The sequence below is a fragment of the Mytilus trossulus genome, chromosome 7, assembly GCF_036588685.1.
Source record: "Mytilus trossulus isolate FHL-02 chromosome 7, PNRI_Mtr1.1.1.hap1, whole genome shotgun sequence".
NCBI classification, from domain to species: domain Eukaryota; kingdom Metazoa; phylum Mollusca; class Bivalvia; order Mytilida; family Mytilidae; genus Mytilus; species Mytilus trossulus.
In genome coordinates, this window is record NC_086379.1 from 71771757 (window position 1) to 71843845 (window position 72089).

The 72089-nt window shown below is 31.7% G+C and overlaps 2 protein-coding genes across 2 annotated transcripts; one reads left to right on the top strand and one right to left on the bottom strand.

The window, feature by feature from the left end:
- Positions 1–8996: 8996 nt before the first annotated feature.
- Positions 8997–47272, bottom strand: LOC134727245 (substance-P receptor-like). The gene is made up of 5 exons (XM_063591624.1): positions 46857–47272; positions 20557–20996; positions 11084–11185; positions 10294–10402; positions 8997–9109 (listed from the first exon to the last, which is right to left on the bottom strand). Exons 1-5 carry the CDS (start codon positions 47260–47262, stop codon positions 8997–8999), a joined length of 1170 nt encoding a protein of 389 aa, XP_063447694.1. The 5' UTR covers positions 47263–47272.
- Positions 47273–50554: 3282 nt separating this feature from the next.
- LOC134726649 (uncharacterized) lies at positions 50555–53317 on the top strand. Its single transcript, XM_063591059.1, has one exon. The coding sequence runs from the start codon at positions 50555–50557 to the stop codon at positions 53315–53317; it is 2763 nt and encodes a 920-aa protein (XP_063447129.1).
- Positions 53318–72089: the final 18772 nt, after the last annotated feature.

Below are 72089 nucleotides of genomic sequence, written 5' to 3' on the forward strand. Positions count from 1 at the left end.
TGAATGGTTTAACACTAGTTATTTTGGGGCCCTTTATAGCTTGTTGTTCGGTTTGAGCCAAGGCTCCGTGTTGAAGGCCGTACTTTAACCTATAATGGTTTAATTTTTGAATTGTTGTTTGGATGGAGAGTTGTCTCATTGGCACTCACACCACATCTTCCTATATCTATTGTTTTGATTGAACTAGGTGTCGTGCCATTACATTCCATAGGTATTAAACAGATATAGGAAGATAATGTATGTTTTCATTCCGTTTCATCTCCATTTTTTCTACATGTTCTTTTCTTTTGTGAGTTTTCCACTCGAAACCTTTATATTGGTGAATACAATTGCATTGTTTCTAATCCCCTTATCCCAAATTGGATCATGTTGATGTTGAATTTATATGTAATGTATGCATAATAGGAGACACATCCAGTGTCGCTACTTTAACAGTTTATACATTTATCTTACTTTCAAGTTTTGTGTCATCTTCGTCGATATATGAGATTTGAGCATCGGTAAAGTACTATTGGATTAATGTGTACAATAATTTATACCGATAATAATAATGCTACATTTGGATAGAACAGAATAAGTATCCCTCATGATCAGTCTTTCGGTGACTTTATATTTTCATGGATAACTCCTGTACAATCTAGGTTTCGACATTCTATATAAAACATAGGAATGAAATAGTCTAACAACCTCCATAATTGATTGGGTACATATCAGCATCAACAGAATGATAACAGTATCAAGGACAAGTGTCGTGTTACGATGAAATCTCCTCATTAATACATAAAATATGAGATTGAACAGGCAAAGGGGGTACAACATATGAAGTATACAAAAGATGAAAAGCTAAAATTAGGAAGATAGGACTTATAAAATAATCTGGATTGATCTCAGATATAAATAAGTGCTTCAAGTGATTTATATAATGAAACAAGAGGAGGAAAGCAACAATAAAGAAATACTCGAGATCGATCTGATTTATATAATGATAAAAGGGGAAACAGTTTTAAGGTTGATATTTCTTTAAGAAAATAAGCCGGGGAGATTTTAGACATCTCCCTTGGAATAATACCTGATTGTTAATGATAGAATATGCTAAAAAGTTGAGTTTGAAAGCAAATATGTATGTAATTGAATATGTATGAATAACGGCAACAGTAGTACATCTCTGTCCAAAAGTGAAAAATCGAAAAAATCCAGTTTATAAACAAAACCGATTGAAATACATCAACAAGAGCAGGAAAACAACGGAAAAACATAAACACTGAACTACAAAAATAACAAACGTCGACATTCATAGAAACAGATTATTTGATAAAAACTGCAATATTTCTGACTCGGTCTTTTTGAAAATAAAAGGGGGCTTTGACCAAGATGGATATAAAAACTGCAAATGTAAAAAAAAGAATCTGTCCGACTAAAAGTTACAATATTCTAGGTGGAAACAACAAATATGCGCCGAGACGAACAGTCAAACATCTTTCATTCAATTGGGAAGTTTAAGCAAGCTCAGATATAGGAAGATGTGGTGTGAGTGCCAATGAGACAACTCTCCATCCAAATAACAATTTAAAAATTAAACCATTATAGGTTAAAGTACGGCCTTCAACACGGAGCCTTGGCTCACACCGAACAACAAGCTATAAAGGGCCCCAAAATTACTAGTGTAAAACCATTCAAACGGGAAAACCAACGGTCTAATCAGACTTGTTAATGTGATTGGTAGCGTTTGATTTTTTTTTTATTTTTTTTAACTTTTTCATAAAAGAGAAACAACTCATTAGTCGAAAAAAACGTCAATCACTGGGCAAAAAAAGATCCAAATACGAACAACCGTGTGTAATACAAAACATAGTGAACCAAACATTGAACTAGACAAATCCATCCAGAATCCAGGTTGATATAATGTGCCTCGGAAATGTATGCCGATCCTTCTTCATATATGTCACCAAAAGTGTTATGATGAAAGTACACACCGGTGATAAGTCTAATTCGGTATGTCACATTCGAGGAAAAGAGGATTGGTTGGTAGTAACGACAGTTTGCGCATAACGTCTTAAAATATGTAAATAAAATATAAAATAACAGCAATCCTATTCGTATTGGCGTCCGTATTTTAGTGTAAGTTTCGGAAAAAGAATTTTCTCACTTATGTTGGTCAATCGTTTGTTTTCTATGTAGTGAGTGTATCATAAACATTTGTTAAGCTATTCGACGGTTTTCATTGGTCATGGTGTTTTCAAATAAAAGACATCATTTGGTCTTCCCGCTCTTGAACTTTATCCTCTATTTGGTTTGTTTTGTGTTGTGTCTTTTTTTTTTTCGATTGTCATAGATGAGTCTTTTGTGTATGAAAAAAGTTAAATCACAAAAATACTGAATTCTGAAGAAAATTCAAAACGAAACTTCTCTTATCAAATGGCAAAATCAAAAGATAAAACACATCAAACGAATAGACAAAAACTGTCATATTCCTTACTAGTGCGTCTGGCGTACTAATTTTTGTCCTGGTATCTATGTTGAGTCTATTCATTTCCTCAAAAACAAATGTGGTATTTAAAGAGTTTATGCACTTACTTGTATGTTCAATTGTAAATAGAATTCTTTTTCATGAACTTTATGTTATGTCTGACAAAAAGTGAATGTGATATGTAGGTTAAATTACTTATTTGAAAACATCTTCATTTGTAGTTTACATTTTGTCTTGGAAACAACATGGCCTACACATGTTTAAATATAGTATGCAATCAGAATAACGAATTGAGTGTTAAACCTCATTACGGTTTGAACGCTTTCCTCACTTCTTTATAAATCATATTAAGATAAGGGCGTGTTTACAACTGCACAGTATATGCCACATGTTTATGTATAAAAAGGAAGGAAAACCGTTCCTGTACAAATTAAAGTATTCTTATTGTAAATACATCATTTACACAAATCATGTCTCTTTAGGAGATATATATAACATATAAGAATACGTTTAAATTGTGGTTCCTATATTTGATTTTCATGTATCAAGACTCCAATAAATGGAGGGGTTTTACCGAGTTTTAGTTTACTTGTAATTTTTCCTATTATTCATTTTAGTTGTAATGTTAAAAATATGCTTTGACCTTTAAAAATTATAAAAAAAAAGTGCATATGAACTCTTCAATCTAGGATATGATTTTTTGCTGAATATTATGTTTAAGGTGTTTTGTCTTGTCGAAAATCCCATAAACAAGAAATTTTGTCTGATTATCTTTTCGTGTGAACATATCATCAATTACTTTAGGCTCAAGTTGTAAATATACCCCTGTAAAACTTACATAACTGTTCTTTATCAAGTTTTAAAAAATTAAAAATTCTGAGAAATCTTGGATAAAGCCATTAGTCCATAAAATCATAATAATTTCGATTTGTTATCAGAAAAGTTTAAATAAGGTTCTATTCAGTCATTTATATTTGGATTACGTTTTTCTTTTGTGATGAGGGTAATGAAAACAGTATACATAGATATAGGAAGATGTGATGTGAGTGCCATTGAGACAACTCTCCATCCAAATAACAATTTAAAAAGTAAACCATAATAGGTTAAAGTACGGCCTTCAACACGGAGCCTTGGCTCACACCGAACAACAAGCTATAAAGGGCCCCAAAATTACTAGTGTAAAACCATTCAAACGGGAAAACCAACGGTCTAATGTCTACAAAATAATAGCTAGCTTGTATTGAGTGTCGATTGTTTGTTTATACCATATTTGTTTTCCTTTCCTGTTTTGTACATAATGAGTACGGTAGGTGTTTCGCCAGAATTGTTTTCCATTTTAATTGTTCAATCCATTATAACTTGTTTTGTAGAATGAGTTTTAATTATTGTTACAGGATTTACGATGACCCTTATTTGCTGACTTTCATGAAAATTGCGTTTGGATAACAACATTATAATCGTATCAATGTTTATAAGCCACGAAAAGGAATATATAAACCTTTTTGAGTATTAGTTATTGCTTGCGTTGTAAAGTAATTAAGATATTCATAGTAAGGTGTATTGGCTTGTGTGTTATTTAGGCACCTGCCCTGGGTGACTCCTACATATGGACAACAATACTATGTGTTCATTTGCATCAGCCAAGGACTTAACTCATAAATGTTATTTTCATAATGGATGCAGGTTAATATACTTGTACTCTAAACATTATGGTTTGCGTGACTATATATATATTTCATTTTTAACTCAATTTATATTTCATGTTTTGAGTTGTATTTTCTATATTGCAGTTGTTTATTAGAGTATTCCGTAATGGGTCCTCTATAGGAAATAAGATTTATCTTATCTCAACTTAATGGAATCAATGTCATGTTACATCTCTCAATCTTTGTTGAGTTTTGGTTGTTCTGTTTGACATTTCGGTTTCTTATTAAAAACAAATCATTGTAACGTAAGGGTATCCAAATTGCACCGAGTACCCAAAGTGCACCTATTTAGAAAAAATAGCAACACAACTCTTACAAGATTTCCTAGAGACTAAAAAAATTGTATTTTTCTGATTTGATACTATGTACGTCTTTCAACATAGGTAAACATATTTAGATTACACAAAACGTTCACAGTATTTATCAACAGATAGACTGTTTACCGAAAAAGCAAAATGTACGAAAACGTCACCATGCGACGTCATCAAAACGTCATCTTTTTAAAATTAGAAAATACAACATATTATAAGTATCCATTTCGTAAAATATGAAGAATAAGCATGGACAAATATCCAATTGTTCAAAATATTTGAAGAATTTAAACAAAAGCTCGGTTATTAGACTTTTGACGATGTGAAATTAAGCATGGAAGCAATTTGGGTACTCCTCATTACAGAATCATGGATAGTTTGGAGGTTGATTCAAACCCATTTTTTGATGACTCAATATGGATTAAAAATTAAATTGGTGCACCTATACAACAAAGAAGGATTGGGCTACAAAATAAACACAGTGTGGACATTTTTTTCTTGATCATAAGTTGCAATTTGGATACCGTCACGTTATACATAATGCGATAATAATTTACCTTAGCCGTATTTGGTACAATTTGTTTTTGAATTGTTCGTCCTTTATGCCCTTCAACTTTGTATTTGTTTTGCTTTCTAACTATTTGGAAACTACGTCACTAATGAGTCTAAAGTAGACGAAACGCGCGTCTGGCGTATCAAATTATAAGCCTGGTATTTACATCACTCGGTCGATGCCACTGTAAGTAAGAAGACAACGAAAACTTGTTTCTTTTTTGTTTAGAAATTGTTTAGAAATTTTGCAGCATCATTTATTCGGATAAATAAAACCATAAAAAAATTCGCGCAAACTAGTCCCTCGTCAGATGAGATTTAAGCATTTCTGATCGATTATTCTGGTGTGAAAGATGCCAAAGAACGGGAAAATTTTTTTTCTAGTTATATACAGGTGCATGGAACAATTTATTGAACAACAAAATGTCTTCCTATGTGACGTTTCCATATCCGACGTCAGACACTCGAAGCAATGAATGTGTTTTTTTAATTTGATAGATGCTTTTGTGCTTTTTTGTAAATGATTGGTTTTTTTAAGATTGTAACACAGATGACTGCTGTGCTCATATTTTGACCTAGTATGTCTGTTTTGTCCACGAACCGTTGTAAATATAATGGAATTTGATGCGACTGTCATACAAGTGAGAGGTTGAGCGCTATTAAACAAGGTTCAATCCACCATTTACTACATTTGAAAATGCCTGTACCAACTCAGGAATATGACAGTTGATGTGTAACAAATTTCATCTATAAAAAATACGAATGATAGTAAATTAAGGCGACGATAGTTTACCGATGTTCAATGGTAATACATTACTGTACAAACAGTGAAATCTAAACATTTCTACTCAAGTTACTTCAAAGCCACATTTCTCTCAATTTAATTTACACTCTTTATATATTTTCCACTAATAATAAAGAGGACTCATCATATTTTAAAGCTAAGAGATAAAATAAGTATACAGATAAAGTAATATTGTAGAAAAAACTATTTAAACATTATAAACTTGGAACAACGAACGTATGGAAAACATAAACCATAATCAAGTTAGCGCGTAATTTCGAAAGATAATTGTTGTCGATATTCCAAAATTGTCAATTAGATTGAAAGATTTTCACTTAATTTGAGAATCCATGGAATTTATATTTGGCCCAATGATGATGAATATGGATTTGATTTATCAACTGGAAACTTAATCAGCATCCAGGTATACAAGTATATTTTTATCAAATATATTTCCTATTGCAAAAGGTTTCCACCTTACACATATAAATCACATTTATAATCGCTATAAGTGTCGTATTTTAATTTTGAGTTGTATAAAAGAACGCAAATAATACAATTACCGTGCGTTAAACATGTGTTTTGGGAATATCTTTCATCTGCTACATTCTATCCAGAACTTGAAAGAAACTTTAGAATCAACAAAGGTCCGTAACAAGTAAGGTCAATAATGTCTGAAACAGTTGCACACTTGACCTGAGCAAAACAGACTATTTTATCAGCTGAGAATTAACATCGTGACTAACATTTTAGTTAAAGACGTGAATATCTTTTGAAGAGGACATTTTTGTTTGTTTGTTAGAGTCCTGTTAGTTGCATCTCTTTGTGTCAAATTCAGTGATTGTACAGGGAATTTGTAATTCAATAATTATTTCATTATAAATGTTTGGTCGACGGAAAAACATAAACTATGACAGTATGAGTAATGGGCTTCATCCCGAGCCTTTAATTGCATAGTATATATATCACAAGTAACAGTATATATTTACTTTTGAGCACCTGTGATCAGTTCTGAGTTTTTGGTTTGCTTCGTGTTTCTTAGTCTTTAGTTTTCAAGCTGTGTTCTGTATACTTTTCATTTCTTATCGTTTTACATTTTGTTTAATGGCATGCTTCGTTTGTATTTTACTTTGTTTATCCTTTTGTATCGTTTGATTCTCTTGTTTGAATCTATATATTTACAACAACACATTCCTAGCATTCATTAGAAGGATTAGAAAAGTATGCTTTATAAGTGATGTCGTGTTTTTCGTTCAGGAGTACTAGTATCAGAAGTGGTAAATCACAGCATATTTAACTTTTATTCGCTTTTATGATTTTATATTCTGACATTACAGAATTGTTATCAGAATATCTAAAACCATTTTTGTCATGTTTTATTCCCTTTTGCGTCTTTTGTCAATTATGTTTTTGGTTTTTTTTTGGTTTTTTTTTACTTTGTGTGAATCTGATTAAACAGGCTATGTTCAAATGACTTTTAAATATAGACTTCTCTTGAACTGAACTTTAATGTGCGTATTGCTATGTGTTTACTTTTCTGCATTGGCTAGAGGTATAGAGGACAGTTGGGACAAAAGTAATCAAGTGTACCAGGATTATAATTTAGTGCGCCAGAGGCACGTTTCGTCTACATAAGACTTGAGATCTCACAAACATGTTTAACCCCGCAGCATATTTGCTTCTGTCCCAAGTCAGGAGCCTCTGGCTTTTGTTAGTCTTATACTATTTTTAATTTTAGTTTCTTTTGTTCAATTTGGAGTTTAGTATGGCGTTCATTATCACTGAACTAGTATATTTGTTAAGGGGCCAGCTGAAGGAAGCTACCGGGTGTGGAATTTTTCGCTGCATTGAAGACCTGTTGATGACCTTCTGCAGCTGTCTGTTCTATGGTCGGATTGTTGTCTTTTTGACACATTCCCAATTTCCATTCTCAATTTATTTAAGCGCCGTTACACCATTGTCAAGGTTGAGAGAGGATTTAATCTCCCTTCATATTCTTTATGTACTAATCTCAAGCCAGGAGTGAGTAATTTAGTGGATGTGGTAGGTTAATCTATGTTTCGTTGATTTGTTTTGTAGTTACTCTCCCCGTTTTGTTTTTTATTTAGTTTGAATGAATTTACTTTTTGTTTATTTCATTCTATTCCATGGAACAACCAAAATTAAGAAAAGTTATAAATAATTGTGATTGTAAAATGCTTGACTCAATACTACAGCAGATAAACATATATTACATTCATTTAAAACAGTAAAACAAAGTTTGTTGGGAAATAAAATACGAAAAAGCCATAGAAATATCCCTGTCCAAAAAAAATTATGTGAGATAAATTGTCGATCTATCATAAAAACACATCATTTGTGGAGAGGTCAGTTGTTGTTGAACAATGTATACATCGAATTTATTTAAAAAAAGATCATTTCGGTAAACTTCGAATGCGTATTTTTAGAATTCTTAATGGACTTACGAAAAATTTGAATAAAATAACGGAAGTTGTTGTGGAAAATATCAAGTAAATAACATTTTGATGACTCTTTACTAAGTTTGGTCATAAATAGTGATTTATAACAACACAAGCAAACCCTGCTATCGAAGGGACAAAAGTGGCTCATATAGGAATACCTACAACTTGGAAAATGATTGTCTTTTAGAATTTCACAACACATCACATCTTCCTATTCCATATGAATGTAACGTGTAATAAAAAACAGAGAGGAACACATTTATAGACTGCATAAAAAGACAGAACGAACTAGAGTACATGAGGATATATTCACAATTTGATTAGTCGCCTATTGATTACATGGATGTGATATGGAGTAATAATAAATACTGTACTGATTAAATAATGAAAGAATTAATATGTAAACAATGCATAACATAATGACCATTCTCCCCATCCGAATGGTTCAATACTTTCATAAGACTTTTGATATAGTTTTAAATATTTTCTCTGTTTTATACGTTTTCACACTAACATTAGAATGGTGATCTTCATTTTGATTACACTGGATGTTGGGGTTATAGTTAAAAATCAGCATCCGATTAAATAGAATAAATTCTACGTACAATTAATACTGGTAAACAAATAATCCTGCCGATATTTTATCACAAACTATACATATCAACTAAAACTAGTGGGAAATAACATACATCTTGCAAGCATTCTTGAACTAATCTAAAACTGATTTAGCACTACTACTGTTCTGGATGTTCCATATTCTGAAGTACTTTGACAGTCTATCCACTTTTTTCTTTTGCGATGTAAAGGTCGTAAAACGTTTGTTATACCTGAAACATAATCATAAAGTATTTTATTTGACCGATAATTAAGCATAACATTTATAAATAAATATATATATATACGGTAAACAATTGATAGGAACATTTGAGTAAACCTGTTTATCAAGTTCCTAAATTAGACTTTATATAAGAGGTGTTCTTTAATCTGGGGGTAACGATATATAGGTATTACTATTAAGGGACATAACTAGGGATTGTTTCTGCTAAAAAGGGCTGCATTTAATAGTAGATTCACGTCTGTAGTTTCATTTCATTGTGATTTCATTCTTTAAAAAACAAAGAAACTATTGGAAAACAAATGATAGAGCTACGTCATTTCTAAACATGTGTGTCATTTGTTTATGAGGGTCGGTTAAAAACAATACTTTACGGCAAAGGAAATGATTCAGTTTCCCAATTGTGACCATTTCATTTTGAAACCAATAGTTCCAAATAGTGAAGTTGAAATCTTCTATTCGTAAATTCTACGGACGCCATCAAGAGTTGGTTGACCGTTATGAAATATCCGTTATACAGATAATATCAGGAATGTTCCTTTAATATGTCGTAACTACAATACCGTTCCCTTTTCACGAATGTGAACTACAGAATTATGCTATTTACCGACTTTTTAATAACAAGAGCAACACGACAGGTGCCACATGTGGAGCAGGATATACTTACCCTTCAGTAATCCCCCTCATTTGTTGGTTGGGTATGTGTTGTTGTTGTACCCCTATTTGTGACAATTTGTTTACACATCAATGTCAATATAATTAAATTTGATGCGAATGTCGTACACGTGAGAGGTTTAGCGCTATAAATCCAGGTTCAATCCATCATTTTCTACATTTGAAAAAGCCTGCACAAGTCAGGAATATGTCAGTTGTTGTCCATTCGTTTGGTGTCTTTTTGTCAATTGATTTTGCCATTTGATTTGGGAGTTTACGACTGACTTTATCACGGAGTTCAATATTTTTTATTTTACTTTTTGCATTAAGGCATTAAATAAATATGGTTTAAACATAAACAACCCCTGAAACAAGTCAGGAATAGGACAGTCGTGTTCCATTCTCTCTGTTGGTTAAAATAGTCTGAATATTTTCGGTATTTCTTTTATAACATTTCATTGTACTCAAGACACTGTACACCCATACATTGATTCATTCTGTTATAAGTGAATAATACTATACCTTTCTTAAAGTTTTCGTTAAATCCTGTATAAATTAGCGGATTTAATGCACTATTGGAGTAGGACATACAACAAGCTGCAAAATTTAATCCATAATACCAATCTCCAAGCTGGAATCAATAAACAAATACATAATTCACAAATATAAATTCTTTAAACGTTATCAATTTTTGGTCTAACAATGATTCTATATATCAAAATAATGAATAAAAAATAGAAATAAAAGGAAGTAAACTAAGTAAAAACTTTATTTATTTATAGATTGAATGAAATATTATAAGGTAAGCTCTATCTTCAAATTTTCTATTATATTATCAGTTTTAAATACACCCATATTGATACCAAAATTAAAAATCAAAAATAACTTGGGATTATTTGATGCATTTGTTGAATCCTTATGTTTTTCTTGTGAAAATATAGTTCCAAGCAAAAATAATCAGAAAAATCTGCCCTTTTTACTGTCTTTTGTATAATCCCCTGTTTGTTTGTATTTTTGTTGTGAACTGAAGACGACGATTATCTTTTAAGATTGTTAATGTTATGAATTTGAATGCAAAAGTAAACGTTCTCAATAATGCAATAACCTCTAATTGCTTAAGGGGTCTGACACATTTGATTAAATCGTTATGTTATAGTCATCGCTAAAAAATCATATTCGTTTTGTATGAAAGAAGCTATAGTAACTAGAAATGTTGTAACAAACGAAACTGTAATTTCCTCATTTTAAAACTAGATAACTGTTTCGCTAATCTAAAATCCTGCTTTAGATATCTATGTGAATATGAACAAACCTTTAATCTATTTGGCCTAAGCTCACTGTACAATAGTATAACTTGATATGGCAGCCAGCACACAACAAATACAATTAAAATGGCTACTAACATTACAATAACCTGAAATCACAAATATGTCCTATTATTAATTACAGTATGCATAAATTCTCTTACTGCGACATTTGTAAATGTTACGGATGTCATCATGAGTTGGTTGACCGTTATAGAATAACCGTTTCACAGATTAAAATGGAAATGTTCCTTATGTCGTAAATTCAATCCACTTCCTTTTTCACCACGAATGAGACAGTTCTACCGAATTAGGCTATTTACCTGGTTTGTAATAACATGAGCATCTCCACTGGTGCCACATGTGGAGCAGGATCTGCTTACCCTTCCGGTGTACCTGATTGCAACCCCAGTTTTTGATGGGATTCTTGTTTGACAAGTCTGTAGTTTTATATGTAGTGTCTTGTGAACTATTATTTGTCTGTTTGTCTTTTTATATTTTAACCATGTCGTTGTCTATTTTCGATCTATGAGTTTGAGTTCGGCCCTCTTTGTCGAGTCATGCTTGTTAAAATAAAAAATAAAATCACAAAAATACTGAACTCAGAGGAAAATCAATTAGGAAAGTCCATTATCACATGGCAAAATCAAATAACAAAACGCATCAAAAACGAATGGACAAGAACTGTCATATTCCTGACGTGGTACAGGCATTTTCAAATGTAGAAAATGGTGGATTAAACCTGGTTCTATAGCGCTAACCCTCTCACTTTAATAACATTCTCATCAAATTCCGTTATATTTACATGATGCGTTTAATATCTAAGTGTATTTGCTGATTTTAATCATATATAAAGAGATTGTTGAATATCTCTTGTCACCAAAATATAAACCATGCACATGACTAAATAAACACAATCTGATGTTCTTTTTTGAAGAGAGAATATGTGGATTATGTGTGGACTTAAAATTAATTTAGGACATTACAAAAAAAATAGGAAAATAGAATGATGAACTGTATATGTGTCACAGGAATGTATCAACGCCACAAAAATTGAAGTCACATGTAAATTTCAAAAGAATGGATATTAATCGAGATTAGGTTTGTAATTATGTTATTTGATGTGTTTTATAACATTTACAAGAACATTAACATAGAAATGTGTCCCCGGAATAAATGTACCGAATCGCAGGTGTCGGCAAAAATTCAACCAAATATCTATATTCACTTGAAACAAAATACAACGAAATTCTGAGTGCAGCCCAGTTCATAAAAAATAAGGCAACGATTTCTCTGACCTAGTCTAACAAGGCTGTTACTCGTCCAACCATCCTGCTAGAAATCAAACCAGTTTCGTAGTTATAGTTGTTCTCGTATTCAAATCAATTGAAGCAATGAACTTAATGTTTTCTTTTTATACAAAAGTCATGTCACAGTAGTTTATTTTTATTCCATATATGTTACCATCCCATGGAATGTATTTTTTTTATCAACTATTTTCATTGAACTGGCGACATTGTGTCTCTGATCATTTGATGAACATTATATCCGATTGGCTAGAGTTTTATTGAGCTATATTGTTAACGGTGATTAAGATGCGCAAGGCAATCTCTAACCACGAACAAAAGTCATTTATAGCTTTCCATTAAAGATGTTTTCAATGGGTGGCATTGAATAAAACTTACAGACTATTATATTAGTTGTGGTGAACCGTAAACAATCTCATCAAATGTCAATGTCCACTACAAGACTGTACGTATTGTAACATTAATACCAATACCTTAAAGTGTCATTTTTATTCTCGTTTTCTAGCAAAGGAATCATTTTACACGTAAATGTGTCTTGTCATCGGTTAAATATTGGCAATTCGGTACTTATATTAGGCTATATTCCATCTATAAAGTACGATCAAACGGGTTGAAAAAGATTTTTTCAAAATAGTGCGTTGTGATTTATTCATCTGGTTATAGGAATATTATGTTAAGTAAAGCAATTGTTTAAATCACTTTTCTTGTAAAATGCGTCTGTTTTATAGTGGGTTTTTAGATCAAGAAAAATGGGGTATGAGTGCAAATGAGACAACTCTGTATTCAAATTACACTTTATAAAAGTAAACCATTGCAGGTCAAGGTATGGCCTTAAACACGGAGAGTTTTGCCAATTTCAAAATTTCAAAGTTAAGTTGTTCTAGCCCCAAATATGTGTTTCAAGAAAATACATTAGGTGAAATAATGCATTATCATGAAAAGAATATTAATGGAAATCAATATTTGTCCGGATTATGGGTTGGTAGTATCCATTAAATGTACTGGGAGTTATGAGACTTATTTTTTTTACGTTTCGGTTCAAAAACTACCACTATAAATGGACTTTTACCGCAATTAGTTCGTGTGAGGTTAATACTATCAACATTTTACTGGCAATCGGTTAATGAAATGCAATTAATAGGAAAAATATTAAAACATGCTGTCGACGATAGCAAAATCTGTTATGTTGAAATGGCAATCGAAAACAAACACAGACAAAAGTCAGCTGTTCACAATAGCAAACGCATTTTTCTCTATATTTCTGCCAAAGAACGTAGTCGATCATAGAGAAATACTTAGTGATACATAAATGTTTCCATGGATGTAACCATATGTTAGAGCAAAAATTACTCCTAACACAACAATCACAACGACCTTAATTGACTTATGATAAACAAAACAACAAATATAACTTTTCCTGCAATAAAATAAAATCTGATATTGACTTCATGTCGTCCGTCATGAGAGTTTGATTGCGAATTCAAATCTGATAGTGTCAATTATTCAGCGTAAATGCAGTTGATTAGATCTCGGAGGAATGATTTCAAAAATGTGCAATTTCATTTACGTCTAACTATGTCAATTAGTCGCTTAGTCATAGGTCTTGGGTATTGTTTAAAATTAAATTCAAATTATTAAAGGTTGTTGGTGTCCTTAGGTTTTTTAGTGCAATCAAGTTTACTACTTTGTACGGGGTTGTAAGTTGGTCATCAATACGACTTCACAGATAAATAACGAATATTCAACGAGGGATCTGTATGTATAAGTAACGGTCCTTTTGTATTTCAAATTCTGTTTGAAACACATTCACTGTAATTCACTGCACATTGCTTGTTTGATCGTGCAGAATAAAAATATCGGGATATACAGATTTTTTTCATAGGTACTATTTCTGTACTAAAAAAATGCAGTACTGGAAACTTACTTTTAATATTTAGAAATATTTCTTTACTTTAAAACTGTTGTAATATTCAGGTACTTGTAATTTACAGTACTTGATTTGTACTAAATATTTTGATACAGAAATAATACACTATTCCATGTTTGAAAATCATAACTTTAAGAGATTTGAAATAGAAAACATTTCAAAATGCCGAACATGTAACGGTAGTAACCAAACATCTGTAGTACCTAAATGTCAAGTACAAACAAAGTCTTGTAAAATACAGGTACCTAAATATTACAATAATATTAGAGTAACAAAATAGTACTGAATTTTAAAAGTAGATTTCCAGTACTACAAACTTTTAGTACAGAAATAGTACCTATGCAAAAGTAGCTGTGTGTGCTATGGTTGGCAATAAGACAAATATCCACCAGAGTCTTTATGATGTGGTTGTCATCAACTAATGTCCTTCAACAATGAGTACAAAAGAAATATATCTTTATAAAAGGCAACCTCAAAACAAAATGGGAAACAATAAAAATGTTAATTAAACATGCCAGACGAAACAACTAACCAAAAACAAATATGAAAGACATTAGCGTTTATCACAATTTTAAAGCGTGGTCAGTGATCAAACTTGTTTATTCATATCTTTCTAACAAATAAGGTTTATAACCTCGTACCTCTGCCTTTTATCTACTTGGATGTACTTGTCAATGAAATACTCCAAGTATATGATATGTATATCCTGCTACAAAATGTATCTATATTAGTACATTGACTGATCCAAAGAGATAGCTAGTAGGAAATTGATATAATCATCTCATTTCTACACACAACGTTTAATATAATCATACTTTGCAGTTTCAATGTTCAACCGTTTAATCTTCATGTCATTACGTCCTTTTTCCATAATTTACCTGCGGGTTATTAGAAAATATCCAAATGCATAGAATAATCCAATTTGAGTTGTGATGTTGTTTAATAAAATAATAAGACAGCGCTTTATAATAGCTATTGTCTCTTCATGATATCTTATGTGAAGCCTATGAATGCCTTCAAGTTTTGCCAAAAGCATTTGAAATTTAAGATCTGCATTCAGCAAGATTTTCAAAGGTCGTCACAAGCTATTAGATTTTTATATATATTTGCACAAAATAACCATGGTCACTTATACACAGGAAATGACATTTTATTTTAATTTGTTGTAAATTGGTAATATTAATTTTACATTATGTTTTCTTTCCGTTTGTGTCTTGTAATAATCAGTGCATTGGGTACACCTAGCGAATATGACATTTTGTCACTAATATGCTTTTTTTTCGTTTGACGTTTGTCATAAAAAAAAGATACCCTCGTTCTCTAAAGAATATCTTTCAGAGGTTTACTGTAAACGTGTCGTCTGCTGAGCATTCAAAACAAACATGACTGTTATTACTTAAATTATAACGATTAAAAACAAATATATGAAAAATTTAGTAAAGGGTCAGTCAATTGGTTCTGATATTAAGAAAGGTATAAAAATTTCAAAAGTTTGGTGAATAAAACGGAATCTGTTTAAACCTCTACCTTTTTATTTTGTTTTTATATTTTTTTCTTTTATTTTATAAAAGCATTCTTTAAACCGAACCCACTCGTTATACAAGTCGAACTAGTAAAGTCTATCATTCTCTGGCCGCGCAATAGGCAATTTGAATATACGATTTTCAGCAATCACTGGAAACAGTTTATAGAGTAATATGTATTTGTTTATTTGAAAATGGTTTGTCTCATAATCTTAATGAAAAATATTTCCACAAACGACCGTAATTATAATGTAGTTTTGATTAAAGCTGCCTCATTGGACTCTGTTGGAGATTGTCTGGGTGACAATCATACCACATCGCCCTATTTATACATATACACATATATACTTTATCTTAATTTCTATGAGTTTGTCTTTCAATGACCGAATGGATACCATTGATAACATATATTTCACTTATCAACAATTTCTAGACAGCAGTTCAAAGACCTGAATATAACCATCATAGTAATGAACAGTCTTTGATATTTGATGTCACTGTTAGACATTTATAAAACCTTTTATTCAATTCTGATTAAGACAGAATTCGTGAAAATGGTGGGGTTTTTTTAAGATACCATCACTCTCCGTGCATGGACTCAATATAGAATGATTAAACTCGTTCTCCGTTTATAAAAACACTAATGGAATTCATCAAAGGCGGAAATATATCAACTATTTTCCGGCTTTCACCCTCCAGTGTACTTTTTGTGGACATGTTGTAAACTGATCAATTACCTGTCAGTGATGTCTTCAGCAGTAATTAAAATACTCACTAACCCTACATATCATTCCAGTTCTACTACAATCATTCACAGTACCGGTATTGTTATCTAATATCCTTCATTCGTTTTTAAATATGATAAAAATTGTATTTCGTTCCGTGTAGTCATAAGTTGTGGAAGGGTCAGTAGGTAAATGTATATCGCTTCTTGTACTTAACTTAATATATGAAATAAGAATTAAGAACAATATAAAAAAGAAGATGTGGTATGACTGCCAATGAAACAATTATCCAAAAAGACCAAAATGACACAGACATCAACAATTATAGGTAACTGCACGGCCTTCATCAATTAGCACAGTCCATAACACATAGTCAGCTATCAATCAGCTACACAGGCAAAATTTGCTCACGTGAATTTCACATGAATCTCACATGAAATTCACGTAAAAATTTTCATGTGAGATTCACCTAAAACAGCTTATACATGAAACTCATGTGAAACTTTTCATGTGAATTTCACGTGAATTGAGATTCACATGATTCTCACGTGAAAAAATTCACATGAATTTCACGTGAACTGTTAAAAAAAAAATATTGGTATTTTTCATGATTTTATTTGAATTTAAAAATTTAGATGTTGTTTGAAATACTTTATTTTAAAAGTTCAAGTGATTTTCGTGTGAACAAATTTTCATGTAATTTTCATGTGAAGTTCATGTTAATTTCACATGGGATTCATGTGAAATTCACATAAACTGATTTCACGTGAGTTTCACGTAAAAGCTAACCCGAATAATCCAGTCGTTATATTACGCTCCCTATCGATCACTACATTAACCTCGAAAGGTGGAGAGAATCGGAGACGGTAAGGGCTTGAATTATTCGAGTTACGTAAAAGCTCGTTTGAGGTAAAATTCACGTGAGATTCACATGAATTAAAATTCACGTGAAATTGATGTGAATGAAAATTGCCTGTGTAAGGGACAATAAAAAATGTGATTACATCGAGTCACACATATTCCTGAGCACCTGTAAATGTGATAAACAATTCCAATCTTTTTCTGCATCATTAACAAAACCTTGTCCGTATTAATATTTATGCAGCTATACCCTATCTTTAAACATTTATAAGTAAAAACAAGACGTACATTTATTTTTTTCCACTGCGCCATATATAGCCTTTAAAAAAGTCTTAATGTAATGCAACTGCATACACATGAAACAAACAAAACCAGCATAAACCTTAGTTTTGAATCTACGATTCTTATTAATTATCAAACAGAAGTCGTGATGGACGCATGAATGAAATCAACACTACAAAAGAATCGAGGTCACTATTCACAGTTATTTGTTTCCGATCCGATATATCTACCCTCTAGGGGCCTTCTTGCGGTTTTATATGTCTATATTCTATTGCGATCATCTTATATTAGATTATTTTACGGATAGTATTCAGTTCATGTGTTTTACAAAATGACTTATTGGGGACTCGCATACTGAATGAAGCATGCAAAGCAAGTGACAATAACGCTGTCGGTGCACACGATCTCTCTCTTTTAGAATTCCCTACGATTTGCTTGTTGCCCTTTGGTCCGAGTACACAGTTATTTCGTAGTGCATTTCTTTTAGACAATAAATAAAAATTAAAAAAATCCCACCTGCGCTTTCTCAATATTATTTTTACAATGTGTTGTACAACTTTTGGGACAAATTATATCAAAATTATAGAAAACTTCATCAGCTCTAACTCAAAATATGGACAATTGTATGTTGAGGGGGTCTTGAAATCTTTTTACAGCTTCCGAAGTGCTGTGTACTCGGACCTACTAGTTTTCTCTTCGTATACAATGTCTGAGATTTGAACTTCTTTTGCCTTTATTCATGTAGTAAACAACCTTGTAATCGATGCCAATAATAAGGTCTCTAAACTTTATCTAGGGCATTATTCATATAATAAAAACTTAAGCTTACTGTTCATGACGTTAGACAACTAAATCCCTGGGATGTGTGTTAGTTGATTCTAGCTTCTGATGCATGATTTTTCATTATTAATTGTTTTTGGCTTTTAACTAGCTGTCGATAACAGCTAGTACTCTCAAATCGTATTTTCTTGTTAATTCAACCTGTTGTTACTGTTTATAATGCTTGTTTGTTAGTTTATATTAATATAGATCTTGTTTATATACCAGCTTTGATTATTTGGAATATCTTTTAATTTTCACTTCTTCGTACTTCATGTGTATGCACTTCAAGATTACTCTCCTTAAATAGATACAGTGAATGTTTAGCTAGCTCTAATTGTATAGTGTTATTGTTGATATTCACCCCAATTTGTATCTAGTATTAAATTATGTATTTATATGACGGAACTTTGTTGATATTCCTAATTATTGGAAGAATTTTATACACATAAGTAGTATACCTAAAACGACGCAGTTATTTTTCATTTACCTGTCTGTATTATTTCATATTCTAATCTTAGACCGATTCATAGTTTAATAATTCGTAAAGACACCTCTTTTTTGAAAATATAGATATCTTTTGTGGTTTGTGTCATAGGTCTGCTGTCTTGATTTCGTATAATAAATGTATACACAACACTTCCTTGGTTTGGGTTTTATATTTTCGCAGTAACTTTATTTGTGTCCTTTTAAACACGCAAAGTCATGATAACTTATTAACATTCTTTTTTATAACAACTTAAATTCATCCTTGGATGAATGTCAGATTTTCATTTTTGTACAAACTCTTCAGAAGATATTTGCTTCATTACAAATCTTTCACAGTATTCAATTAGAGTTAACAATGGTCTCCCGATCTAAAGTCCCTAAATGGTATTGGAAAATCAATCCAATTCAAACTGTATTATATATGTACTAAACAGACGTAATCCAATTGGATGTAATCACACGAATACCACAAGTTGTATTACTAACAAGAGTAATTTTTCACTAATCATTTCGTAATGATACTGTCCGAAGGGTAACAAGAGATATCTCTAAACTTTCACCTAAGATCATTGTAGTAGTTTTTGTTTTGACTACTAACTAACATTATTTCAAATGTGTGTGGTCGACAGTTGCTATATTTGCAAATACCATAGAAGATATCAATACAATAATCAACCGAGACAATTGATAGAACTGTCATTCAATTTTCTTAAAATAGTATTTTACTTGAAATAATTGAAAACAAATATAACTCAATCTCAAAAGATATGTATCTCTAGAACTTTGCTTTTTTACCATTGAAATTACAATTCCTTCAATCATAACGATTGTAAAAGAAATGCCGTACCAAATTATAAGCTAGTAACCTTTTTTTTTTTAACTTTATTCACCTCTTAAAAATAACAATTAACCCATAATATATATTAGGCTTACAAATGAGTACACCGGACGCGCGTTCTTCAAGCTACAGAAAAAAACCTCATCAGTGGTCTCAAATGATAAAAAAAAGTCCAAATGACCAGATAAAGGTTTAACTGAATACAGTAAATGTATTCAAGAATAAGAAGATGAGAGGAGCTACACGACGAACTTAGAGGGGGAACTCCTAACAAATTAAATAAAAAACAACTAGGGTTTGTTGTATCAAAACTGATGCTATCTGCAAAGTTGTATTTTCGTTTTTTTTTGTGTTTTTTGGGGGGTCTTTCTTTGTTTACTTTCGACTTTTATATCTGTATACTTTTAGTTACAAGTTTTTCTTATTTAGTAAAAATATATAAGTAAACAGATTTATTTTTCATGACAAACAAAATCTTTTTCAAGATCATTAACAATAATCTAGTCTGGTTTTCATATATATAATGGAATTCATTACCAAAAGTAATGATGATGGTTAGCTGTTATGCATTCTTGTCTAGCAAATACATAATTTTTGAATTTACCCATATCTGCCGATATGAGAAAACCAATAAATCCATTAGCCATTAAAATATTATTAACAAGATGTTATTTTCGTTATTCTTTAGGCTTCATTAGATTTGTACTAACCTTTTTTCTCGTTCGAGATTGAGCTTCCATTCTCCTGTCGACCTTTTCACCGGGTATAGTACTAGACCAGAGTTTGATTATAATTATTGAGTACGCCAATGTCATTATCAACATTGGGAAGAAGTAGAGTATAACAGATACGGACACATAATAGGCTGTCCTAGATGGCATTGATGACATTGTCATATTTCCTATATTTTCTGTCATGGTTGGCCAAACATCATCACACCATTGTTCTGTATGGTTGGACCAAACACGAACTTTAAGCTGTCTTGTTATGAGTGTTGGAGATGCAATCCCAGCCGAACATATCCAAATGAATATCAGTGATGTTTTCGCTCGCCTTGTCGTCATATGGGCTCTCAATGCAAAAACGATACCAAAGAATCGGTCATAAGCAATCAATGTAAGGGAGAGAACACTTGCAACCAACGACAAAACTGTAAATACAAAACATATTTCATTTAATCATTAGATACCTGAATTTCACGGGAGCAAATATTGATAAGTTTGAGAATTTTACAATACTGATTTGTACTTGTACAACAAAAACAATATTTTCGAGAAATAGGTATTCAAAACATTTATTAATTTCTGAAGCAAACGAGAAAGGTGAAAAATAAACTATTGTGTGAATCTGATTTCCTGTTTTTCTTCTATGCTTTCAATTAATATATTCAGTCTATAAATCAATTCCTAACACTCTACACAAACGTTATTCTTATTTTTATTTTCATATCATACAATGAAGATAGCTTGGCACATTCCCCATTTCCATTTTAAATTTTAGCTCTTCCAATAACCGCTGTTACGTCATTTGGTGTTTGGTGGTAGCTGTCAGTTGTCTCATTGAAAGGCATATTATATTTTATTCTGATGTATCCGGCAAAACAAACAATTAAATTTAATAAATTTAGTCTGTTTACAAACCTAAAAATATCGTAAAGAAAAAGAAACAGGTGAAGAGCTTTATGAGCAAAAAGGAACCAAAAATAATGGCAAAATCCGTCTAAGGTCAAGATTCCCTGACAAAATATGTAGAAAAGATATGCAATTTTGCACCTGTCCCAAGTCAGAAGCCTCTGGGCTTTGTTAGTCTTGTATGATTTTTAATTTTAGTTTCCTGTGTATTATTCGGAGTTTAGTATGCCGTCCATTATCGCTGTACTAATATACATAATTTTAAGGGGCCCGCCGAAGACCGCCTTCGGGTGCGGGAGTTTCTCGCTACATTGAAGACCCATTGTTGGCCTTCGGCTGTTGTATTCTCTATGGTCGGGTTGTTGTCGCTTTGACACATTCCCCATTTTCTTTCTCAATGTTATAAGCTAATTTTATTATTCCCTCATATTACTAAGTGTTTATTATTTTATTCTTTTATAGACAACGATATTTGTAATATTCAACAATTTGCTAAACTTTTTTTCCACACTCCCAGTATCCGTACCCTATTTTTCGTCTTGAAATCGATCGATTGCTATGTATCTATATATGAACGATTTACTGTTATTATTCTGTCAGTTACTATCCAGGATCTGACTTACTTTTAATGATATATAACGTGCTGCTCTGATTTGCATAGAAATTCCTTTCATCTTAATATAAGATATCAGAGGAAACCACTCAATCATAATACTGACAAATGATAAGAAGCCTTTTAATCTACTAAGTAAAAGTCCGTATTCAAAAAAACGTTACTATTCTGTCAATAATCAATTATTCCTTTTTAGGATTTTATTTCCGATACTACCTAGTATGTCATTTATCTGTGGCAAAAACGTCATGTTACTCTCTCATATTTATTGACAAAATGAGTTTTCACATGAAAAAATGTTCGGCAAATCTGCTGACACAAAATTTTGATCACTATTATCAATATAACTAGACTTCGTAGTTAAGTATGTAATTACACTTGAGAAGATGGACATTACAAATGAAGTGTAAAGTGATATGTTTTATTTGATTAGAAATGTAATAGGGTTGCTGACAACAAGAAATATCCATCTTAATAGTCAAAGCAGTACTAATGATTTGATTTGTGGTTGACTATTGTTTGATAAATGTAGGTAATTTCTAGTATTTGAATACGATAAAACATTGTAACACATTATTTGAATTTAGTATAAGAAATAATTATATGTAAATGCAATGTAAGAAAGCAGAACAATTTAAGATAAACTGAACTATCTTTTTATAAATCATTATAAAACAACATCCAACATCATAAGAGTCACACGTGATGGAATATCTGCTTCTCTTTCCCAGCACGTGATATTATCCCCTATTATTGTGGGATTCGTGTTGCTCATTCTACAGGATGTAATGCGTCTTTCCGTAGTTAAGTTATTTTCATGGTTTTGTCGTTTTCATTAATTTGTATTGTCCCTTTGGTATTTCATTCCTTTTTCATAAGACTTGTCCTAGATTGTTAGCTGATATGACGGTCCACGAGACTTTGGACCTTTTGTTTTAATTATTTCTCTTTGCTGCAGATTGAAAATATAAATTATTTCAAATTTGTGGTCAATTCTGTCTTGGATGTAGAAATAACGTGATAGTGTCTTTGAATGCTTCCTTTTGAGGATAATCACAACAAATATTGTGTAAATCTAAAGAAAAACATTTTCTAAAATGGGAAAGATGAAATGAAATCATCATGTTTTCAAAATAATTTGGCAGAAACTAAAGAAAGCAGGTAATATAAAGTTCATTTAAGCTGAAAATTTTGCATGCAAGGTTGTTCCTTATATGCGGAAAAATCATCAACTTATTCTTTCATTCTTATTTCTATTTTAAATATGCTTTTTACGACTTTACATTTTTTTACAACAGTATACTACAGTTACGCTTTCGATTTTGATAATTAAAAGCCCGAAAGTTTTTAAAGTAGTTAAATGTACAGGAACAGAAGGCAAAACAAGTTTACAATTCACCTATATGCGGATATATTGTTGTTTCGACATAGGAATTTGCATATTTGGAATTTTATTTTATAATCTGATTGTATTCTGTACTTATACATCTCACCATTGTGTTGTTGTAGTTTGGCAAATTTGTGTCATTTTGATCTTCTTTGTTACATATTTGTTGTTTTTTTAGTGACTGAGATTATAAACATGTTGACTGCTGTAATGTATTTTACCTATTGTGTCTGTTTGTTTCGTTCACACATCGTTGTCAATATATTGGAATTTAATGCGACTGACATACAAGTAAGAGGTTAAGCTAGCTATAAACCGGGTTCAATCCACCATTTCCTACGTAAGAAAATGCCTGTACCAAGTCAGGAATATGATTGTTGTTATCTATAATTTTGCTTTGTTTGAGCTTATGATTTTCTCATTTGATTTTGATTTTTAACTAGACTTCATTATTTTTCTGACTCTATTTTTTGTCATGACTTTGTTCTTGAATTTGTTTTCCAACGATATAAAGAAAGCTAGATGGGAGATAGATGTCAATGATACAACACCTCAATGACACATAATAGTTATCAAAAGTACCAAGATTATGATTTATTACGCCAGACGCGTGTTTCGTCTACATAAGACTCATCAGTGACGCTTATTCCAAAATAGTTATAAAAGTTGATGAGCTTTGAGGATCCAAAATTCCAAAAAGGTTGTGTCAAATACGGCTTAAGTAATTTATTCCTGAGACCAGACAAATCCTCAGTTTTTCGAAAATTTCAAAGTTTTGTAAACAAGAAGTTAATAAAATTAACCACATAATTGAAATTCATGTCAACACCGTAGTGCTGACTACTAGGCTGGTGATACCCTTGGGGACGAAACGGCACTTAACAATTTAACTTGAAGTTAACATAAGGATTTAAACTATGTAAAGATGTCTTTGTTACGTACAAAATTCTCTGAATGGTCCCGAAACAAAAAAAGTGAAAATCAAAGATCTGACAATAATAATACGTTTTTTACAAGAATGTAATCGTTCTGTTTGGAAAACAGAAAAGTCAATGATCTAAACAAGGTAACACTGCATTATAAGGCGTAATGACAATACAGTCTGGTAGGAAGTTTTAAGAAATCTATAGGACAAACAACTCTTCAGTTTTTTTGTACTTTCTAGGAGTCAATACGAACCAGTCATACATTATGCATGGAACAAATGACATTGTGCAATGTTGTTAGCCATCGCTTTAGTCAATATCGGATGCTGTTTGACTAATTTATTATCTAAAAGTTGTATCATTACATATAGGTATCAGATAAGTTTAGTTTTCTATCGTATGCTGTACAAGATGATTTATTTATTAGTTTTAATCAAATACTTTTAAAAAATGGAGAAAAAATGGTTGTTCTATTTGTGAACAGATATTAAGCTTTTGATTTTGAAGTAAATGTAAGTAAATTAACAGCATTTAAGGTAGCACAATACAAAGATTTTACAACTCCAACTCCCAAGTTTTAAAATGCTGTAACTTTCTTAATAATGCTTGAAAATTTATAAAAGTGGTAGTTTTGGATAGCTAACAGATTACTCTCTCCAATCAATGCAATGTTAGTATTATGCAACAATTATGTAACCAATTATAATGTTAACTGTGTCTAAAATATTTTTCACCAAATTTCCACTTTCAAATGAATTTAGCTTCTGCATCGGTATCCCTAGAGGGTCGATTTTATTATATGTTGTTCATATGGCCATTATCTACAAAAGGGTGTCTCAGATTTCAGATAGAATGTATAGAACACATTTTACACCTAATTAAACATTATCTTCTTTTATGTGGTTAGGATGTTTACACTAATTAGAGATTTATGAGAGAATGGAATACCATAGAGACAATTTGAGACACCCTTTTGAAGACCATGATGTGTTGATTAAGATTTCGTTAAAATTTTCTGTATAGGTAAAGAGATGATAGAGCTAAATTCATTCAAGTGAACTTAGCCAAATTTTGCCACTAATTACATAATAATTGATTACATAATGATTGCATAATAAAAATATTGCATTCATTTAAAAGATTAATCTTTTGTATATCTATATAGACCTATTTTATTATTTTCTATGCATTCATAAGAAAGTTACAGCATTTCAAATGTTAGTGATTGGAAGTAAAAAAATCTTTGTATTGTGCTACCTTAATTGTAGATAGAGAACATTACCAGATTTAAAACACATCTATAAGCAATTTCTGCAATGGCGATTATACAAGACTACAAGCATTCTTTTTCATGCGCAAATCAGAAGAAGACTTCTTAGTTCGGGTCAAACTTATCAATGTTGGTTATCCGTTGTGATGTCGGTGATATGTTCGGGTCAAAGTTATTAACGCCGGGTTAACGTATTTGACGTCAAAAAGCCCTGATATGCAATTTCATGAAGTGCTGAGTAAAGTAATTCAGACAGTTGGATCATCGATAATGTCCAATATATGTCAGCTTTATGTCAAATATTTTAATAATGTCCTTGGAATGTAAAGGGTTGTAAGAAGTTAATATGACTGAATGTATTAGGATCATATTACAATGGCCTTTATGTGTACTTCTCCGAGATTCAGGAAGACATAAAAAATCATCCATTATATTTTATTAACATAAGTTCGCTTAATGCTCTCATTGGATTTTATTGTTATCATTTTGTCGCTAAAACGGAAAGAAATGGCGAAATTTAATCACGTAAATCACCTTTTTCTCTTTTAATTGCATTTTTGATTTTGAAATGAATTAATAAACCATCATTAAACCGGATGTTCGCTAACACTACTCAATGAATAACATTTTAGGTAACAACGCCTTATGTACCATATGGAAAATTATGGAAATAAAAGATATTTTAATATATATAGATCATCCCAATATAATGTAACAAATCAAACAGAATATAAGAGGCATGATATTAAAATAAGAGAAACGTGTGATGAACATTAAAATTGAGAAAGCATATTCTAATTATGTTCTTCCAAATTTTGTCGTTATAGTCTGCAGTGATTCGAAGTCTTTTTGAATATCTATTTTTTTTTTTCTTCCTTCCTTTTTTTTAGGAAATGCGTACTCATTCTGGCACGATTTCATCAAGATAACGTTTCATTTTGTGTTTGAATATACAGCACAAACTATAAACATTTTATCAGGATACAACAAAACGAACTGTAACATTCGTGTGTAATTTACAAAAAACCTATAAGCTTCAAATTTTCCATGAAACTAGTCTGGTTACAATCGCAAAACACGAAAGACGTATTATGCATACATTTGAAGTAGGAAAATTAATAAGTTGCATTCCTTTTATCTTTTAAAGTTGTAAACAAACTCATCATATATATCAGGATTAACATTTTGTACAATAAAGGCAACAGTAGTATACCGCTGTTCAAAACTCATAAATCCATGGACAAAAAACAAAATCGGGGTAACAATCTAAAACCGAGGGAAACGCATTAAATATAAGAGGAGAACAACGACACAACACCGAAACGCAACACACACAGAAACGGACCAAGCATCAGACAAAACACCACGAGAATAACAAATATAACATCAAAACCAAATACATGAACTTGGGATAGACAAGTACCTTGCCACGTCTTATCCAGACTCACGTTTTGTCTCCAAAAGACTCAAATGTTACGTTTGGAAATGGTATGGTGTCAAATTCTTCTTCTTTACAAAGTATATCAACAAAAATCAAGATATGTCTTAAAAATCAAACTTTTTGAAATCTTATTATTAACAAATATGTTTTCATTGTATTAACAATGAGTAACGAAAATAACGAAACCTTGGCCATTTTTTTGTCATTAATAGAAGCTTCAATTCAAACCAGAAACAAATTACTAAATTATTGCGTTAAATTATTCTGTATCAAAAAGTCAAATAAAAAAAACCACTGAACTCCGCGGAATATTGAAAGAGGAAATTCCTTAACTAAATGGAAAAATTTAAAGTTTGAACACATCAAACAAACGGATATCAACTGTCATATTCCTGACTTAGTACAGGTATTTGTTTATGTAGAAAAAGGTGGATTTTACCTGGTTTAATAGCTAGCTAAACCTCTCACTTGTATTACAGTCGCATACAATTCAATTCTATTGACAACAATACGTGAACAAAACAAATAGACATAATAGGTATAAAAGTAAACCATAGGGGTAAAGTCGTCAACATTGTGTTATTATCTTAAACACTATGAAAACTCAGAACATATAAACAAACATTCGAACATTTACAATTTAGCTTTTTTCCAATAAAGATGATATATAGATATGTTACAATAGCATAGTATGTGAAAGTTGTAATAATTATTTCTTGTCGCCTGTATATGTATTGAATTCAATTGAGAAAACTAACGGCCTATCCATAACAAAACAATTTTCAAAAACCAAAATTGGCAAAATTTAACTTACGACATCCAATTAACTACAGGATCAATGCAATGGACTGGCACATTAATAATGTGGCGGAGTTTAATAATTTTGTGAATTCTAAAATTTTCCCAAAACCAGGACAGTGGTGAAACAGCACTATTTAATTAGAGCATACTGTATAAAAACGTTACAATTGTATTAACTCAAAAGATATGTACCCGACACAATATATATATGACATAAAAACAATAAACACAAAGCACCGAAATAAGAGTACTTCAGATTTCAGTTCAGAATCAATTATAAATAATTAATAAATCAGATGTTTCACAAACGTCATAAACAGTCTGAGAAACAAATGACCATGTGCAATGCCAAAATATAACTAAACAGTATCAACAGGATGCAACATAACTCGTCAAATATAGCATGTTCTGGTATACAGATAAATCAGTTATTGAATCTTTGTAATGCTGTAACTTTGTAATTTAAATGAAGACGTCAAATAGCTTCCCTTTTGCTACCAACAGAAAACGTTTATAAAAATCAAATACTGCTTATATCTGAACATCGAAACTTGACAGTTGTTTAGATTGTGACAACGATGCAAATTGCTAACGGTAATAAAATATACAGAAAACACTACAATTCTTGCTTTAATTTAGATGTTGGGTCATTTATACTGCGGGATAATTCTCTCTTAGACCAATTCCGAGAGAGGATAAATCAATTTCCGTAGAATGATCCTTGCATCACGACATTGATTTTGTATTTTCTACGTTATCGAAGCAGGAAAGCATAGTACTTTTGATGCATCAAATCCGAAAGTGACAATTTGAATTTGGTGTTAAAGAACTTTAATCTAAAACTAACAAGCAATATTTCTATCAAATCAATTTTGCTATAAACTTTTAAGTTGTTTTCTTAGAACGATGATAACGAACGTACTACTTCAAAATCAAATATGTCTATATTATTGTCATTTTTACATGTCCTTTTGGTTCAGATTGTATATTTGAAATTGATACTAAATGAAGAAAAACTAATTTCATTATTAATTATGACAACTTAATCTATTTCTATTTGTCAAGGCCAAAATTAATTATCATGATAGATTAAAGCCTTCAAATTTGTTACAATTGATAAAACGATAATAAATTTATAATGACGTTTATGTTTATACTTTATTAATGATCGCAACTAAAGATATTAAAGGTTTTACATAATTTCTTGCAATTATACCTTATATAGTGATTAAACTAACATAATTTCCTGTATGGTAATGTCTAATATACCTGTCTATGCTAATAAAACTGTTGAATTTGCTCAATGACAGAGATTGCAATTGCAGATAGAAATAAAAGCTTTTCTGTGTCTGGAACCAATAAAAGTAGAACGGTTACCAAGAAAACTCGTCATATATACCAGATTTAAAATTCTATTTATACACTAGACGCGCGTTTCGTCTTCAAGACTCCATCAGTCACGCTCAAATCAAAAAATGTTTGAAGGCCAAATAAAGTTAGAAGTTGAAGAGCATTGAGGACCAAAAATTCCTAAACGTTTTGCCAAATAAATCTAAAGTAATCTATTCATGGGGTAGAATAGCCGTAGTATTTAAAAAATTCAAAGTTTTGTTTACAGATAATTTACCATTATGAAAACTCAATTTAACACAAAAGTGATGACTACTGGGCTGGTGATATCCTCGGGCAAATAAATCTCCTACCTTCTTTTTCAAATCAGTTTGAAAGGAGAAAGATCAAACAGTCTTTGGAATATAACAAAGTGAGTATATATCAAGGTAATAGAGAGGTTACGAAATTCACAACCAAGAAAGAAAGGACATCGCAATAAGAAAAAAAAAACCTCACCCAAGTTAACTAACCATTAAAAAACAAAACCTTTAACCGGTAGTGCTCCAGTTCCTATTCCACTATCGGCAGCCGTCGTGTTACCAAGAAAAGATAAATATAAAGTTGAAAAAAGTTGCATTTGGTAATGTGATAATAAAGAATTAAGAACGGGTTCTCCGACCATTTATGGCACAGCTACTTCATGACGGTCTACAAATTAAAGATGGCGTCTGTAAACTATCAGCAACATTTATGTCTTTTGGTTGAATAACTTCCTTGAAGGCATCAATCCTTTATTGAAAACCACGATGTGCATATGAAATTGTATATCGGCAGGTGATATTGTATGATGGTTTCAGTAGGAAACTGCAAAATTTACCAACGGAATGTTTGTGATAAAATACTATGTTTTGTTAATAATAAGTAGATGTGTTAATTTTCTAATGAACCATCATCTACACAGAAGTTTGTATCTTCGAACAATGAGAATAATTGTATATGCAAAAGTTATTTTTTAATTACTTATCTTGAAAATATAAAGCCAAAAACACCGGCCCAAAAATCATTGTAATTTTAATAACCGCCTTTTTGTCAGACGAGCTAAAAACTGAGAATATCTATTCATATAAATAAATCTTTGAGAGTATGAGACTACATAACAATAGATAATTTATTAACTTCCGTTACTTTTTCCTGACAATACAGTAAACAATAACATCAAAAATAACACAGACTGCATTAAACTGTATTTCCGATGAGAAATGACATTTCTATACAATTACCTCCGTCATAATATACTGTCCGGCTGGACAATTCCAAATAATCAAATAAATAGGCAAAAGATTGTGATTAGGAAAAGCTCTCGAGTTTTATTACTCGACAAAATCTCAACGTTGATCATTCTATTAACAATCCACTAATGTTAGGATCAAATGAGGATAAGTTTGATTTTAATAATTTAGGTAGTATTGATTACCATACAATTTCTTGATTCCTGTTAAAGCTAGAATAGCGTAGCGTTAATCAGCTATAGCTAGAGCCGTAAATTGGTGGACATTTGCTTGTTTAATTGATCATTTGAATCCTACGTTAATTTGTTTATCGATATCTGATGAAAGTCAGTCATACTCCGCAGTTCTATCACATACCATACTGATTGCACAAGCTTTTATTCAAACCAAAGAGAATTTAAAAGAACGAACACGATAGAGAAAATTAGTTTGATTTACTTCCAAACTTAATCTAACATTTTAAGATATGTTATCATGATCAACGATTCGTATCATTTTAGGTATAATTAAGGGGGGTTTTTTTTAACTAGAAGGCATACAATTAAAATATTCCGTACGAATTTAATAAGAAAAAACTCTTGTCGAAAAAAATAATCAATTTTGGTTAAAGGAATGTATTTTTTGGAATTGAGTTTCCGGTCATGTTTTTATTGGAGTTTCATGCGCCTTTACTTTTCTCTTTTTAAGTGATTTACGAAAAATATTAATAAATCAATTTCAAAACATTTTTGATTACTTATTTTCAAAAGAGTAACGCCAATTAGAAATATCAATTACTAGTACTACGGAACGCTGAATTGCAATTTAGTTTAGTCTTCAATTCTTTTATAAAAAAATGCCACGCGGGGGCCATTGAAAATCTGTTCTATTTTCTTTTACTTGTTTTTTTTGGCGATTATATTATTCATGATAATTTTCATTGTCTGACGAGGTGAACAGCAAGAAAAATATTTCTTGAAAAGTTTGCTATCTATTGTAACCAAATTAAAATCGCGAAAATTTTGTATTTGTGTATAATCTATCAGGTAATGAAAACAAATTTCACGAAAATAATAACCAAAAAAAACGTTATATAACTTCAGGTATTTTTACATCTTATTTTTGGGGGGAATTTATTTTTCCCAAGGCCAGGAAATACTGGACATCCTCGATCAAACGTTGACGTCATAATACTTAAGACGTTACACCAGGTATGCGATACGGGGTATACGATACGGGTTTAGCCATGCCATATGGGGTATGCGATACAGGGTAAGTGAACCAGACTGGAAAAAAGTACCTTTATTTGATATACAAAATAGCTGTACTTTGTACTAAATGTTTGATAAAAGTCTATAATATAAGTTTCATAAAAATCTGGCAAGAATTGTACAAATGAGAGCATTGAATGTTCTTATCCCCATCAAGATGTTTTATTTTTTATATACTCCATGGTGGAATACAGAATATGACATATACTTTTTAAATTTATATGGCATTTGGTCTCTAGTGGAGAGTTGTTCCCTTTGCAAATATACGATGTCTTTTTATATTTACATTTTCCGTCTATTTTGGAAATTTTTCTTTGGTTGTAAACACTGAAATTGTTCATGAAGAATGTCCGATTTTAGTCTTAATTTGTATAAAAAACTGTTTCTGATATCCGAGCTTCTTGGATCAGATTTCAAATACATTGAATAGGATATGCATTCCGTTGTGAAACATCAGTCCACCAATGTTTTATCATTATAATCGAACACACTTACGTTATAAAGTAGAACCATAATAATTTCCAAATACTTTATGTATTTGTATATTTGTACAAAATTCATTACTTCATGTATGAATGTTTACTTTGTTTTTGTTTTTATTTTGTTTGTTTTCTATGAATAATGAACTACAAGAGTATTGTGACAACATTTCAATCAAAAGATGACGTGATGTTTGTTAACAGACTTGATTTCTATTATTGTAAGAACTAGCTTTTCGGCTTTCTTTCAAAACACGTTGACATTTCCATTTGTTTGAAAAACCATATATATAAGGCTGCAGTATTAATGAGTTTGAATATAATCAAAGAGGATGTTTACAGAAATTTAAAATTATCCAACTTAATTACTGACGACAACATTAAATAGCACTTCACTTAAGAAATGTAATTAAATCTTAAATTCAGAAAACCCATTTACTGCAGATATTACTGGCATTTAAGGAGATACAATTTGCCTCGAGAGACTTATTCATTTACAAAATCAGGTCGAGTTTACTTTTTACATAAACACGTCACCAATAGACATAAGTATTAAGAACATTTTCCAAAAGACTAAAATTGGGTTTTTATTTTCAAGTTTTACTGCCATTAGCAACAATCTTCGTAATGAAAAGATAATAAATCTTTGAGATCTATTACTAAAAGTTTCAAATTAAGAGTGGTTAAAATTTCTGTTCTGTAACTAATGACACGCTAATTGTAAGTTGGCATTTAGGATGATAGATATTTAAACAATGCGTAACTTTCTCATACAAATGTGATTTTAAACGGCTTTAGATTTAATCAGTATGTTAAGCTGTTTAATTTCATGCATCAGTATCATATATATTTTCCTTTCCAACATATTTACAATAAGGTCAAATTGAATAACATTGTGTAGTGTTTTTTTTAATAAAATTGTCATTTTTAATAAGGTTAAACTAAACTAGCTAAGGTAGGGTATTTTTCAAAATCAAATTGTCATAAGATCTTTTCTACAGATTCCTATATACCATTACTAGTTTTTGTTAATTGTTATATAAGAAAGACTACACACATTACTCGTATTCAAATGGATCGGATAGTTATCAAAGGTACCAGGATTATAATTTAATACTCCAGACGCGCATTTCGTCTACATAAAACTTATCAGTGACGCTCAGATCAAAGTAGTTATGAAACCAATAAAGTTATCAATTCAAATGTGTGTCAATGCAAAAACATCGAATGTGCGCACAGAAATTAAATTTGATTGAAATTATTTACGTTCAGTTGCAATTATTTCATACACGTGATGGTCCCGCAAATTTTGGTTAAAAGAAATGATGGACCTATTATTGACCTCAAATTTGCTGTTTCTTTACCTTTATTTAGATTTTAATTCTCTTCCGTAATGTAAACGAACAATACAGATTTCATTGTCTTCCTTTAATTCATTATTAGGTAAGTCACTAGTGTAAAATATGTACATGTATGATTATTGAAAGCTTAATAAAATTATTGGAATAACCAAGGATAACTACTACTCAAAGGAACAGTTGAGGGTGTGCCAACTTTGAAACAAATTAATTGAGGGGGTACCATCAATGAAAGAAATGATTGACGGGCGCCATCATTTAACAAATAATTGAGAAGTACTCTTAGTTAAAGAAATAGTTAAAGGGATACCACCAACATTCTTAATAAAAGCTATAATTGAGGCATACCATCATTTGAAAATACAGTTGGGATGTACTGTTGAGGTACAATGGCACCCCTCAACTGTTATATGGCAACACAATTGAGAGCGGCCATCGTTGAAAAGAATAATTGAAGGGAACCATTTTTAAAATAAGTATTTTAGTGAAACACTAAATGAGATTATAAATAGTAAAATAGAAAATACTGAACGCCAAGGATAAAATCAAAGTCACACTAAACGAAAGAAAACAACTGATTTGGAACAGACATTGCTTTATGTAAACAAGTAGTGGATTTAACCTGGTTTAGTAGCTTACTAAACCTCCCACTTGTACGACAACTGCAAAAATCGCCATTATGTTAACAATGTCTGAGCAAACCAAACAATCATAATAATTAAAAACGTAAAAAGTGAGGATTCAGCAGTCAACATTGTGTTAATACATTAAACACTATAAAAACAAACAACTTTGTTAAAACAAAGAAAATAAACAGGCATATAGATAAACCACATAAGCAAATAGAAGGACAAGAATATTAAACAAAAAGACACACAGCACAAAAACACAATGAAGTGGGATGTAAAATTTGATATATATTCAACAATGAACTAAACAGTAATGGTTAAAAATCTAGAATCTTTGCTTCAATACCATCATATATTATGTGTCGAGTTGATAAGTTTTGAAAATGATAAGGAATATTTACAAGCAAGATCTTGGTAAATTCCGATGAACTTTTTTTCTAAAGGAAGAGACGTTCTTTGACACAACCCTGGTTCAACAAATTTCTGCTCATACAAAGGTGACGTTTTATAAAGTGTAAAAAGCAGCTGTAAGCTATCGGATACCGACTGAGTTTAGACATAAATATTCCATATTCATGTGAAGTAAGTATATTGCTGGTAAGGTGGCAGAAATAACTGAGGGTGTATCATCATTGAAAACAAGTAAGTTGCTACAAACTTTTATTTTTATCTTAAGCTTTTTGATGCATTTTTGTTTTTGAATGAACAAAAAAAAAACTTTCTTAATCTGTTGTTGAAAACATATTTGAAATATTTTTCAATCCTTATTTTATTTATAGTATATATCTCATATCATCATATCAAAAAAGCAAAATAGAATTATTCTTTATAAATTTCATACGTCCGGGGATATTTTCTGGATCTGCTGTAACAGTTGAAGAACGATTCAAATACACCTGCTATATATATAAAGTATTACCATTACTATATAATCTACAATGTATATGCGAATGTGGATATGTTGCTATTGTGATAGTTTTCTTTTCTTGGAAAATTAGTATGTGGGTTTGAAATCAAGTGATAAGATACCGTTTATTAATATGCATAGTTTATGATCTTGGTTTACAATATTATTGTGGAAACAAAGAAGTTTAAACAAACTCGAAAATATACCATTGCAATATCTCGGCGTATTGTTAAATATGAAGAGTCTCGGGTAAACAAAGCTTATTTAGTTGCCCAAACTGTCGGAAGCTTTTTTCGTTTCTAAAACCAATGATAAAAACAAAGTAAAATGTATCACAACCTGTTAAATTACAGTTAAATTGTACATATACTAAATAATTCGTCCTTATCTTTTTTTCTTGATTTACTTTCACCTGGAAAGCTCACCCCATAAAATTTAATGCCAATAATGTAAGACTACCTTAACATCTTACTCTTTGTGTTTTTAAATAATTTCTAAAATTGACAACGGAGACCAGAATTTCGACAGTATGTTCTAAGGATGTACCCCTCTGAGGAGCCAAACATTTCTATAATTATACTTTTTTTCTTAACCTGTTTTTTGGGTTTTTAATATTGTAACAAAAACATATGGTGGCGCGCTTTTTTTTTTTTGGCTGGCTACGGCCCTTTGAAAATGCCCAATGTTGATGATTTTCCCATTTTTCATCGATTTTTACCTATTTTGGGGCTATAGTCGTGAAAAAAAATCACAAATAATTTTTACTTACAAACACTATAGGAAGGTGTTAATATAGGAAAGATTTATCATATTTTGACGGGTTTTTTTTGTAAAATTTACCATGCTGTCAATTTTGTGTTTTTGTGATTTTTCTCAGTTTTAAAATCAAAATGCATATTATTTCAACTTTTTTGTTATAAATGATTGAAAAAAAACATATCTAAGAAATCTGAAAAGATCAAAATGATATGGGAGGAACATGATTCTTGTAAAATCATGTTTGTATCCTTTACCCATTTCGTCAAAATTTTGGCTAAAAATTCTATCTTGATTGGTTGTACAATTTGAAAACTGGATTACTCATAAACCGTTCGTTGTAAATACACATTTTTTTTCACAGATTTTTGTTTGGTTATAATATTTTTAAAATTCATTGATATTTTCCACTTCTATCACATGTTTGGGAAATAATTCAAGAACGAGATTTCAACGAGACTGAACGAGACTGAATAGTCAGAAAAACACATCCTTAAATCATGTCAGCTCTGAAGCCCTGTAACAAGTGATAACATGTTAGTATAAAACAAAGCACATATTGTAAGGAAATGCCGTCTCATATCATAATGTAAAGTTATTGAATCAATTTATATATTTTTTTTAAATACGTTGAAAACTGTGCTAGTGCTTTTGCTATTTTCTAGATGTAACTGGCATCATATCACAAATTCCCTGCTCCCATGTGCCACATGTGGAGCAGGATCTGCTTACCCTTCTGGAGCACCTCAGATCACCCCTATTTTTTTAATGGGGTTCGTGTTGCTTATGCTTTTGTTTTCTATGTTGTATGTGCTATTATTGTGTGTTTGTCTATGTCATTTTTGACCATGGAGTTGACAGTTTATTTTCGATTTATGAGTTTGACTGTCCCTTTGGTATCTTTCGTCCCTCTTTTAATTAAACAACGATTAAAAGATGGGTACACAATAATAAGAATATCAACTAAACAATTACAAAGCTTTAGTTAAAGAATATTAGTGATGCAATCTATACGTAATTATTGTCGTTCCATCTTATTAGGCACCATACAACATCTTACTGAGTGAAAGTTATCAGTACTACTTATTTAGATTGCTCAAAATTGAAAATGTCAAATAATTTGTTGATCACGATAAACGAGATTTTTTCATGTTAATTGTAAGAAAATTTGAAAATAGCGTCTCTTGAGAAAAGTTTATTTTGTTTTAGTTTCAATTCGTTATCGACCACAACCTGCTTTGTAAACGAGTTGCATGCTATACACTGACATACTAAAGGCTGACATGCTGTGCTTATCAGAACTTTCGCTTTAAAGCTTAATTGACTATCACATGGCTTTCTGTGAGGCAAATTTACATCTATACAACATAATTACTTCCAACATTTCCGGCCTGTCACCAACACTATGTACAAATAACCAGAGATCAACATATGTTAGGGACAATGGCAGATCTCATTTCTAATGCCTTCCTGGCATATTCAAGATTTTCTTTTGTGAAATATAGAAATAGTTTTATGTCGATCTAATTTCTTCATATTGTTGACAAAAAATGATAAGTCTAGTGCATATATAGAATTTTGCCTTTTTCTATGAGTTCGAATATTTTAATTATAAATTTAATACAAACTGGAAGACTTGATTTATCTATATAGCTTATGTATTTTACTCACTAATAAAGCATGAAAACATTAAGTAGTTATCAAAGTACAAGAGTTATTATTGTATACGCAATACGCGCGTTTCGTCTATATAAGACTCATCAGCGACGCAAATCAAAATAGTAATAAAGTGGTATTAACTCCAAAAGACATATCTTCAAGCAAACAAGAGTGGTGGTTAAACTCCAACGTGACAACGCGACAACAAGCAAAAACTCCACAACAGTCATATAATTATAAAATTCATAAGTTTTTCAATTGTTCAATTTTAGTTTTATCAACATTTCATTTTTTTATTTCTATTTTTAATTATTTTAATTATACAATACGCAGGAAAAATTAGCAACCTATATCTACCCGTTTCCGTTTACAAAGGTAGGGTTTTAAAATATATATTGTTCGTTAAAAGAATGGATTTAAAAAAAATGATATTCTCGTGTTAATGACCATTATTACGACCAAGTATGCTGATTCTTTTTGAAAATAAGAAATACTGTTTTTTTTCCTACAGAACCCATTGATGTCTTGTATCAAGTATTCACACGTTATCTGCTAGTCAATAAATAGCCATCAGTCAAGTATTTGATGTAGAAAAAATCTCAAATTAATCCCACCTATTTTAATTAAATTCTCAAAGCAATCTTAATGAAAATCATTTTGAAAAGCAATTTAAATGCAGGATGGACAGTCTTGTTGCCAGTACGGAGGTCGAACTATTTGTTTAATCGTTATATTCTTATACGTGTAAGAATTAGACAGACGAATGAATATGGTATAGCTTATTGGACAAAGTCAGCATTGTTTTAACGCTTCTTTTATAACCAATGTTTTGAAACAGAATGAAGAATGAAATTTCAAGGATTGCTCCCGGATTGTCTGGAATCAAGAAAGATTACTCTTTGAATTATCAAACATATCTTCTGATAATGTTCTATTATTAATATGATTGTGTTGATGGATTTTTTTAGCGTTTTTTTAATACGTCTTAATTTTTAATCTGTTTTATCATATACTTTAACTGCTTGTCTTTTTGTCTGATGTAGTATAGTTGAATTGGTGAAGATTATGAATACCTTATTTTATTAGGAAAGTTTTGTGAAATGCTGTTAAATTGAATTGGCAAATATGACTGTGCATAAAAATCTAGTCACTTTCTTTTCCTTATTATGGACATTTTTTTTTTATTGTTTTTTACGTAATGTAAAGATTTGAAAAATAATAACAAACTCAAAGGAAAATTCAAACCGGAAAGTTGCTAATCAAATTATAAAAAAAATCTATAAAAAGAATGGATAAGACCTGTCATATTCCTGACTTTGTATGGGCATTTTCTAATGCAGTCAGCTAAAGATAATGATGGACTTAATCTGGTTGTAAAGATAGCTAAGTCTCGTACTTGTATGACAGTCACATAAATTCAATTATATTGGCAATGTGTTAATAAAACAAAACAGACACACGAGGTAAATATTTCGTAAATGGGGGTAAAGCTATCAACATTTTGTTATAATCTAGATCAGTTAAAAACAAAGAAATATATCAACAAAGAAAAAACAAAAGACATACAGACAAAGCGAATTAGCAAAAACGACAGGAAGTTTTTGAGAGCACAAAAATACAATTTCGGGAATTAGAAGTTCTGAGCCTCGTCAAAAGATATTACCAGATATAGACTAAACAGTAAAAGAATTAAAAAAAGTATTTACAAAGTCAAATAAAGAACATTATAATATATATTTATTTCCCCTATTCATACACATAATTTTTACTGCCAAGTTATCAAACAGATAATATGATGCATGATTGTCTAACTTCTTTTTATGTCATTGTTCATTGGAAGAACAATGACAGTATTCGTTTATTTCTTTGCCTGTTATCCACCATGCAATGTTGATGTAACCCCGGAGCTGAATTCTTCAATAAACAGATGTTACTGTAAGTAGTGTTATTGACATTCAACAAATAATTCCGTTAAACCGTTCTCTGTGTTGAAGGTTTCACTGTGACTTTTATATGATTAAGAGAAAATGTTAGTTTATCGATTTTCAAAACTGAATAATTCATTTTGAATAAACAAACTCATGACAAAAAAGTTAAGGAAACTGCAAACATTCTAAACTAGGTGATGATGCATGCATATGCATAGCAGCAGTACAAGCGAAGTTCCTATTCTTTGAATTTCTTTATAATAATTGCATTACGAGATTATGTTTCACGCAATATTTCCGTTCCTGGCCATTAGTTACTTACGATTAACAATTAACTGCAACATTTTGTATGATTCAAACAAGGTAACAATCAAAGTATCAACAATGAAGAAAACACCTGACTATTATCGCATGAAATATGATTTTCATATCTAGGACTGTAAACTTCGAAAGGTACCCGATAAAACCTTAGTGTTTTGTAATCAAATACTAGTTGATCATACAGGATTTCAAATGTTTGTATTGGATTGGTCAGTTTGTTTAAATATTAATACACAATTCAATGTGTATAAGTCTGTTATTTGTTTGGCCAAAAGATGTAGTACTCTTTTGGTGGAAAATTCGTTCACTCAAAACATACCAACAATACGAAAGTACGGGCATAGCTGTCCGTTGTATGAATGACAAATTACTGGAAGTTTATAAAGCAACAATCAATAATTCTTACGTTTCACATTCGATTGTGTCTTTTGGCTTCTTTAGTTCAACCGCACGACATTCAAAAAACATGCTATAGTCAATTTTAAAAGGCTCCTAAATGACAAAATGTGAACCAATTAAACCAAGTGGACCAAGTTTGTTTTGAATTGGGCAAAAACGCGCTATGACTAAGACGTTGAACAATGTGCTTATAATTTTCGTTAAAAAGACGCACCGACCTGACTGCCCCATGATCGAGAGATTCTTTCTTAATACATTACTCATCAATTTAGGCGAGTTTATTTTGTTCATAACTCGACATATCTTAATTCACTCGTAAAGTGAGCAAATGCATAATTTGCACTCGATCTAATCATAGAAGTGCATTTAAAAGTAAAATTTCAAAAATACAAAACTTCAAGGAAAACGGTAAAACCTTAATCAAATGTCAAAATCCAAAAAAAAATAAAAATAGGGCCTACAGCCAGGCTCGCCATCTCACTTGTATAGCTTTGATATGTCATTGGTATCACCCTACTGACACTCAAAATACTACAAAGTAAGGCAATGTACTCCATATCATTTGAGTCTCATCAAAATCGTCATCAAATTTACTGTCAAAACCAGTCTGCTTGTTCCGTTTTTTTGTTTTTTGTTTTTAGCTCACCTGGCCTAAGGGGCCAAGTGAGCTTTTCTCATCACTTAGCGTCCGGCGTCCGTCGTCGTCGTCCGTTGTCGTCCGTCGTCGTTAGCTTTTACAGGTCAGGCCCCTGAATTGGTAATTTTAAGGAAATTTTGCTGTTGTTTGTTATTATCTTGAATAGTATTATAGATAGAGATAAACTGTAAACTGCAATAATGTTCAGCAAAGTAACATTTACAAATAAGTACACATGACTGAAATGGTCAGTTAACCCCTGAAGGAGTTATTGCCCTTTATAGTCATCTTTTAACCATTTTTCGTTAATCTTAGTTAACTTTTACAAAAATCTTCTCCTCTTAAACTACTAGGCCAAATTAATTCAAACTTGGCCACAATCATTATTAGAGTATCTTGTTAAAAAAATGTGTCAGGTGACCCGGCCAACCAACCAAGATGGCCACCATGTCTAAAAATAGAACATAGGGGTAAAATGCAGTTTTTGGCTTATAACTTAAAAACGAAAGCATGTGAAGCAAATCTGACATGGATAAAATAATTTATCAGGTCAAGATCTATCTGCCCTGAAATTTTTAGATGAATCAGACATCCAATTGTTGGGTTGCTGCCCCTGAATTGTTAATTTTAAGTAAATTTTGCTTTTTTAGTTATTATTTTAAATATTATTATAGATAGAGAGATAAACTGTTAAGAGCAATAATGTTCAGTAAAATAAGATTTAAGGAGTTATTGCCCTTTATAGTAAATTTTTAAAATTTTTCAAAAATTTTTGTAAATTTTTAGAAAATATTTTCCACTGTAATTACTGGACCAAGTTCATCATAGATAATGATAATTGTAGCAACAAGAATGTTCAGTAAAGTAAGATCAACATACACATCACCATCACCAAAACACTATTTTGTCATGAATTTATCTGTTTCCATTGTTTAATATGCACATAGACCAAGGTGAGCGACACAGGCTCTTGATAGCCTCTAGTTTTTAATCCCCATTATGTTTACCATGGCCATTTTTTTGGGGCATATATTGCACTATGTTTACAATGGGAAATACATCGTTGTATTTTTTCCTTTAGCTGACCCCTGTACCTTGTATGAATGTCATATGTCATAGTTTTAATTTAATGTTTATTTTAGGTGCTATCGGTCCCTCATAAAGCTGTACATATTGGTAACAAAAATGATTCAGTTTTTTGGATACTATGGTACAATTGTATATTTGATGTATTTCAAATTGTAACCACTACAACAACAGCATCATTAGCGTCACTTACTAAAAAACAAATACCCTCATAATTTACTTAATTCATTTCTATGGCATAATTTCATAATTTCATTGTCTCGTGTTTAATGTTTAATGAATTATTCACCAAGTGGATTTTATTTATTTTAATAGCAAATGTAAACTTCTATCGCAGTAACAACATAAGCTTATCAGGTTCAATAAAATAAGATAAGTATATAGAATGTTCATGGACACGCACACTGATGTCAAATTATTTGGAGTTAAATAACGTCTAAGTAGAATTCAGAACAACCTTTACTTTCTGTTCAACTATAGATCAACTCGTGACATCATCTATGCAATAAGTCTTTTTTATAACGCAATAATACCAAAACAAAAACAAACAATATAATATAAAAAATTAAAATGTATGCTTAAGGATGGACTTATGTGAGGTTTTGGAATAAGTGTCAAATGTTCGGCCTTCTCAGTGTTTTCCATATAATACAAGGTAAAATGTTTTGCTCCATAACACCTATTTGTCCTTTAACATATTTTAAGACTAGATAGCTTATAAAAGGTCATTTGACAAAATTTCAGCAGATTCGTGATTTTCTGTTTTTTTTTTATTTTAGACCCAAATAATACCAATGCAATTATAAGGTTAAAGTCCGAGTCAGCCTTTCTCCTCGTTCTTTTATAAATCAAATATCAAGAGAAGGAGCTCCATACCCTATCAATATTTTTAGGTTACTTTGATCCTTAACTAATACTCTATCAGCTGAAAGTGTCAATTTTGAATTCTTGATTTATTTACTTTTACCTTAGAGCACCTAACTTTACCCTGAAGAACGAATACAGTATATATTATTTATATTAAATCTATTTAATTGCTTAATATCTATCTCTGATCTTAAATGATGTTATTTGAACATCACTGGGAGAAAGCAAATCTTGATTATTTTTTCTTTAAATCTCAAGACACTTACAGTCGAAGTGTTTCATTACAGGAGACAGACATGATACCGATGAACTTTCGGTTTCTGTCTACTATGGTCTCCCTAGTGACAAATCTATTGTAAATTCATTATTTGCCTTTCACTGAATGAACAAAAGGATAGCCCGCTTGGAATTTTCAAATCTTAATAATTAAATTAGACCATTGAATAGAGAAATGATGATTAATTATATGGTGTTACACAAAAAGATAAAAATTCAAGCCTTGCATATCATAAGTAAATAACTGGCATAAAATATTCACTGACAGCTAAAACCTAATATAATAGTCTATATTATTCCCCAACTGAGTGTTTTTTGTAACACATTTTGTATGGGTAATAACGTAATATACAGAACGTTCCTGGTGTAAATGCTTCCTTGAAAGCATCAATCTTTATAGAAATCATATGTTTTTTTTAAAGATAAATGAAACATATTTGAACACATTTGATCACAACTTTTACTTGTAATCTACCAATATTCAATTAACACAAACGGTTTCAGGACAATAATTGCATCCAAATGCAAGAGAAACATTAATATACCATAGATTAAAATATCAGGATTTTTTCTGAACAATTTAAAAACAAAACCCCGGAACATATTACCTTTTGGGGACTTTTTATTTACGATGCTCCTAAGCTATATATTTGATTTGTCTGTACAAAAGTAGGGCGAACGATACCAGAGGGACATTCAAACTGTCTGAATTTGAGAGGTATTTCTGCGGTTTGTGTACACGAAATGCGTTTATGGTGTACTAATTTAAAATAGTTCGATATAAATGAGAAAAAAATAAACGCCTGTACCAAGTCAGGAATATGACAGTTGTTATCTATAAAATCCTGGTACTTTTGATAACTATTGTTATCCATTCGTCAGATTAATTTGAGCTTTTGATTTTCCCGTTTGATAAGCGACTTTCCGTTTTGAATTTTCCCCAGAGTTCATTATTTTTTTGGATTTTACTTTCTGTAAACACGATATTCGTATTAAATTAATATCTATATAAAACAAACAAAATTTTGAAAAAAATCAAGGTCGAAGAAGACGTGATAATTGGATATGCGAAATAGTAAATTTTACTTTCTAAAATCCCATTACTATCATAACTTGCCTGTTACATGATATAGATATACTAAAACTGCATCAGGGGTTCAAACCTGTGATCCTGAAATGTGTTTGGAGTTTATTCTGAGGATGACACTCTTTAAACTTCTTCGGAAGAACAAAGTTAAAACTTCTTTGGGAAACAAAATTGTTGGTCCTCATTGCTCTTCAACTTCGTACTTTATTTGGCCTTTTATAACATTTTTGATTCGAGCGTCACTGATGAGTCTTTTGTAGACGAAACGCGGGTCTGGCGTAAATAATGAATTTTTATTCCTGGTATCTATGATGAGTTTATTTACAGGCACTTTGAATTTCTTCATCATATAAAAGAGTAAACGTGGTATGAGTACCAATAAGACAACTCTACACAAGAGATCGAATGACATACTAATAAGCAGCTTTAGGTCACCGTACGGCCTTCAACAATGATCAAAGCCTATACAGCATAGTCAGCTATATGACCCGAAATCACATATGTAACACAATTCAAACGAGAATAACTAACGGCCTAATTATTGGTAGTAGAAAGTAACTACAGTTCTCACTAAAAACGTTGTAACTTCGCTATAATGATAAGGTAGATTGTTACCTGATCAGTTCGTCTTAATTGATTCAGATATGTTTCTATAAGTATGTTATGCTCGTTTTAACCCGATTTTGACTTTAAAGGAATTTGACTCTTAAGCAGCTCCGATTGCTTGTTTGTTTAACGGGCTTCCTGTCAGAAAAATGATTTCATTTTCCTCCGAAGTGCCTGACATCTCTGCAAGTATTATGTTATGACTTATATATTTATTTACTTATTAACTTGACGTCTGTTTTGTTAGTCTATGCATGACTAGGTGCGCCCGCTTTCTTTAGTTCGTGTTCTGTCTTCTCGATTCTTTGATAGCTGACTACGTGGTATTGGTTTTGCTCATTATTGAAGGCTGTAAGCCTACATTTAGTTGTTAATTTCTTTGACATTTGTCTCTTTGTCAATCATACCACATATCTTCTTTTTTATATATCTGAAGTTTTGTACTGTTTGTTCTATTGTTCAATGCATCGCAATGTTAAATAAAATATAATGTGTTGCATCAATCTTCGTTCGAAAATACGAATATGAAGGTAATTTGACAAATTAATGCATTTTAATTATTAAGTAGTAGGGTATGGTGAGGGTATGTACATTAGCTTAAGCTTAGGTGATTTTTCATTGTCCGTCAAAGAATAAAGAAAGTAAAAACATATCCAGTTTCTATATGATCCTCCAAGGCATACAGATAATTTTTAAAGAGGACTGTTTACTATACGAAAGCATTACCACGCTAAGCAATTATATGTCTACCCTTTAGTTCGTACACGCGATGAATGTTGGTAAATAAATATTCTGGTTAATGATGAACCTTACTATGAATTTTAAAAAAATGCTGAATTGACAATAATCCTCGCTATTAAAGTATGACCAGCCTGTATACAAATTCCCCTTTGGTCTATCTTCTCTTCTCACATGTTGCCACTATATAGCAAGGTTCAATTATCATTCTGATAAAATGTAATTGAATAGTATTCGCATTAAATTTCAATAACACCGCGAACCCTCCGACTCAATTAGTATTAAATACACATAGGCCACTAAATTACCATAACGAGGCACAATCGTTCGCAGTATTAATATTTCATATGAATGTTTGAACCACTAAGTGAAAATTGAGTTTAAATATTCAAACGAATTACTATCTCGTGTTGATTGTATTTGTAGGCAAAAAATTTTACACGGATTGCAAACATTTGGTTTTGGCAGTCTTGCCAGTTGTATTTATAAAAACCTTGAAATACTTTTTATTAAACTTAACTGAGATAGTAATGACGAGCCTGGATTTTCTCCATTCCTGTCAAAATTATTTTTATCCTGCCATATTTTATCTGACTTTTATGTTTGTCAACACATTAATGTCATTCAAAAATGATTGGTCAATATGTACATTGTACTTATAGTATTTAAGTGCCTATATAACTCATTATAATACATTTATGTATTTTTTTAAATAGTACTAAAAAAGCTATGTTTGCTTTAAACCTTCAGGAATGAACAGTTTTCTAATTATTTTGTTGCATTATATATTATTTGATGTGTATAACTGCAGTTAATACCTTGAAAATTACACACAAGTTGTTTTTTTGACAGAGTTCTACTATAACATGACTGTCTGCACAGTTTAATGTGCGCACATATGTTTCGCGCGTCAGACATATTTCTTTCTTCCTACTTCAGCATAGACATATACTTATCAAATAGCTTAAAAATCAATGACAAAATAATTTTACTAATAATAATACGAAACATAGTTTTAAAAAAAGGACCATTGTATTTTAATTGATTGAATTATTGTCCGTTTCTTTTTCTTTTTTTATGTTAACTGGCATATCTTTTTTTCTCTTTAAGATATAATTTGTAACAATCGTGGCATGAATATGTGTATGGAGGTTAAAATTTATAAGAGATTTATCAAATTTAAAATTCGTACCTTTTTAACAAATATTTTCATTCATGAAAGTGTGTATATAATCAAATGGTTCTGCAGTAATCGTATTCTTATAAGTTACAAGAATCATGTTCAATAAATAGTGGGCATTGGTTTTGTGCTTACTGTGGAATACAACATTACTTACTTTGTGTGAAGGTATTTATTTTACAGAAGAATTTTCCTAATACCCATCCTTCCGTCACATCATCAACAAGCGTCACCCAGGTACATGATATTGTTACCATTAAATCTGCAACAGCCAGGTTCACAAGATAGTAATTGGTTGTTGTCCACATAGTATGGTTTTTAATAACAACGATTATTATCAAAATATTGCCCAAAACTGAGAACAAAATGATCACAATAAACAAAATAATTTTAATAATAATTTCCCATGTTGGGACGACTTTAAGTTCACCAACATACGGCATGTCACTGTAATCTATTTCGTCCAACAAGAATTGTTTACAATCCAGTACATAAAGTTCATTTAGACTGTCATTATACCCACATTTTGTATCATTCATAAAGTTATATCCGTAATCATCCATTTTCTATTTTTTTATTTTACTTTTCAGATTTTTACTATAAATCCGATTTCGCTGCGATTGCTGTTTTGGCTTTGCTCTTTCGGATAGAAGTTATCGACAATGGCTTAGCTGAATCAATATCAACTTTCTCCTGTCAAATGTTGTTGACTTCTGAAGATGAACAAGAGTTAACACCATTTGACATGCAGATGCCTAGTGAAACGATGACACGGTGAATAGACTTCAATCTGATCAATAATATGTATGATTAGTAAACCAAAAAAACATACGGAGATAAAATACTGCTAATTCTGTTCTCTGTTTATCTCTTAACAGTGTTTAATTAATATTTGTTCAGATAACGGCAAATTTGTGAAGCTGTTTTCAGCGGATATCATTTTCAAATGTACATTAGTTTTCTCTAGTGAAATCATACATTGACTTTGACAGATTTTGCCTCTAAAAGTTATTCCTTTGATTGATATCTTTTAAACCATTCAACCACAGACCAGAATTTAAAACTAACTGCAAATGCCGTTAAGATATAATAGTATAATAAATACGCTTGTATGTAAACCATAATGAAAGTCCGACGAACAGTTATCGTCTTTGTTGAGTAATTACTTTTCATTTTGATTGTCCGCTATTTTATGTTTGAAATTTATTTGTAAAATTTAGCTAAAACTAATAATTAAGACAAACGTACTTCCAAAAGGATACTTGCGATGTCTGTTTTGTCTCACGGTAGGATGAACATTTCTGCTTTAATAAGTGTCTTGAATATAATTTATATTGAATATTTGATATTTTTAAATTACCCTACAATTTGTAAACACGTATTCGATTTTAATCTAAAAGTGCAGCCTTAATAACGTGTTTTGGGTAAATAGATATTTTATTTAACTTTATTTGTTTTGTCTATGTTTCTAACTGTCTTAAAACGCAAATTATGATTTAATTACAGTTGCGCTGAATTCAATCTCAGAACGGTTGTACATAGACTTGTTTGAATTGTAGCAATAAACGTCTATTATAAGAGTTCATTTTTCTAGTTTAGACATACGAGAGAGGTTACATTTATCAATAAAAAATACGTTAAAAAATGTGGTTATAATTTACAATAAATCAGTAAAGTGAAGAGTGATTTATGACTTTATAACACATCTTGTCTTTGAAGTCATGAAGAGAAAATAACCATAACATATGGTTTAACTGTCAATCGTCCGTATTTATATGATATCACTTTTGCAGTTAATTGTTTTCTTTTGATGTCTCCTTCCAATAAAATCGATTTGTATATTTTAATATATTTACCTACTGGTCATTCTATAGGTTTTTTGTCCATCTTTGAAAAACGTTAATTCATTGATTGATAATCATAAAGTTTGTGCATTTTCTTTCAACTCATATGTAAGTTTTATTGTTTGGTTTATTTTTATTCCTTACGAATTGTTGGACCTATACGTGCATATTTATCACGAGTATATTCCGTGAATGTTGATCGTTAACAAATTATCTATCAAGTGTGTTGCCAAATTTAAGGGGCACTCGCTTTCAAATTCATGTTCACAAATTTGATTCAAATTCTCATATTTGACGTATAACCCATTAAAACGTATATTGAAATAAAAATAAATCAAAAATGAACAAATAACGATACATACATTGGAAATTATTGTATCGTTTGAACGATATATATCTTGTTTTTGTTGAATTTAATTTAGCATATGCCAATATCAAAACTGTCGTTACTATCCCCATTATCAACAATCCCTTAAATGAATGACAAGGCGGAACACATAACTTGGGTGTATTATGTCAATGTGTAAGTTGAATTACAGATTAAGAACAGTTATTTAACAGTTTCGTGTACAGAACAATGAATATGAACTGATAATTACTTTTGTTTTATATATGAACATGATTCGCAGATGTTATTATGTTACGATGATCAACGTTTTGGGGAAAACTATGGAACGCCGGAATAACATTTACATATCAATACAGAGATCAACGTGTGGAAAACTATGGAACGCTTGAATGACATTTACATATAAAATACAAAGGACAATCGGAATCAATGATTAATTTGAAAGTGAATTTACGGAACATTTATGGTGTTATTTTGATTTGAATTATTGTGTTTATTATGTGACTGAAAATTTGTTTTTTGTTTGTTTGTAGGTTGAAACGATAGGAATAAATAGTTACAACCTGACAATTGATTTCATGCCCAAGTTATACATTTCAACGCAAAGCCATGCCTACAAATAATGGTGACAAACCTGGAGATGGGAAAAAAGTTTTGAAAAAGAAGAGAAGCAATGCAAAGGGAAAATTTCATCGAATATTGAATCGGTTCAATAAGAGTCATCACAACAATGAATCGAAAGAATCACTGGAACTAATCATCAAGGACCTTGAAGATGCTTATTCTGAGATGGAAGGGGGTCATGCCTCGTACTTGGAAGTTTTGGATTCTGACGACGAAACAGATAAAGATATTATTGAGCACAGTAATACAGACATGGATCATCTTTATCAAGAACTTTGTGAAGCAAGGTCAATGATGGGCAAAGTGGTTGAAGCAGCAAAGGTCAAAGACATAAAACCCATTGAGGAGGTAAAGTGTACCAAGGATAATATGAGAGTGAAAAAACTGGATGCACCTGTTTTTACTGGGAATATAAGAGATTACCCAAGCTTCAAACAAGACTACAACCTCCTCATGAAAGATGACCCGTTTACACTTAAACAATGTTTGACGGGAGAAGCACTTCTTACTGTCAAAGGTGTTGACAACGATTTTACGGAAATGATGAAAAGGTTAGACATTAAGTATGGAAAGCCAGAGAAGCTTGCTGATGCTGTACTAAGTGAAATTAAAGGACTGAAAACAATGTTTGATGGTGATTATATGAGCTTTATAACCACAGTTGATGTTGTCGAGAGATGTTGGCTCGATCTTAAAAGAATGAACATGGAACTTGAAATGAACACAGCTACGATGATCAGTCAAATTGAGAGACTTTTACCTCCATTGCAGAAGAGGGTATGGGCTCTTCGTGAGCAAAAGCATGGATCACATACATTTCCGGAATTACTAAATTTTCTTTTAGAAGAAAAAAATGCTATGGAATATATTCATTCTGATTTACGAGACAGTTCTGCTAGTCGAACATTACTTAAATCAAAGGTTCACAATACAACATTGGAGGAAGATACAGCCGTAGAATCTCTCCAAGCACAAGTAAAGCAAAATTAAGAAACATTGAAGCAGGTAGTTGATGGATTGGCACAGGTAGCAGAGGTTATGTCGCATGGTAATAGATATAAACAGAACGGTGATGAAATGAATTCGAAGAATAATATACCTATGAGAATAAACCGTAGAAATTGTTGGTATCATGAGACTGATAATCATGATATTGGCAAATGTACAGCGTTTAGTAGATTGGATGGTCAGACTAAAATAGATTTAATTCGCAAACAAGGAGGATGTTTTAGTTGTCTCAAGATTGGTCACTTATCAAGATACTGTTCAAATAGGAAACCGTGTGATGTCCTGGATGAAAATCAACAAATGTGTGGGAGGATGCACCATCAAGCTTTACATGAAATTCAAGTCAATGGATCAACGTTTCACAATTGTATCAGTATTGTTAATGGAGATAAAGGTAGAGAAGACGTTTTGCTCATGATAAGCAAGGTTCCGAGCAATGGAAACTATTTGACAGCACTATGGGATCCGGGAGCTAACATCTCACTTATAACACATGATTCTGCACGGAGACTGAACCTCAAGGGAAGAGATGTAACATTGTCCGTGACAAAGGTCGGCAACACTACTGACTATATCCAAAGTAAAGAATATATAGTTCCACTAACTATTTTAAATGGACAGGAATGGAAAATAAGGACGTATGGAATGGATCAAATTACGGCAGACGTGACTAGGGTGGATATCCGTGGCATCGCTAAGCTATTCAAAAGCGTGACGGAAAAGGATGTGATTCGACCTGAGGGAAAAGTCGACATATTGATAGGCAGTGATTGTTGTGTTCTTTTACCAACAAAGGCAGAACAAGTAGGAAATCTTCAACTGATGAAAAACCAATTTGGTTACTGTTTGAGAGGTAGTCACACGCTTCTTAAAGTTGGTACGGTGTCTCACCATTTTGTACGTATTCATCATTTATATGGACAACAATACGACACTGGTAGCATACATATTGTAAATTTTAATGGACTGAAGGAAAGTCTAGATAACTTTTTCAACATTGAAAGCTTAGGAACTCAATGCAACCCGAAATGTGGAAACTGTAAGTGTGGTAAATGTCCGATCGGAAATGGTAATTACACTATAGCAGAAGAACGAGAACTGAACATGATAAGAAAGGGACTTCAATATGACAAAGATGAAAAACGTTGGACTGTAACTTATCCATGGATAAGAGAATCGGCAGAATTGCCTAACAATATAGGAGCAGCAAATCATCGTCTTGAATCGACAGAGAAACGCTTACAACGCACCGGGACAATCTATGCAAATGCATACAATGATCAAATCAAAGATATGGTTAATAGGAACGTTGCCAGAAAACTTTCAGATTACGAGGTCAGGAATTATGAAGGACCAATTCATTATCTACCGCATCATGAGGTTCTAAAACCCGACTCTAAGTCAACCCCAATCAGGATTGTGTTCAATTCCTCTTCCACATACATGGGACATGTGATAAATGATTATTGGGCAAAGGGTCCGAATGTATTGAATGACATGTTAGTGGTGCTACTGAGATTTCGACAAAATAGAATTGGAATTGCAGGAGACATTTCAAAGATGTATAATGCAATCAAACTTTCAGTTCCTGATCAACATACGCATCGGTTTCTATGGAGAGATCTCGATGCAAGCAGAAAACCTGATCATTATGTGTTAAAGACGGTCACTTTTGGGGACAGACCTAGTGGCACTATTGCAACCGTTGCATTAGGAATGACTGCGGAAATGAGTAAAGATATTTACTCAGAGGCAGCCGAAATGATTCTTAGAAACAGTTATGTTGATGATATCATTAACTCTGTCGACAATAATGATCAGGCAAGAAAGGTAATGGAAGACACTGAAAAATTACTTGTAAAGGGTGGATTTACAATTAAACATTGGATTGTTACAGGGAAGCAGTCCGACCAATGGAACGGATTACATATTTCAAATGAACCAAAGGAAAAGATTCTAGGAATGATTTGGCAACCGAGAGATGACATGTTTACATTTCAAGCAAAAATTAATTTTTCAAGTAAACGTCGAGGAATACACATTGATAAAGATTTGCAACAAACTCAAATAGATGACATACCGTTGATACTCACGAGAAGAATGGTTCTTAGTCAAGTTGCGAGCATTTATGACCCCTTAGGGTTAGCTTGTCCGTTTGTTTTAACCGCAAAACTACTTTTGAGATCATTTTGCAAGACAGATGGAGGAAATGGTGGATGGGATGAACCAATAGCAGATGCAATGAGAAAAAAGTGGATTGAGTTCTTCAAGGGAGTATTTCAACTAGAGTCGATTCAGTTTCCTAGATGTATTAAGCCAGAGGCTGCATACAAGAACCCCGTATTAGTAGTATTTTCAGATGGAAGCAGTGTAGCATATGGAGCATGTGCATACATAAGATGGCAAATCGGTCCCGAGACATATGAAGCGAATCTGATTATAGCAAAAAACAGGATAGCACCAACAAAACAATTGTCGATTCCGAGGTTGGAATTATGTGGTGCAGTAATTGCATCAAGAATCAGAGAAAACATAGTGAAGGAGATGGACTTTAACTTTATTCGAATAATTCACGTGGTAGATTCAACAATAGTAAGAGCTCAGATACAAAGAGAAAGTTATGGCTTCGGAACATTTGTGGCAACTAGAATAGCCGAGATTCAAAGTAAGACAGAACCTTCTGATTGGTGGTGGGTACAAGGGGAACAGAATCCTGCTGATTTGACCACGAGAGCAACAGATCCAACCGCATTGGTAATGGAATCAGTTTGGCAAAAGGGTCCAGATTTTTAACGGTTACCCATTGAACAATGGCCGATCAGGCAAGATTATTCAGAATCAAGTCAGTTGCCGGATGCAGTTGGAATCACGATGTCATTTGAACATGAAGAAAAGAGTAGAGACATTGTACCCGATGTAAGTGACATTGATCTTAATCGATTTTCGAATGTAAGCAAGATGTTGCGCGTGACAAGTATAATTCTGGATATAGCTAAACATAGATCATTCAAAGGTGCAGCGAACCGAATTTCAGCAGGAAATATACAAAGAGCAGAAATGATATGGATAAAACATATTCAAAAGAGTCTCCCGAAGGATTCATTAGTGAGATATCGAAGGTTAGGTGTACAAACAAACTCAGATGGCATGATAACAGTTGGACAAAGAATGCAAGAATGGATGAAACGCACTTGGAATCAGACTGAATTTATTCTCTTGCCAAATTCGCATCCATTTATCAAGTTGATTGTTGATTCCTTTCATTCGGAGGATCATTCAGGGGTGGATACAACGTTGGCCAAATTAAGGAGCAGATACTGGATTCCTGGGGTACGTCGGATTATTAAGCTCGTAAAGAAACGATGCATCATTTGTAGGAAGCGAGAGAAAAAGATTGTAGGACAGCAGATGGGTATGTTACCGATAGAGAGACTACAACCTGCACCAGCATTTTATTATTGTGTGGTTATAATTTTCAAATTTTCAAATCAAAGCTTTGTAGAGAGATTTGTTATAAATTATGTATGTACCGAAGTCCAGTTTGCTGTACTGATGATACCATCAGGAACTGGTATTCCACTAGCAGCATTCTATATAGCGCAAATCAATAAAAATTGCGATGAGATCAGTTTGAAGCTCTATTGAGGTAGATCGTAAGTATATATTTCTTGAGACAGAATTTTCATATAAATTGCCAAAATGAAGATTTTACTATGCATTTTTCAAAAATATAATAAAAGGTATGAATCACCGTGCTATTTTTCAAGCTATGAGTCATTGAAATTGCCAAATTTTGGTTAGATTCTTTATGAAAAAAAACACATTTGTGTGCATAAAAAAATAAGATAAAATTTACAATAAATTACGAAAAAATAGGTTTTATTATATGTTTAAAAAAATAAAAAATAAATAATGATGTCACCGATCTTGTTTTCTTGCTACATATTAAAATAAAAAATTTCCCAAATAGTCCAGTATAATGTTTTTATTAAAAGAGTTATCCCCCGTTAAGGGCTCATTTAAGAAAAAATGATTTCTAAAACAAAACAAAATGATATTTGTTTACATATTTTGAATAATACAATAAATCACCAAGCTTTCTTTATATACATAAACAGTCTATCCGTTAAATCACAAATCTGTCTCCAAATTTGATGATTTTGGCAAATAACTAAACTGATTTTGTACTGCGATTGTACAATCCAAGACGGCGGTATACAAGAGGGACGAAAGATACCAGAGGGACAGTCAAATTCATAAATCGAAAATAAACTGACAACACCTGGCTAAAAATGAAAGAAGTCAAACAGACAAACAATAAAACATATGACACCACATAGAAAACTAATGCCCGCGTCACACTGTCCCGATTTTTGCGCCGATGGCAACACTTTTATGGATCGGGCTATTCGTAGTGCCATCTTAAACCATCGTAGAACCATCGACCAGTTTTTCTAGACTTCGGGGACAACTTCGGGAAGGGTTCTACATTTCTTAACATGTTTAAAAATCCCCAAAGATGCGTCCGATGTTGAGGGTTCGTATTGAGTTCGTATTACCATCCTCACCATCGTTATGTCACCGGGAATGCATCTTTGAACATCGTATTGCGTTCGTATTTCCATCATTTCAATCGGGCAGTTTTGACATTACTATGTCTACACGAATGAACCACGAAGCTACCCGAAGGTCTTACGATGGGAACACGACTTCGTGAAGACCTTGATATCTCGTCGTGTTGCCATCGAATAAAAGTACGAAGGCGACAAGATGGAACTACGACGGCAATAAATCCAGCTAAAAGAAAGTTAATTTTCGCGCTAAAATACATTTAAAGTGCCATGCGCGATATGCACTGGTCAGTCTAATACGACAGTTAAGAAAAACGTTCACAAAACATGGAGCTCATATCATATGATTCTATGAGAACAAGAAAGGCGTCAGCGTTGTTTCTATTAATTCAAATGGAACAAGAAGAGCAGCTATTACAGGCTCAGGATTTACTTTTACAAGTAAAATATTATTTTTTGTCAATTTTTCATATCAAGTAACATAATGAAAATCAAAAACGCGCCTCGTACATCAATACTGCAAGTACACGTTTATAGGGAAATCAACTTTTTCTTCATTATTCTGATTTTTTATGTATCGTCTGAGTTGTTGTCACACGAATGTTTACTCCATAACCATTTTGTTTTCTATATGTCATATTTTAAGGCATTTGTTGCTTTCCCTTTATCCTTCCTTTTGTCTATATTATTATGATATTCTTATGGAAAGAGCTCTTTTAGTTTAAAAGAGATCAACGAACTCATTACCTTACCTGTAAGATAGACCAGAAAACGTGGGCATAATTATGGGTGATTATTCAGACTAGTGCACACGTTTTATAGTTCAAACAAGGCAATGCCGAGCGTGGCATCCTCTCGTATGTAACATATTGGGGACAAATATGGACACTATATTTGTATATGACACATGCAGAAAATGGTAAATTGAATATGCATATTTGATACATAAACTATTTTTTTAAATATCAACCAAAACATTCAGTAACTGGAAATACCTTTGATATTGTCTTTGGAACCAAAAAATGAGCAACCAATTTCCGTGATGCCTTCGGCATATAATTTAAATACATCATGAGCTGTACACGGCGTCTTTAAGACATCGTATGGCCATCGTGCCATCATCGTAATCCATCTTGTTGCCTTCGTAATCCATCGTATAGCCTTCGTGATCCATCGTGTAGGCTTCGGCTGAGATATGAAGCTTAAATACCTGTCTTCGGTTAACCTTCGTATGTCCATCTTTTGCTAGTGTATATAATTTCGGCACCATCGTATTGACTTCGTTATTCATCATACATGCTTCAGTCACTTTTTGGTATTTTAACGAGATCGGGACCATTTTCGTACGAACTTACAATTTTCGCATTCGGGTGTCCATCGTATATAAAAATCTGGACAGAGTGACGCGGGCATAAAGAATAAGCAACACGAACCCTGCATCTACCTTAAGAAATTTACATTTAAATTGCGTGTTCAAAATATGTCCCAGTGTCAATTGTAGTTAAGCTTTGAACTTAAGCAGTATTACTATGAAAATAGGAAAACGGCCTTGTATGAAATATATTCAGGTCATCATTAATATCATGAGTGTTATCAATTGATTAAAAGATCAATATGACGTCAAAGGTTCGATGTTTCCATTGCAGCGTCGATTTACAGTTAAATATATATATGATCACAATTTTTTATCTGACTTTAATTTTCCAATTAGAAATTATTTCAAACAATGTACTACTTATAGTCATTAAAATTACCTTTAAAAAACAAAAATACACAATTTGAAATTAATGTTAATTAAAAGTGCTTTTAAGTTTCAATTAATAAATATAAGTTCATCTAAAAGAAAAAGTGTATCCATGAGTTGTCTGGCGTATAAAATTATAATCCTGGTATTTTTGATAACTATTTACACCACTGGGTCGATGCCACTGCTGGTGGACGTTTCGTCCCCGAGGGTATCACCAGCCCAGTAGTCAGCACTTCGGTGTTGACATGAATATCAATTTTGTGGTCATTTTTATAAATTTTCTGTATACAAAACTTTGAATTTTTCGAAAAACTAAGGATTTTCTTACCCCAGGAGTAGATAACCTTAGCCGTATTTGGCACAACTTTGTGGAATTTTGGATCCTCAATGCTCTTCAACTTTGTACTTATTTGGCTTTATAAATATTTTGATATGAGCGTCACTGATGAGTCTTATGTAGACGAAACGCGCGTCTGGCGTATAAAATTATAATCCTGGTATTTTTGATAACTATTTACACCACTGGGTCGATGCCACTGCTGGTGGACGTTTCGTCCCCGAGGGTATCACCAGCCCAGTAGTCAGCACTTCGGTGTTGACATGAATATCAATTTTGTGGTCATTTTTATAAATTTTCTGTATACAAAACTTTGAATTTTTCGAACAAACTAAGGATTTTCTTACCCCAGGAGTAGATTACCTTAGCCGTATTTGGCACAACTTTGCGGAATTTTGGATCCTCAATGCTCTTCAACTTTGTACTTATTTGGCTTTATAAATATTTTGATATGAGCGTCACTGATGAGTCTTATGTAGACGAAACGCGCGTCTGGCGTATAAAATTATAATCCTGGTATTTTTGATAACTATTTACACCACTGGGTCGATGCCACTGCTGGTGGACGTTTCGTCCCCGAGGGTATCACCAGCCCAGTAGTCAGCACTTCGGTGTTGACATGAATATCAATTTTGTGGTCATTTTTATAAATTTTCTGTATACAAAACTTTGAATTTTTGAAAAACTAAGGATTTTCTTACCCCAGGAGTAGATTACCTTAGCCGTATTTGGCACAACTTTGTGGAATTTTGGATCCTCAATGCTCTTCAACTTTGTACTTATTTGGCTTTATAAATATTTTGATATGAGCGTCACTGATGAGTCTTATGTAGACGAAACGCGCGTCTGGCGTATAAAATTATAATCCTGGTATTTTTTATAACTAATTATAGAACACCGATTTATAATAACTCTGATCTTCTGATTACAGAAATATGCATTTACCTTATGGTGGTGATTTTTTGTCGTCTCTTTTTTACGTGTTAGCAGTGAACATTGGTCTTTACTTTTAAAAGTAAAATCACATAAATACTAAACTCCGAGAAAAATTCAAAACGGAAATTCCTTAATCAAATGGCAAAATCAAATGATAAAACCAATCAAACAAAAGGACAACAACTGTCACATTCTTGACTTGGTACAAGCATTATCAAATGTAGAAAATGATGGATTGAACCTGGTTTTACAGTACTAAACCTATAAACGTGTTTTCAAACAACCCATGAGTTATAGTAATAAGAAAATTACTTTGTTTCTAATGCGAAAGAAAAATTCATTTAAGAATAATATACCATCTGCTAATGTCAAATAAATTCAAAGTTGCAATTATGTAGACATTTTCTGATAGAATAGATATTTGTATATTGTTAACGACCTATGTTTACCTCTTTTCAATTTTTTTTCTGTTGGTTTTACTATGTACAACAGTATAGTATTGAAACTATACCACATTGCAAAAATATTTAATTTACTGGTATGGATTAAAAACATGTATATAATAACTGCAATATCCGAATTGCCTGAAATGTTTGAATTGGTTGTGTTAGTTTTATTCCTGTTATTTATTGTTTACACTATAACTTACTCATCGTACATACCAGACTTCTTATTTTGTACGTCAGACACCCGTATTGTCTACAAAATATTTATCAGTTTCACTCGAATAAAAACCTTATAAGGCCGAATAAATTACAACGATTAATTAGTGAATTTAATATCCAAAATTCCAAAAGGAAAAGCAAGTAAAATAATCTATTACTGTGTGGAAATTCTAAGTGTTTATTCCGTAGTCATTCCCAAAATTTGAGACATCCAAATGTTATCAAATATACAAGCATATTCAAAAATTAAATGTATAATTACTACTATAATTATCAACAAATTGTTCTTCAATTTTAAACTATGTATGTCATATCACTTACATGATGACAAGTAAAAGTTACAAAAATACCGAACTCCGAGGGAAATTTAAACGGAAAGTAGTGTATTGTCGTTATTGTTATTTCACACAACTTGGCAAATAGCGTATTACAACCACCTACGCTTTAAGAAATATGTAATTAGATTATCTTGGTCAGGCAGATACTGTTTATTACCTTTGGGTGTCTTTATTTGTTATATAATACACTATTAAGAGATATAATTTCCATTATGTATTACAAAATTCCAAAATCAGTCTATAACGCAGTCTAGTAATGTCATTAGGAATGGAAAGTAGATAAATGTAGACACACATTCCATTCTCTAGCTGGAGCTATAAAACTTATAATATGTGCATATTCTCTCTTTGAACTCATTTCAAGGAGGCGAACATCAACAGTTTGTGAGAACAATTCAAATACCATCATCTTTGGTGGATAATGTGTCCTTAATGTATCAAACAACAGTTATTACATTGTGTACATAACATGTCATACATTCTAGTACCACTTGCCCCATGTACCTACACTTTGAAGAATTTATATTTTGTCTATGATAATATAAAGTATGATTGTAACGTAAACTTATTCTAATTGTTCTACAATGTTTTTTAACAATAAATCTTTTTCTTGAATCTACTCATTATAACTGTGTGTCGTGGCGTTTCCTTAACATGTATGGTACGTGCTTTAAATCTCTTGTAATTTCCTTCCAAAACAAGTTATGCAGACCATTGTATATAGCCTTAGGATGATAAAGTCATCGACCTTTGCTTGTTCATGGGTAGAGTTATTTATTCTCAAATGTTTTGTTTTGATAAGTTGAACATGGTTTTCTCTACTGAAATATTTCTTATTAAGAAAATAATTGCATCCATATTTTATGGGATTGAAAACACAATGTTATGTGTTAAGTTTATTATTCTTTGTTAGAGTTTGCATGGAAACACATGAAAGATCAGTATGTTTATTGTTTGATACGCCAACAGCACTAAATAACTATACACTATTTTAAACACTTAAAGGTTTTTATTTCACAGTTTTCTTCTTACACTATGCCAGTGAAGGTTGATAATTATAAAATGTTAACAAAGGTGAAATCAGTATACTTTATTATTTGTTTTACATTTTCGGAAAACATTAAATGGAAATAATTATCTCCTGAAACTGGATTCAATTTTTTTCAACTAAAGAGATGTGTAAACCACTTATGCCTTTGGGTTAAGAATTAGGCACAGCGTTCCTTAATTAATTATTAAATATGTCTCAACGGTTTTACTGCTGTTTTAAGAATTTTTATGAATCGTATGAATTTGTGTTACCCTATACATGAAAATAAAGATATATACAGTTTGTAGTATTTTCAACAAATATTATTTTCAAGGCAAATTCGTTCTACAAAAGCAAACCACAAACTCAGTTTCCACTTAATGATTTGATCTGAAATTGATCCCCAATGTTTTTCATCGTCTACGTGAAATTTTAAGCTGAGTTTGCCATGTATCTGGCTTCTTTAAAGTGGAAATAATATCATTTTAATTCATTTTGAAGTATACTTTGAAGAACATATAACGATAGAGTTTCAAAATATGTTAGTAACTTTCAGATCATCATAGATCCTTAATTATGTTTGATAATTTATCTGTTCCTATAATCTGCTTTCGACATGTGTTTGGCTTTAATACTGACTAAATGTACTGAATTTGACTTTTTAATCATATGATTGGAAATTAATATGTATCAGAATAAAAGAGAGTCGAAAGATACCAAAGGGATATTTAATCAAATAAGTCGGGAGGGGAAAGCAAATGCCATGGTAAAAAAACAGAAACGACGAAAAGATAAACAACGTTACACAAAACAATACTTCGAAAACAAAAGAGTAAAATATCATAAAACCCGCGAAGAACCAATTATTCGTTCAGACATGATTGCTCTTGCCATTTTCAAAAATTAGGGACGTTCTGTTTTGGATTTTTGGTTATTCTACTTTTACGTGGTGCTTACTTCAATCGTAATTTCCCATAACCAAGATGCAATATTCTGTGTGTAATGACAATTTTGAAAGCACCGAAGTACGCATCAAAATGTAACATGCAGTGAAATTTAAGTGTGACATGTCAATTAAGATATGTAAAATTCAAATAATGGGGAAGTTGGGTATGTAACTACTGGATAACGATTGTCAAGAATAGTGGAATGATAATAGTTGTAATTGATCATACTTTGAATCTTCTAAAAGAAAAATAACAAAAAATAGTTTGCTCTCCTATTAAATCTGTGTTTGTTTGTAAACAATACAGAAAAATATGATTTTGAAATAAAACTAAACGATCGCTTTGAGTAGAAATTTTAAAAATTATTCTTGTAAACTAACACAAAACAAACGTTTTAATTCATTCATATTAATTCATTTATAGAGTAAAATAAGATTGTTTTAATTTCATTATTTCCTCTCTGTTTATGTAAGTTCCTTTTATATCTAACGATCACATTATAAAAGGTAAACATCATTTGTTTCAGTGTAAACATTTGATAGTTAATTATTGATATGTCAAATACAGTGACTTCTTCGATGAAGCTATTTTTATCTAATCAAAAAACAATCCAGCGCTGATGATGTTTTATGATAGCTTTGGTAACTTGTTCAACTATTTCCGTGTCCCCACACTTTTTTAACTGAATATCAATGATGCTTATATATGTAAGATAATACGACAAAAAGAGTATTTTTTGTAGAAATTTATTTTTTCGTAATATCTTAAGGTTTTTAACATACTCTATACGTCGTATTTTGAGAATTTTTGATGTCACACATACAATTTGAAAAGCAAACACTATTGACAAGAAAAAGGTAAAAACACAAAAAGACTGAACTCCGCGGAATATTTAAAAGGAAATTCCTAAATCAAATGGCAAATTCAAAAGTTCAAACACATCAAACAAATGGATAACAACTGTCATATTCCTGACTTGGTATAGGCATTTTCTAATGTACAAAATGATGGATTGAATCTGGTTTCTAGCTAGCTATATCTCTCACTTGTATGACAGGACAGTCGCATCGAATTCAATTACATTGTCAACGATGCGGGGAAAAAACAAACAAACAGACACAAAAAGTAAAAATGTAAAATGTAAAAAAGTAAAAAACAGGGGTACAGCAGACACTAAACTCGTCAAAGATACCAGGACTAAATTTAGTATATACGCCAACATTGTGTAATCATCTTACTTACTATAAAACAACAAATGTAACAAAGAAGAACAAAAAGGGCAGGACAAAAATATTTTATGTATTCTATAAAAAAAAAAATGGCGTTAAACAGTGTCTACACAGAGTCAAATACAGTTCAAAATGGCGAGGTTTTTTTTAGAATAGTAAGCTTAAGCAAAAGGAACTAAGATTCTAACGTTTTAGCAATAATCGAGTACTGTATGGTTATTATCAATAGTGGTATGTAAGAATATTTTCATATCAATTGTTTGTTAAATATTTTAACCAATTTCTATTAAAATTAAATTATCAGGAAACAAACACATAAACAAACATTGTATTGACTGTTTATATCCATATGCTTTCAGATTATAAGTCCAGTCATCAATCTTTTATTATAATAATTCTTGACGTTTTTGGCAAAAAAGGAAAATCAAAACTAAGGTGTAGCATACTACATGATGGCCAATGTAAATCTCTTAACGCGTATAAATAAACTCGTTAAACTGCTTAGCTATGTCTACTGTGTATAATTTCCATTCAATATAACTTAAAGTTCCTACTATATAAACAACTATTTTTGATATAAACAGGTGAAACATTGTTTCCATTGAGACAGAAAATAATAGAAAACTACTTACTACACGGCATGAAAAGGAAAGCAATCTTGCAAAAAGCCAGATCGAGACAACAGATGCTATTATTAGTGTAAACATTTTTTTGGTGTATTTATATAACTAATCTCTAATATTAATCAATCATAACTCGACAATCCGATTCAATAATTGTTTATTTGCTGGCATCATCATTTCATAAACATCTGATATTCACATGAAATCTATCAGCTGTAAATGACGTGCACTTTAATTGGTCTCATCAATCCAAAGATGTCTGTCATAAAACATTAAAAACTATGTCGTTCAATGCATAAATTTAAGTATTACGTTCGGGCCAAACATCATCCTATCATCTGAGGTAATTTATGGTATGCTGCTTGATTCCAATAATGTGAAAGTGCAAGCTTTCAGCTGTGAAATCCAAAAGCTGGTAAATTGTCCCATTATCTCATTTAACTATCTTTTAAGATCTATTTATGACTCTATTGAGGTTAAATCACGTTTTAAATTGTGTTTATCACCTTTTGAATATATTTTGCCTAAACTGTATACAAAAAATCTGTAGTTGAAATAACTACAAATTTCAACTGTGAAATATTCGACTGTACACTATGTTAAACGCACATTTTTTTCATTTAATTTGACCAATTAAGCTTTTTTTTCGTAGGAATAAACGAAGAATAACAGTAGATAACTACTTTATATAGCAAGGGAGAACAACTTTGCATTCGAATCCCTCACTTATATCTAACTAATATCCTTAGGCTTATTTATAGCAAAGGCATATGAGAAGGACATTCAATCTCAAAGGTTTAAAAATAAATTGAAAAGGCCAAGGTTAAAACAAAAAAGAACATCAGAAAAAAAAGTACACAAAACACAATGGTGAAAGCCAAACACTAAGCAACACGGACCCCACCAAAAACTGAGGGTGAGCTAAGGTGATCAAGGATTCAGGAGTGTAAGCAGCTAAAACTTCACATGTGACACTCATGCTGATGCTCATGTAAGTACAAATCAAGTTTTAAGTCTAATTCGGTAGGAGACGCATTCGATAAAAAGGGACAAAATAAAAGTTATGCAATAACTCATCTTTGAAACAGATATTACATAACGGTCAACTAAATCCAAAAGGAGTCAGTAAAATAACGAAGGGTTGATTTCAGCTTAACCACCATTTTAAACTCTTGGTTTAATTGCTTTCTTGTAAACAGCCACCCTTTAACAAGGACAAAGAAATCATGAGTAAAACTACAAGCCGGGGAATATCATATGTATCGGTAGAGTCTATAGGCGCTGTGCTGGAATGTTGCTAAAAAAGATTGAAAAGTTGCTTAGAAGAAAATAGCACTTTATTATGTTCGCTTATCAGAAAGGCTCAAACTGAAATATCTAAAACCCAAAGATGTGAAGACCTAATCATTTTAGGAACTCGATGACCAAACGAGACATAACAAATATACAAATTCATCTCACATCAATTTTGCCACAGGAAGTTTCAATCTTAGTTTGTAAATAATTTATGAAATTATCAACGGATACTTTTGTTTGTTAGTAATGAAGCACAGACTACGAAGCTGATGATACCTTCGGGAGCGAATTACATCTGCACACTTGTAATTATCCAGCTGTGGGTTTACGCGCAGTATTTTATTAAATTTGCGCTTACTTAATTTAAAAACCCTTAATCCTACAACTCAATTGGTCAAGAGCACTTTGTAATATTCTAATTTAGAGGTAATTCATTATCAGTTTGTACAAATTTATTACGTTAAGTGATTATAAAAACGCTAATACCATATAGGTAACTTAATTGCCAAAATCGGAAAGATAATAATATTATGTTTCCTTATTTCACTGAATAGATATCACTTAAGTTAAATACAAAATATAATTGACTTTTGTGAAGTTTCGCCAACGTACAAATATTGAGTTTCAATTGTCAGAAACTAATCGTGGAAAATAAATTACGTATTCACTGGATTATCATTCCGTTTCGATAGACCATTTATTCAGTGGATAGTTACTCCTAATTAAAAACTGTTTAAACAGAGCTATGAGGTAGAAAGACAAAAGTCGACATAATATATGTTTATGGTCACTTTTTAGGATCAAATGATGCATATAATGTGTCTGTTTCTCATTGTACGTGTTTTGGGAGTCATGCATTGCAGGGGACGATTGCACTCTCGACGGTATTGTTCCCAATAAGATTAATTTCTGTTTTAGTGTTACCTTGATACTATCTTTTTATTCAATTTATGAGATTTGAACATTGACAAACAACTGTAACCTATACATACATGACATTTAAATACCACCATTTAATAACTTAATACAGATTTTTATCTTTTCTGAAAATCAGTACTTGCAGATATGATTTGACTGCTCTATTTAATGTAAACTTCTAATTCGCAGATTGAAATGCATTGCAGAGCTTATATCTTATTATCAGTGGAATAATGTAAGCTTTACAATAGAAAAAAAGAACATTCAACTCGGTTCAGGAAAAATAACTGCCAATGTAACATCTATATATTTTTATAACAGACACAGGTACAACTACAACAATACTTAAAAAAACGTATCAATTATTTTTTCTGTAGTAAAAGAAGTAAATCTTGTATATTTCCCTGTAAACAATATCAAGGTTGAACGCCATCAAAACTTTCGTATCAATAAGTTCAATATTTAGAATTTGATCTGTTTTGTTGCGCAAACGAGTTGAAGTATTTACTGAACATTATAAAAGTTTATTAGAAAGCTATATAAAAAGACTATGTAGTACGTTTCCGAGAATCATGGTCACATCAAACTCTGTAGTCCGTGGTAGAATAACAATAATTACCATAATGCTACATAACATTTTCCGCTCTAAAGCAAATGAAATGGGAAAATTATCTATAATCAAATAAATCTTTGTTCGATTTCCGATCATGAAGAAGAATTAACTGATGAATGCCTTGTTCTCTCTCATAAACTGAAAAAAGAGGACGTTCATGTATGTTTAAGACCGATATTGTTTGAATTTGAAATTATGTTTATAGTGTATTAAATATACATGCATTTTTACTACTGAATACACCAATTATTCATTAACACTTTCGCGAGGTCAATAATGAATATTATTTTTTTTTTAATTATAAATAGTTCAGCGTGCATTAATAATATATAAGAAGATAAAAAAAAAATACTTTTGCAAAACAATTGATTCAAATATTAGGATAAGAGTTATTCATGAATCCTAATAAATCATATATATGGGTCACACTGATGTCTCAACCCCGTATTGATTGTATAAAGGGACATAACACCACTTCTAGCACTGTACTTTAAAAAGTCCCGCCTACTAAAAACTAATTTGGAATAAACACGGTCTCTACGTGGTTGCTTTTGACAATCACATTCCTAGAAATGTATAGGAGGAAAGATAATATACATGGTTCGTACAGGAATATGTTAAAAGAGTTCTTGTTGGCAGCCTGCTGTTCACTTAAAAGCAACCGCTTCAATCGATATATACTTTGTGTCGACTGCTCGCATCAAGTGTAGGGTTGGGTTCCATCGCAGTATTGGTGAAATAAGCGGTTTCTTCCAAACAAGTGAATATAGCATAAATTATCGTCTTTGTCGTCGTAGTATAGGAAAAATATCTGCTCGTGCTCTGTTAGAATTTTTGAGCTAGTGCGAACCAAATCCGATTTGTTTAAGTCTATTTCAAAGAAGAGAATTTTATATCTCATCAAAATGTTCTCGTCCTAACTGTCATTTCCTATTTGCAAGCAGCTGAACATTGAGCAGACACCAATTTATCAATCAATTTGACAGCTTTAAAAAAAATTATATACATACAGAAGACATATTAAGGAAATAATCAGATCTAACTCTGACAATTTACAAAATGATGAGATATGCCAAATATAACTTGATACAGAATATTTAAAAATTAAGAAATAACATAAAACAACACGATACAATTTAGATAGAAATTGCTTCATAATAGAAGCACGTTATCAAATTATTTTTCGCAGGACAAATCTATTGTTCCAAGATCGCGTGATGAGCAATAAGACTTTTCTATCTCGTTTAACAACATAATTAACTTGGACAGTAACGGATTGTTGGAGAATACAATCTGAAAGATACCATTATGTTAACAAAATTATTTATAGACTTCCATGAAAGTTATATGCAATCAAAAGGTTAAATAAGAACACATTAATTTAATAGAGCTTTTTAATGTGTCTGTTCTATTGTAACATATGTGATAAGATTTTAACATATGTCCATTCCGTGACTGTGTAGTATAACGTAATTTCGAATTAACACAAAAGGATGTTCTATTTATGACTGCTAAATAGTATTTATCCTGCAGGGACGGTAAACGTTTTATTGTAAAAACTCATCAACGATAACGTCTTGTGTTGTCTTACTTTATCAAACACATAAATATATCGCTATTCAAACTACAGTAACTGTTTTCATCTTCTTTTATCAAATGATGTTGGGAATGATATATACTTGTTTTGTGTTGACAACATAAAATAGTTTGATGATTCTGAATTCCACCTTTACATTGACAAGTCATGCAAACAAACTGGTTTATTTACGAATTTCAAAAACGGATTATTGTTAACTAAAACATTGTTTTATAATTCCGACAGAAGAAAAAAGAAATTTACCAGGCCATGAATAGGACAGTTCTGTGTCACTTGTTATGTTGATTGATAGTGTAAGGGTTTTAGAAACTTCTCTTTAGATTTGCTTAATAGTTTTATTCAAATATTTTAAGATGCGGTCAAATCATTATGATTATTCTGCCACTGACTACCATAAGCGTACCTTACTCACAGGAGCAAGTACTAGGGATTTATCTCTGAATGTGTACTTGACGGTTAATAACCTTTTTTTTTAATTCTCAGATATTTTATATAGTTCGGCTCTCCATTATTTTTTGTGCTTGATATACCTTATAAAAATTATTTCACGAATACGTCTTGTTCACACACAAACCCTGTATATTTTTGATATCGCAGTTCTTCATTTTCAACTACAACCAACTGGATAGTACACATCCGAGATTACCCTATCCCAACATAAAGCTGTTTCTATTTGAATTGTTTAAAATGGTCCTTTTTATTTATGCCCGCGTCACACTGTCCCGATTTTTACGCCGATGGCAACACGATTATGGAAATTTTCAAAATCGGGACTGATCGTATCCAGATCGGGCTATTCGTAGTGCCATCTTTAACCATCTTTAACCATCGGCCACTTTTTCAAGCCTTCGGTGACAACTTCGGGAAGGGTTCTAAATTTTTTAACATGTTAAAAAATCCACGAAGGTGCGTCCGTTGTTGTGGGTTCGTATTGAGTTCGTATCACCATCCTCACCATCGTAATGTCACCGGGAATGCATCTTTGAACATCGTATTGCATTCGTGTTTCCATCGTTTCCATCGGGCAGTTTTGACATTTCGATGTCTACACGAATGAATCACGAAGCTACCCGAAGGTCTTACGTTGGCAACACGACTCCGTGAAGACCTCGTTATCCCGTCGTGTTGTCGTCGAATAAAAGTACGAAGTTGACAAGATGGAACTACGACGGCAATAAATCCAGCTAAATGTAAGTTAATTTTCGCGCTAAAATACATTTAAAGTGCCATGCGCGATATGCACTGGTCAGTTTAACTCGACAGTTAAGGTAAATCACAAGTCTATATTTTTTTTAGACAGATTTTTTTTATATTTTGCCAAAATGAAGACTTTACTATGCTATTTTCAAAAAATTAATAAAAAGTATAGGTCACCGTGCTATTTTCGAGCTATGGGTCGTTGAAAATTGCCAATATTTGGTTAGTTTGTTCATGAAAAAACACATTAGTGTGCATAAAAAAAATTCTTTGATATAGACTTTTGAAATAAATTGTGAGAAGAAAGGTTCCATAACATGTTTTAAGAAATAAAAAGAAAACATGGTGTCACCGAACGTGTTTTCTTGCAACAAGTAAAAATAAAAAATGTCCCTATTAGCCCAGTATAAATTTTGTATTAAAAGAGTTATCTCCTCCTTAATGACTCATTTAAAAAATGATTTAAAAAACAATGATATTTGTTAAAATATTTTGTATAATACAATTAATTAACAAGTGTTCTTTAAAAAGAAAAAAACATTCTAACCATTGAATTGTAAATCTGTCTCCAAATTTGCAGATTTATGCAAATAACTAGCTTGTACAATCCAAGATGGCGGTATACCATGGATCTACCTTAAGAAAGACGTTCACAAAACATGGAGCTCATATCATATGGTTCTATGAGAACAAGAAAGGAGTTAATTCAAATGGAACAAAAAGAGCAGCTATTACAGGCTCAGGATTTACTTTTAGAAGTTAAATATTATTTTTTTGTCAATTTTTCATATCAATTAACATAATGAAAATCATAAACGCGCATCGTACACCAACACTGCAGGTACACGTATATAGAGAAACCAACTTTTCTTCATTATTCTGATTTTTTATGTATCGTCTGAGTTGTTCTCACACAAATGTTTACTCCATAACCATTATGTTTTCAATATGTCATATTTTGCCGCATTTATTGCTTTCCCCACATCCTTCCTTTTGTCTATATTATTATGATATTCTCCTGGAAAGAGCTCTTCTTGAACAAAAGGGATCAACGAACCCATTGCCTTACCTTTTAGATAGATCAGTAAACATGGGCATAATTATGGCTATTTATTTAGACTAGTGCACACATTTCACAGTTCAAACAAGGCATATCAAGGCAATGCCAAGCGTGGCATCCACTCGTATTTAACATATTGGGGACAAATATAGACACTATATTTGTATATGACACATGCAGAAAATGGTAAATTTAATATGCAGAATATGCAGAAATGAAATCATATGTACAATATAATATATATTCAATATTGATCAAACAGTTTAAAACGCGTGATGCCTTCGGCATATAATTTAAATGAATCGTAAGCTGTACACGACGTCTTTAGACATCGTATGGCCATCGCGCCCTCATCGTAATCCGTCGTGTAGCCTTCGTGATCCATCATGTAGGCTTTGGCTGAGATATGAAGCTTAAATACCCGTCTTCGGTTTACCTTCGGATGTCTATCTTTTGCTATCGTATATAATTTCGGCACCATCGTATAGACTGCGCTATTCATCGTACTTGCTTCGGTCACTTTTTGGTATTTTAACGAGATCGGGACCAACTTCGTACGAACTTACAATTTTCGCATTCGGGTGTTCATCGTATATAAAAATCGGGACAGTGTGACGCGGGCATAAGTGTTCTATTTGACGGATGTACTACCTTACTTTCCTTTAAAATGAATCGTCTGCCATTTAAATCAAATATCTTTATCAAAATAATGAATATATTGATATAACAGATATTTAATTTAACTTACAGCATATAAAATGTAGACAATCAATATGATTATAGTAAAGATGTTTTGGGGAGAGAAAAATACAAATTGTTATTGTAAAAGACATATCTTTGTGTAAAGAGAAATATGATTCATGGTATAATAAGATGTTGACAGTATCAGATCTTCAACAAATGGATAATTTTCTGTCTAATAGTAAAGCATCTACTCTTTTCAAAATCTTCATATGAAGGAAAACAATTATGATGTGTGCGCAATACTGTAATGTTTTATGTTCATAGATGCCAATTCCCGTCATAATACGCAATAACAACTATATATGCAACTTGTTCAAGCCCTCAGCCATATATTATGCATCAACAAATTGTCATAACAAGCAAGTAAACAGTGAAAACAAATTGATGTTAAATTGTTATTCTCCTGTTTTATCATTATGTCAAAGTAAATAAAAAGTACTTATGTAACCCTGTTGTACGTTTTTTGTCTTTATCAGCACAATCCTTTGTTAAACCATTACTGAAATGTCTTATTATATAATACTAGAACACACCCGTGATATCGCGGGTCTGTGACTGAATTAAAGAATATAACTATGCGTAAGCCTTATTTTAGTATTGGTATTGGCATCTGATAAGGTCATGCCGATTATAAGATGCACCGTTTTCTCTGCTTTCAACATCTTTCTGTTTGAACCCGTCGACCTGAAACTTATCAATTATTGGTATTATTAATTTTATTTGGAATACAAAAGGGCCCGGAAAGGATAATTTTTAATCAACAGCATTGTCCTTTATGAGTTATAAATATAGGTGAATTCTTTGATTCGCTGTTTTACGTCATTCCGGCTAACAAATTGAAAATTGTACATGCTCTATCTATACGCCTTATTTTAAGTCCAGATTTTTATTGTTCGTATTTCCATCTTAGGAAATTTATACTGATTAAAATACTACAACCGGGAACAATGTGACAATGATTGAATTTAGTAGTGTCAACACTGTGATACGACCCGTGTATATAGCAAAATCCTAAACACAGCGTTTGGTGGTGCGCCTGTCAGATGCGGAACGTGCAGATAAGGTATTAGGAAACAGGCGAATAAACTATAGGTATCGGTATCGGATTCGACCCGGAACTTCTTAATTATTGGCAATATTAATTATGTGGAAAACAAAAGGGTCTGGAGTGGTGTAATTTTTAATCAACAGCATTGTACTATATTAGTTATATATAAAGTTGATTTCTTTGATTCGTCGTTTTTACGTGGTGACGGCTGACAAATTGGACCCGTGCTTAAGGCTGTACCTTGATCTATTATGGTTTACTTTTATAAATGTTGACTTGGATGGAGAGTTGTCTAATTGGCACTCATACAACATCTTCCTATATATATGTACGACAACGGGATCATGTCTATAAACATTTGTGAAATACACGTTTAATAATTGTCAACCATAACATTTTGAAAATGATGAATTCATAGAATTTCATTCGAATTTAAAGATTAAAATGGTGCGCCCGGTAAAAATAAATATTTTATTAACAAATCAATATGTGCATGGTACCGGTTTAGCCCATTCATTAAACCTAATAGTAAGTCCCTTATCAAACAATATAAATCTTCAAATAAAAATGAACAGTTTGACTTTTCACATAATGTTATTGCATTGTTTATACTTTTTGTTTTACTTGATGGCAATTTAAATATAATTAGTATCTGGTAATTTGATCTTT

Excerpts from the sequence above, each read along its gene's own strand:
- LOC134727245 (XM_063591624.1), bottom strand. The coding sequence starts at position 47,262 with ATGGATGATTACGGATATAACTTTATGAATGATACAAAATGTGGGTAT. Across the intron at positions 20,997-46,856 it reads AATAAATACCTTCACACAAA|TTTTGTCGTTGGTTGCAAGT; the intron begins GTAAGTAATGTT and ends TTGTATTTACAG. Across the intron at positions 9,110-10,293 it reads TAACGAAAACTTTAAGAAAG|GTATAACAAACGTTTTACGA; the intron begins GTATAGTATTAT and ends ATTATGTTTCAG.
- LOC134726649 (XM_063591059.1), top strand. The coding sequence starts at position 50,555 with ATGTCGCATGGTAATAGATATAAACAGAACGGTGATGAAATGAATTCG.